Raw genomic sequence first — 72,089 nt, 5'->3', positions numbered from 1 at the left:
TATTCATTTGTAGACATTTGAATTTCGTTGTCATAAACTAATTTCAATTTTGTTCATAAAATCAGGTAGACCAAAAAGTTTTCTTTACTTGTTTACCACCAAACTTTAATCAGTTCAAACTTTTGTTTCATACGAACCACATCTCTCTGAAGTTGCTCCTACGCTTCAATTCAAAATTATTAGATAAATATTCTCGCTTTTATTAATGAGTCCCTGCCTCATTGGAAATGATAATCGGAAGAAATACTTGTGTATAGTAATGCTAGAAATGAAACAGATCGTATCAAACTGTTATTTTTAGGGAATATTTTTGTCTAAATTCATTAATTTACTTACAGGAATTCCCAACTAAACAAAGAATAAGTACTTTCATGTATATGACGCTCCTTAAAACAACTAATTAATTTGTTTTCAGAATAAATTAAGATTGAAATCTTAAAGTACGATGCAAAAGGCAAATGGTGTAGAGATTCTAGTGGCCCAAGAATTGGATTTAAATGTAAGTATAATTTTCATCTGTATTCAACATTTTTATAATTAATGACATATTTTACGTTAAAACACACAACTAAATTATTTAAATTAAATGAAAAACAAATAAAATTGGTATATATAATAAAATTAAAATTTAATATTAATTTTATATATCTTTTTTAAAGTATTTCGACGATTCGATGGGCACGACGAGTTACGTTCACATGGAAAGGCTGATTACCATCATATAAATGAAGATGAAATGAGCCACGACAAAACTTGACGTAATATTAATACAATGCAAGATCAAATCAAATTTACTTGAAAGACGACATCCCTCACTTCTCTTAGCAACAAAGTATATATCGGCATTTAAGTATAAAGTTAACAATGTTAACAAAAGCAATTTCTATTCACATGTTAATTATCTACAGAATCACAGACAGTATTTCTTTGATTCAAAATAAATGTCGACGAGAGATCTGCAACTGATTTGATTTCAGTGACTCGTTATCGAAACCTTCAGACAGTAGGTTGCTATTATTGTAAATGTTTAAATATTTCACCTTTTTAAATCAAAAGATAATTCACCTAGTTGATTCTTTAAGCAAGAATTTGTGGGCGGCAAATTTCAGTTAGGTACTGAATTTTTTCTATCACGTTTGGTTGGATTATTACCCTCAAATAACACTAAGATACCAATCTTTCCAAATTTGCTAATTTTATGTCAAAATTTAATTAGATTCCTCATCTCTAGATGACAACTTCAAATAATGTCAGCACATTTTATTAACAAAATCATGAAAAAGTGATTTCTACTTTACAATTTGCTGATTTGCAATCTTTGTTCAGATGAAATTTATAATTAATAGCTCTATCATTTGTAATTTTGTTGAAATTTTCATCTACGTTTGTGCATATATATTTTAAGTGTCTCCACGTTTTCTTGAGAGCTGACAAATTGGACAACTTGGCCTTAGTTGCTGATTTATAATCGCGATTCTAGGTACCTGGGATCCTATTAATTAGTATTTTTCTAAAAAATCTTTATAAACATTCAAGAGGTGAAACACAATTTACTTTACCTACATGCTCCATACTTGCTTTAATATAAAGTTCAAATCGTGGTGGTGAATCAAAACTTGAAGATTGTTATGCACAATATAAATTGAACTTTGCGAATGTTATTTGATGGGATAAGAACCGTTTAGAATATAAATAAAAGTTTTTTGTGCTCTTCGCAATAACTAAATGAACAAGTTTAGAAGGTAAATTTACCAAAAAATAGTTTTGTACATAATCTGGGTTCAATAGCAACGAAGGCAGTTCTTCTTCCTTTCTATTTACCTGGAAGAATATCATCATCTGACACATGTCTGATCGGTATTCCAAATAAATGCTTTTCTAAGAAAATTGTGTCTCAATTCTTGACTCTGTTATAGCATAAGCTTTATTTTCAATAATAAGATGTTTTTTCGCATTGTAAATTAAATTGTATCCGAAGAATGTTTCACTGTTAACTGTCACAGAAGGATAGCTCCTCCATTATTATTATAGAATCCTGTGTTCAGAATATCTCGACAATTTAGAATCATCTTTCTATATTTGGTATCGCCAATATAAAATCGACCAACAAGCAAAATGAAATAACTGAAATATCAGTTGTCAGTTAGTTTTCAAAACAAACGTACAGGACCAGAGTTCTCAAAAATTTATTCTCCTGTTTTAAGAAATTGTTAGTAAATAATTTCATTATTTATTCCATATGGTATTACTCAAGCCTTAACAATTATGTTAAACCCTACACATTTTCCATTTAAATTCAATCCATTGATGTTAATCATCAAATTTGACTCTTTTAAGAAATTATGTGTTATGAATTACATCTGAAATAAATTGATGGCGTGTTTGTAGTTGTTGAGTTTTTGAATGATGAGATTCCTAGTGTTCTCAAGTTTCACAGCATCTCTTGAATGTTGAAATTGTTAATATTTCAAATTAAGTTGTAGGAACAATTGTAAATAACAGTTGCTAATTTACAATAAGTGTTGTATTGTTTTTTAAATTTGATTTCCCTTAGCTACATAATTTGTTGCATTTATTCATTTAATCATATTGGAACAGTTACACTAATAACAAAATATATCTATTTTAGAGCTCTGATTTCAAATAGTGTTAATTCGTCATGAAATTCTCGAAAATCAAGTCACATGAAAAATTCCCGTGGGCTTTAATTTTGCTGAATCAAAATATTACCAATCATATTAAAATTCATTTAAGTAAAGTTAGGCATATGATATATTATCAAAACACCAAGATGTCTTAAAAACTGTAAAAAAGAATTCCGATTTGTATATATATCAAAAGTTAATCAAAGTTATACAATATTACATAGTACAGAGTGTATTTAGTGTACAATATCGTGTTATATATACCGCCCCTTTGGTTAACTGAATCAGTGCACTACATCGACGTATAATCAAATTGTGTCATCCCTAATTAAAAATCGCTCCGTTATTTTCCTTCTTTCAAAAAAACCTTTGGTCACTGTGTTTTTCAATCTCTTCTACAATATGATATATTCAATCAATTTTTGAAGATAATTTTTGCAATACCCTCAAAAATTATTTCTTTTTACAGATGGCAAATTTAAATAAAGCATCCTAAGAACTCCATGTACATCCCAACGCATATGGAGAGTTACTACCACGATTTTAAGATATTTTTAAAGCAAGTATGGAGCATATAGGTAAAGCAAGTAAATTGTGTCTCACTTCTTGAATGTCTATAAGAGCATAAACTTTCATTTCAATTATGATATTATTATTATTAATTGTATAGATAATTTAGAAGAATACTGCTTAATAGGATACAAGGGTCCGCGATGTTTGGTAGTATAAAATACCTTCATTCTATGATCAGTATCGCGAATAAGCAGAACGAAAATACTCCATCTTTAGTTCTCGATGTTGTCAGTGTGTTGCCAAAACACGCATACTGTCAAGAAAATATGGAGACACCAAAAATATATATGCACCAAAGTAGATGAAAATTTTAGCAGAACTGCAAATGATAAAGCCATTAATTATAAGTTTCAACCGAACAAAGATTGCAAATCAATATTACGCAGAAAATTGTAAAATAAAAATTACTATTTTATGATTTGGTTTATAAGTTGTGTTGATATTATTTGAATTTGTCATCCAGACATGAGGAATCTAAATAATTTGCGATATAAAATTATCAAATATGGAAAGATTAGTATATCATTTGAGGGTGATAACCAATGTTGAAAAAGAAAATTTCAGTGTTGGAATCTGTCGCTCAGTTATTCAAGCTGAGAGAATCACCTACGTGAATTTACTGTTGATTTAAAAAGGTGAAATATTTAAACAGTTACAAAAATAGCAACTTACTGTCTGAAGGTTTAGATTACGTGCCCTGAAAGTCACTGAAATCAAATCAGTTGCAGATCTCTCGTCGACATTTATTTCAAGTTTCAATTGTTTGTCAAAAAATAAAATAACATTTATGTTGCTAAGATTACGTTTCCTTATGACATATGTCAGAAGTATGTAATTTAGCAAAAAAGTTGTCTTCTCCCAAGCAAAACTTGATTTGATTCTTATATTGTATTTCACAAAATTGTGGTTCAGTTATATCTTTTCTTATAATTCTATTCGTTTTAATCCACAGTGTCAGCAAATTGACAGAGCAAAGGAATATCGTGATGATTTTTCGATTTGTTATAATATTGTTGATGGTAGAACTGTTTCGAATCAATCTCATCCTTATATTTCAACCTACACTGGAAGACTATAAATGAGATTCACAAATAATTAAATATAACTTAACTTTACAAATAAAATTACTTAGTTTAACTTAAGTCGAAAATTTAGTTTGGTGTTATAAAATGGTTTCGACACATTGTCGATTTTTTCAACCACCAATTTTTCAGTAGAAAGATTTACAGCTATATATAACATAATTATTTATAATATATACAACATAATTATTTAGGAAACGCATTTACCGTCATAGAGTACAGATTACAATAGGAAAAATTTCTTCGCCACAATTATAAAATTATAATTATTATAAACATGCTTAATTCTCAAAATGAAAGTACCTGCTTTATACACAGACAGATATGTGGAACTCCAACGGGAACATTCCAGTCCTCAGCCTTTTTGGTAGAACTTTTGGTAATGCTGTTTTCTTCTTCATTGGGATTTTTGCTTGTACTTTTTTTGATTTCTTCGATTTTTTTTTTAATATTTCCCGATATGTGGCTTTGTCATAGCACATTTCATCTTCATTTATATTATAGTAATCAGTCTATCAATGTGTCAATTCCTGATGTCCAACGAATCGTCGAAATAGCTTATTTGTTTTTTATTTAAATTAAATAATTTAATTGTGTGTGTTTTAGCATAAAATATATCATTAATTATAAAAATCTTGAATACAGATGAAAATTATACGTACATTTAAATCCAATTCTTGGGCCACTAGAATCTTTCCAGCATTTGCCTTTTACATCGTACTTTCAGATTTCAATCTTAATTTATTGAATTTATTCTGAAAACAAATTATGTATAAGAGAGGTAGGTTTCGATATGAACTGATTAAAGTTTTGTGGTAACCTAATAAAGAAATCTTTTTGGGCTACTTGATTTTATGAAATTTTGCTTATGACAACGAAATTCAAATATCTGCAAATGAATAATGAATTGTTAATGTCATAAGCTCTTTATAGAACAACTTAAGAAACATAGTTCTTAATTATTTTTACAGGTAGATCAAGTTGGAACATATTGTATAAAATTTCATAAGATTTGTGCTCTCAATCATTAACATCCATATTGCTTAAAAGTAAATCCCAATCAACTAATGACAAGTGATAGTTTAATGAGTAAACCTCAGAACTCATGAAAACACTAAACTCATCATTAGTCCAATTCACTCGGGGCAGGTTTCAATCTCCAGTTACTAAAAATATATCCACTGATGCACAATGATTGGAATAAAAATCAGAACCAGATGCTGGTAAACTGTTCCAATTATTCACTTTTGGCTTTTGACCATAATGGATATAAAGACTTCCAGTACTTTCATGTCTTTTCGGTGAGCACAGGGGTGCGTCATCATCAGACGATTTCGACATCACTTTTATAGGCGTGACCCACTTCGTGGAAAACTTTTGCGTTTCGGAGGTGTGGGGTGGCTAGTTGGGAGAAAGGATTGGTGTTAGAAGTAGGAGTATTTCCAGGATTTACCGAAGGTGTCTGTAGTTTAGCAGACAGCTTACTGCATTACTTACTTTCATTCGTTGTAGTTCACCCTCTAGTTCCGATATTTTAATCTTAAGGCCTCTTGAAGCGCCGGCAGACTTTTGGGTTTTATTGAGATTTTCACTTGGCTTGTCTTTTCTCCTCAAACTACATATAGTTTATTTATCTGAGTTTGAATCCGAATATAAACGCACACTGGTAAAAAGTAATATTTTTCAAGGAAATAAATAATATACATTAGGGCAAATTTTAATATTGATAAGATTTAGGTTAGGTTTGGGAAAAAACAGCGCTAATGATTAGCCGTCTCAGATCTCAGTTTCGGTTAATATTTTTTGACAGCTCATTGACAATCTTGGCAACTGATCTTTGTGTAATATCGTTTCGTTTGGTGTCCAATAATATAATGCTCTAAAGGCGAATTACTGAGAGAGGTTATTTCAATTTGCCAAAATATGCGGAAAGTAGGAAGGTCCTAATTATGTGATGTGAATTTATAAGTTTAACAAAATTGAAAAAAAGCAGCTAAAAAAGATGTTTAAGTTTTATTATTATCTTATCAAAGAAAATATATAAAATTCAATGCAGACACAAATCTAATATTTTTGTTTATATTCAAAACGTAATTATAATTTTGTCCAGATTGATGTTTTCAATGAACTCAGAAGTCTTTATTTATCTAGTAATAGAGGTCCTTATGATATTCTCTCTACAGTATTGAATGAATTGTGGATTTTCATTAACAAAGCCTCTAACAATGAAACTTAATATGTTTTTAAAATCTACTTTATTTCCTAACGTACGTAAAAAATCATTTGTTATACCTATCTTAAAGGATGGAGATAGTTTACTTGTTGTTTTCCAAGATTGTCCAAAAAAATCATTTCCAAAATAATTATGCCATAGTTCCAAAATATTATAAATGAAAGTCTACATGAATTTTGCAAATATAAATCTTCTGCGACCAACCTTCTTATTTATAAACTCTCGACAGTTGGTGCTCTTGAAAATCATTTACAGGTTAATGCTGTTTATACAGACATTTAAAAGGCATTTGATAGAATCTGCCATGATTTATTGTTTGCTAAACTAAATGGGCTGGATTTGACAAGTAATTTTTCCACTGTAAATAATCATAACGATTGTAATGTAAAGTGATTAGTTTTTATAAAAAAATTAATCAACACCATATTCGCAAGTTATACTTTAGATAAAAGATATAAATGTAATATGTTTGAAATTTAAAAATGAGTAATAGATTGGGCGGTAGTTTTTCTAGAAAAGTTGGTTCGGCTCAAGCTAAACTGAATTTGGGTAAATGTAAAAGAAAAGCTGGAGAATATCTTGATGCGTTTGCCCACACATTAAAGTAGCTTTTTACACAAATACTGCTGTAGGATCCCAGGTTTTGCGATGTTTTGTCGTATAAAATAACCTCTTTCCATAATCGGTATCGCGATTATAAGTACAGCAATTAAGCAGAACGAAATACTCTCACATTAGCTGTCAAAATTGCCAGAGTTGTCAAAACGTGCGGACTCCTCCATTATTGTGGAGATGTCGATTACTAGTCCTGAAAGTCACGGAAATCAAATTAGTTGCAGATCTATCGTCGACATACAAAAACTGTCTGTGATTCTGATAGATAATTAACATGTGAAAAGAAATTGTTTTTGTTAACTTTGTTAACTTTATATTTCCATTAGAATAGATTGCTGCTAAGAGAAGTTCCAACTATTATAATTTAGTTTGAATATGTGATACGGACGACGTGAGGGATGAAATTGAAAACAGGATAACTAGACATAAATAAAATTTTAATTAATTAGTAATTACAAAACTAAACGAACATATGGGAGTGGGTGTTGGACTGAGTGACATTTTACGAACTTTCAAGTTTCAATAGCAACGAAGGAATTTTGTGTATCAAATAAAAGAAAATAATATTTATGTTGCTAAGATTACGATTCCTTGTGACATATGCCAGACGTTAAAATATAAACAAAACATCCAATGTCCAATTGAACCTTATTCGAAATATGTAATTTAGAAAAAAGTTGTCTTCTTTCAAGTAAATTTGATTTGTTTCTTCCATTTCTTCTTTTATTGATGATCCTTGGTCCTGGATTTGCATTTGAGGACTTTTATGACCTTACTTATTACAAGTGTATCACCCTTACTTACTTTGTTTCTTGTGGTTGGTATTGTTGGCTGAGAATACTGTTGAGTCACTTTCAGGTTGTTTAACATCTTGTGATAGTTTTGATTTCACAGAAATTGAAGTTATCTTCATGCCGGAGCTTTCAATAGCAATAATCATTGGTTGATAAGAGGACTCTGGTAGACCGGAGAGTAGCAATGTAACTAGCCATTCATCGTCAACTGCGAAACCAATGTTTCTCAGCTTGTGAGCAGTACACATAATTTTGCTCACATATTTCTCTACGTTTTGACATAGAGTAAGTGAAGTATTATAGAGATCACGCAGCAGCCCATCACAGCGTGTCAACCAAGAGTCATCAAATACTTATGAAAACGTATCCCAGACTTCTTTTGCAGTACTACTCTCTTGTATGTGCACGTAATTTATTTAGTCAACTAGTAAATTTATCTTAGTTTTTGCCTTTGTGTCTCGTTTTGTGTCCACAATGACACATGTGGTGGGGTCTATGCAGTTTCACAACTCCTCTTGCTGTAGGTATGATTTTAGAGCAAATCGCCACGTTACGTAATTATCTCGGCCGGTTAACTTTTCAATTAATGCCAATTGATTGTTTGCTGGCAATTTAAGAACCCTTATTCCAGATGTTACGAGAAAACACTTTTCAATTGTCGTATTGACGTTTTAGGTTAACTTCATTACTTTTCTCAGTAAGTAAACCATTCTCGGCTTCCCTGGGCTTTTCTGGCCCATAACCTGTTAATTTTTCTTAAAAGAATTTTTTATTTCAGGAGAAAACCTTATATTTAAGAATTTAGTGTTAAAATTACGACTTAACTGTCTACAGACGCACAATTCAAATTACAATTTTATCAGTTTATGTGTAGTTTCTACAGGTCATCGCATCAGTTACAATTGGATTCCCAAGAGGAGATGAAACATTTTTTGTTTTAAGTTGTGTTATAATTTTCCTTTCTATGTAATAGCGTAAGCTACATTGCGCTGTAAATTAGATTTTTTTGAGAAGAATGCTTCAGGTAAACTACTTTGGGTTAACAAGACAGCATTAAATTAAGTGAGGAATGCATATTATCGGAATTTGGCTGTTAATTTGGCTTGTAACCTCGGTTACTAAACCAATAAACCATGTATAGGGTCCGGAAAAAAGAAAAGCTAAGTGAAAAACTCAATAAAACCCAAAAGTCTGCTGACGTTTCCAGAGGTACCCGATTTCCTTAGGAATAAAATTTTGGAACTAGAATGTGAGATACAGAGAGTGAAAGAGTGCTTACACAGCTTTGTCGTCTAAACTAGGGATACTATCGGTAAACTCTGATAGTACCCCTACTCCTAACGCTAACCCAAAACCTTTATCCCAACTAGCCACCCTTGCATCCCCTGCAAAGTCTCCCAGCTCCAAAACTCAGAAGACTTCTTGGAACTCGGTCACTCCCAAGGAGGTGATGTCGAAATTGTGAACCATTTATGGTTCATTGTTGAAATTTATGTATATTGAATTGTATTAAAGTATTTTAGACCGAGTACCCTAAGAATTAGAAGAGCCTTCTCATAGAAAATAAACTCTTAAATTAGTATGGCAGAACTGTGTAGATAGAAATGGAATACAGGTTACAGTACTTTAAATCACAAACATTTATATAACCTTGTTATTAAAGTAATTATTTAACGTTTCTAATTGAATGAAATTATTTGGTAGCGCTTATGGCTAGCCGTCTCAGTCTCAGTTTCGGCTCGTATTTTTTGACAACTCACTGACAATCTTGACAACTGATCTTTGTGTAATTTTGTTTTGTTTGGTGTCCGATCCTATAATGCTCTTTGGCGAATTACAGAAAGAGGATATTTCAGTGCAAAAAATGGGATCATATAAATACTAATCAAGGAGATGACCCAGCTTACAAATTCCGATAATATGCATTCCTCAGTTAATTTAATGCTGTCTTGTTAAGATTGATTAACATCTTGTGATAGTTTTGATTTCACAGTAATTGAAGTTATCTTCATGCCGGAGCTTTCAATAGCAATAATCATTGGTTGATAGGTCTCTGGTAGACCGGAGAGTAGCAATGTAACTAGGCATTCATCGTCAACTGCGAAACCAATGTTTCTGAGCTTGTGAGCAGTACACATAATTTTGCTCACATATTTCTCTACGTTTTGACATACAGTAAGTGAAGTATTATAGAGATCACGCAGCAGCCCATCACAGCGTGTCAACAAAGAGTCATCAAATACTTATGAAAACGTATCCCATACTTCTTTTGCAGTACTACTCTCTTGCATGTGCACGTAATTTATTTAGTCAACTAGTAAATTTATCTTAGTTTTTGCCTTTGTGTCTCGTTTTGTGTCCACAATGACACATGTGGTGGGGTCTATGCAGTTCCACAACTCCTCTTGCTGTAGGTATGTTTTCAGAGCAAATCGCCATGTTACGTAATTATCTCGGCCGGTTAACTTTTCAATTAATGCCAATTGATTGTTTGCTGACAATTTAAGAACCCTTATTCCAGATGTTACGAGAAAACACTTTTCAATTGTCGTATTGACGTTTTAGGTTAACTTCATTACTTTTCTCAGTAAGTAAGCCATTCTGGGCTTCCCTGGGCTTTTCTGGCTCCATAACCTGTTAATTTTTCTTAAAAGAATTTATTATTTCAGAAGAAAAACTTATATTTAAGAATTTATTGTTAAAATTACAACTTAACTGTCTACAGGCGCACAATTTAAATTACAATTTTAACAGTTTATGTGTAGTTTCAGTACACTCCTACAGGTCATCACAACATTTACAATTGGATTCCCAAGAGGAAATGAAACATTATTTGTTTTAAGATGTGTTATAATTTTTCATTCTTTATAATAGCCTAAGCTACATTGCGCTGTAAATTGAGAAGAATGCTTCAGGTAAACTACTTTTGGTTAACAAGACAGCATTAAATTAACTGAGGAATGAATATTATCGGATTTTGTAAGCTGGGTCAGCTCGTTGATTAATATTTATGTGATCCCATTTTCCGCACATTTTGGCAGACTGAAATATCCTCTTTCTGTAATTCGCCAAAGAGCATTATAGGATCGGACACCATTCAAAACAAAATTACACAAAGATCAGTTGTCAAGATTGTCAGTGAGTTGTCAAAAAATACGAGCCGAAACTGAGACTGAGACGTCTAGCCATTAGCGCTACCAAATAATTCCATTCAATTAGAAACGTTAAATAATTACTTTAATAACAAGGAGTTTATTTTCTATGAGAAGGCTCTTCTAATTCTTAGGGCACTTGGTCTAAAATACTTTAATACAATTCAATATACATAAATTTCAACACTGAACCATAAATGGTGGGGTGCGTCGTAGTTACACAATTTCGACATCACCTCCTTGGGGGTGACCGAGTTCCAAGAAGTTTTCTGAGTTTTGGAGCTGGGAAACTTTGCAGGAGTAGGGGTGGCTAGTTGGGACAAAGATTTGGGATTAGCGTTAGGAGTAGGGGTACTCACTCTCTGTATCTCACCTTCTAGTTCCAAAATTTTATTCCTAAGGAAATCGGGTACCTCTGGAAACGTCAGCAGACTTTTGGGGTTTATTGAGTTTTTCACTTAGCCTTTCTTTTTTCCGGACCCTACACATAGTTTATTGGTTTAGTAACCGAGGTTACAAGCCAAATTAACAACTCTTCTCTTTCGATTATGGTAACTATTATAACTAAATTCAGACAAAAGAAGGACGAACAACTCAAAAAAAAATTGTAATTTTCAACAATATTCCCTGGTTGCTACCCACACTTTGTACAATTGACAAAAGTCGCTAACAATAAGAAACTTTTCTGTTGTTATCAATGGCAGAGGTAACGATCGTCATTTAACCAAGTTTCGGTAGCAACTACGGAAAAGTGTTGGTAGTGATATTTTCGTTTTTATTTAGTGACCCTATTAAAGTTCCTATTAAAAGACAAGAGCCGAGAAATAAGAAAATGAAAAGGAGGCCCAAATCCAGGTTCTATTGGCAGAAAGGAAAGCGGTACCACATCCAACGACACAGCTAGTTATTGTAAAGCCTCAGTTTTGATCGGTTACCTTAGAGTACATTAGAGTACCAATTAATTCTCTGTATCGTGTGGGGTCTTTGAATGGTTTTAAATCTCTGTTAAATTTTGAGTGGCAGTCATACAGTGTTTTAATTGGATTGCAATCTACCATTCTGAATTTCTCTGAAATATATTTTTTTTGTTTAAGTGTTACTCCTTTCTTACTTTGGTTAATTTCTATTCTAAAGAAAAACCTAGCAATCTTTGATCTTCAATTTCTCAGCTAATTCTCTCTTAATTTCATTACCAGTTTGATTTTCGACAGTTCTTTTGTACTCCTTAAATTTTTCAAAAACTTCTCTCTTTGACTTAAGGAAAAAACCTGGCACCACCTATTATATTCGTCTATTAATGTAAGAAGATATCTTGATCCACCGCTGAATCTGACTCGCATTGGTCCGCAGATATCTGAATGAACAATATTCAGTAACTGCTTACTTCTTCCTTCTCTATCAGTAAAGGGTTTCCTTGCTTGCTTACCTCGTTGACATTGTCACACCACATGGGTAATTTATCATTATCCAATTTATTACCGTGTACCAGTCGCTTTCTGTACAAATCCTGTACGCCTTTATAATGTAGGTACTCTAGTTGTCTATGCCACAGGACCATTTTGTTTGAATTTCTATGCATTATTCACTTGTAGACATTTGAATTTCGTTGTATATAAACATATTACAATATTTTTATAAATTCAAGTAGCCCAAAAAGTTTTCTTTATTTGTTTACAACAAAACTCTAATCAGTTCAGACTTTTATTTCATAAGAAACACATCTTTCTGAAGTTGCTCCTACGCTTCAATTCAAAATTAATAGTTAAATATTCTCTCTTTATTAATGAGGTTCTTCCTCATTGAGAATTGTAATTAGCAGAAACACTTATGTACAGTAGTGCTAGAAATGAAACCGATCTTACCAAACTGTTATTTTTAGGGAATAGTTTTGGCTAAATTCATTATTTATATTTACAGGAATTCCCAACTAAACACAGAATAAGGCTCCATAAAATGACACATTGATTTGTTTTCAGAATAAATTATGATTATTTTTTTATTGGAGCAAAGAGGGGGAAATCTACAAGACGTAGTGCCGGACTTTACCGACTAAAAACCCCTCTCCGGGCACCGATCCGAAGATCATGGCCTAAGAGTAGTTAACCATAAAGGTTTAGGAAAATAGAAGGGAAAATTAAAGAGGTACGTAACAATCGCTACATAGTAAAGAAAAGATGTCCCAAAGAGACGCAGAGGTCTAGACAGCCAAGAGACAAGGTCTCTTGTATCTGTCGGATTCACAGGGTTGGATATCATGCAAGCATGCAATCTCCGGATTAGAGTGTTGAAAGATAGATCTCCGGAGGTTGAGGCTATTTTCTCTGAGGCTATGAAATATGAAAAAATATGCAAGAAATCCGAAAAAAGGTCAAGAAAAAGTCACAATAAAGGAGAAAACAGCAATACCAAGAAACCGTCTTCAAAAGTTCTATCAAAAAGGCTGAGGACAGGAATGTTCCCATTGGAGTTCCACATATCTGTCTGTGTATAAAGAAGGTACTTTCAATTTATGGAAAGTTTTCCATAGTATGGGCAAACGTTTCAACTCAAATAACATCTGAGAATTAAGCAAGTTTATAGTAATTATAATATTAGAATTGTGCCGTAGTAGTGTGTGATGTGATTCATAAATAATTATATTGTGTATATCTGTATATTTTTCCACTGAATAATTGGATGTTGAAAAAATCGGCAATGTGTCGAAACCATTTTATAACACCAAACAAATATTAAAATATCGACATAAGTTAAACAAAGTAGTTTTATTTGTAAAGTTATGTTATATTTAAATATTTGGGAATCTCATTTATGGTCATCCACTGTAGGTTGAAATACAAGGATGAGATTGATTCGAAACAGTTTTACCATCAAAAATATTATAACAAATTGAAAAATCATCACGATATTCCTTTGCTCTGTCAATTTGCTGAGACAGTGGATTAAAACGAATTATAAGAAAAGATATAACTGAACCACAATTGGGTGTTATATTAATACAATGTAAGAATCAAATCAAATATGTTTGAGAGAAGACAACTTTTTTATAAATTACTACATAGTTCTGACATATGCCTTAAAGAAACGTAATTTGACATGTTATTTTATTTTTTGACAAACAATTCGTTGCTATTGATACTTGTTTGCAAAATGTCACTCAATCACACACTCACTCGTTTTATTTTTTAATTACAAATTAATTAAAATTTTATTTGTTTTCAATTCTATTCCTCACCTTATAGAAGTTGAAACTTCTCTTAGCAGCAATATATTCTAATGGAAATATAAAATTAACAAAGTTAACAAAAACAATTTTGTTTCACATATTAATTACCTGTCGAAAACAAATGTCGACGAGAGATCTGCAACTGATTTGATTTCAGTGACTTGCAGGGCTCGTAATCTAAACCTTCAGACGGTAAGTTGCTATTTTTGTAACTGTTTAAATATTTCACCTTTTTAAATCAACAGTAAATTCACATAGTTGATTCTTTCAGCTTGAATAAGTGAGCGACAGATTTCAACTATGCACTGAATTTTTCTCCTTCACCTTTAATTATCACCCTCAAACAACACTAATATACCAATCTTTCCATATTTGATAATTTTATGTCGTAAATTATTTAGATTCTTCATGTCTGGATGACAAGTTCAAATAATGTTAACACAATTTATAAACCAAATCATGAAATAGTGATTTCTATTTCACACTTTTCTGGGGAAATAAAGATTTGAAATCTTTGTTGGGTTGAAATTTATAATTAATAGATTTATCTGTTGCAGTTTTGTTAAAACTTTCATCTACTTTAGTGCATATATATTTTTAGTGTTTCCATATTTTCTTGGGAGTAGGCATGTTTTGACAAAACACTGACAACATCATCGAGAACTAAAGTTGTAGTATTTTCGTTCTGCTTATTCGGTTATCATATAATCGCGACACCGATCATGGAAAGAAGTAATTATATACAATCAAACATCGCGGAGCCTTGTATCCTATTAAGCAGTATTCTTCTAAAATATCTGTAATAAGGTATATCATAATTGAAATGAAAGTTTATGCTCTTATAGACATTCAAGAAGTGAGACACAATTTACTTGCTTTACCTGTATGCTCCATACTTGCTTCAAAAATATGTTAAAATCGTGGTAGTAACTCTCCATATGCGTTGGGATGTAGATGGAGTTCTTAGATACTTTATTTAAATTTGCATTCTGTAAAAAGAAATAATTTTTGAGGGTATTGCAAAAATTATCTTCAAAAATTGATTGAATAAATCAAATTGTAGAAGAGAATGAAAAACACAGTGACCAAAGATTTTTTTGAAAGTAGGAAAATAACGGAGCGATTTTTAATTAGGGATGTCTCAATTTGATTATACGGCGTTGTAGTGCGTTGATTCAGTCAACCAAAGGGGCGGTATATATAACACGATATTTTACACTAAATACTCTCTGTACTCTGTAATATTGTATAACTTTGGTTAACTTTTGATATATATACAAATCGGGATTTTTTTTTACAGTTTCTAAGACATTTTGGTGTTTAGTTAATATATCTTATCTCCTAACTTTATTTAAGTGAACTTTAAATATAATTGGTAATATTTTGATACAGCAAAATAAAAGCCCACGGGAAATTTTCATGTGGCTTGATTTCCGAGAATTTCATGATTAATTAACACCATTTGAAATCAGAGCTCTGAAATAGATATATTTCGTTATTAATGTAATTGTTACAATATTCCGCCTTGATTAACTGCAATAAATTCTGTATCTAAGGGAATCCAAATTTAAAAAAACAATAGAACACTTGTTGTAACCTAGCATCTGTAATTTACAACTGTTCCCAAAACTTAATTTAAAATATTAACAATTTCAACATTCAAGAGATGCTGTGAAACTTTAGAACAGTAGGTGTCTCACCATTCAAAAAATCAACAACAACATACGCGCCATTAATTTATTTCAGATGTAATTCATAAGGAATAATTTCTAAGGAAAGTCAAATTTGATGATTAACATCAGTGGATCAAATTTAAATGGAAAATGTGTGTGGTTTAAATTAACGGTTAAGACTTGAATAATACTATTTGGAGTAAATAATTAAATTATTTATTAACAATTTCTTAAAACGAGAGAATAATTTTTTGAGAACTCTGGTTCTGTACGTGTGTTTTGACAACTAACTGTCAACTGATGTTGGAGATTTTGCTTGTTGGACGATTTTATAATGGCCTTACCAAGTACACAAAGTTGTTCTTCTAAATTGTCGAGATATTCTGAACACAGGATCCAATAATAATAATCGAGGAACTATTTTCCTGTCACAGTTAACTGCGTAGCATTCTGCTGATATAATTTAATTTACAATCCGAAAAAATATCTTATTCTTGAAAATAAAGCTTACACTATAACAGAGTCAAGAATTGAGACGCAATTTACTTGGAAAATCATTTATTTAGAATACCGATCAGACATGTAGTAGATGTTAAGATTCTGCATATAGCATATAGATAAACCAAGTAAATTGTGTGTCACCTCTTGAATGTTTATCTTTCTTTTCAGTTATGTTATACCTTATTGCACGGTAAAGTAGTTTTTTTAGAAAAATACTACTTAAAATGATCCCAGGTTCCTATAATCGCGATTATAAGATTAGCAACTAATTAGAATGAAAATACCCCAACATGCCCAAGTAGTCTAATTTGTCAGCAAGTTGTCAAAACCTGCGTAGCGGTTACGAGCTCTCAAGAAAACGTGGAGACACTTAAAATATATATGCACTTAAGTAGATGAAAATTTCATCAAAATTACAAATGAGCTATTAATTATAAATTTCAACTCAACAAAGATTGCAAATCTTTACACAGAAAATTGTGATTTGATTTTGTTTATAAATTGTGTTGTCATTATTTGAATTTGTCATCTAGACATGAGGAATCTAAATAAATTTTGACATAAAATTAGCAAAATTAGAAAGATTGGTATCTTAGTGTTGTTTGAGGGTAATAATCCAACCAAACGTGAAAGAGAGAAATTCAGTACCTAGTTGAAATTTGCCGCTCACTAATTCTTGCTTAAAGAATCAACTACGTGAATTATTTTTTGATTTAAAAAGGTGACATATTTAAACAGTTACAATAATAGGAACCTACTGTCCGAAGGTTCCGATTACGAGTCACTGAAATCAAATCAGTTGTAGATGTCTCGACGACATTTATTTTCCATCAAAGGAATACTGTCTGTGAATCTGACAGATAATTAACATGTGAATAGAAATTGTTTTCATTAACTTTATACTTAAATGCAGAAATATATTTTGCTACTAAGAGACGTGGGGGATGAAATTGAAAACAAGTAACTTGCCTGATGTATATACACATAAATAAAATTTTAATTAATTAGTACTTACAAAATTAAACGAACATTTTGGAGTGAGTGTTGTATTGAGTGATATTTTGCAATCTTTCATGTTTCAGTAGCAACGAAGGAAGATTGTTAGTCAAATAAGAGAAAATAACATTTATGTTGCTAAGATTACGTCACCTTATGATGTATGTCAGCCTGTCCAATTATAGGCAAGAGTTATGGTTAATTCAATTAAACCTAATTCGAAATATGTGGTTTGGAATCACGTTGTCTTCTTTCAAGTAAATTTGATTTGATCTTATATTGTATTAATATTACATCAAATTGTGGTTCAGTTATATTTTTTGTTATAATTCTATTCGTTTGAATCCACAGTGTCAACAAATTGACAGAGCAAAGAAATGTCGAGATGAGTTATAATAACTTTAATGGTAGAACTGTTCCGAATCAATTTCATCCTTATATTTCAACTTACACTAAATGACTATAAATGTGGTTCTCAAATATTTAAATATAATATAACTTTCCAAATGAAACTATTTTGTTTAAATTTTGTGGTTAATTTAATTAATTTTAACCTCCAATTAGTTAGTGGAAAGAAGTACTTAAAAGATATATGCGACATAATTTTTTAGGAAACACATTTACTGATTACAGTACAGATTAAATTTTAAGGAAGAATTACTTCGGCACTATTCTAAAATTATAATTAGAATAAACAAGCTTAATTCTCAGATGTAGGATGAGTTATAAGGTAGGTCCATACTATCGAAACATGGGACTCGAGATGGCGATCTGTGGTACAAGAAATGAACTTCTATCCAAAGAAAATTTCGACACGAGGCGGATTCAGGTAGAGGCGTTACTTACCAAAATCGATACCTGGAATTTCGTTAATGAAGTATCAAAGTCAGTTAGATGTCAGGGTGACAAAAAAAGTGAATCAGCGCTTAAAACGTGGATGTAAATAAGACAAAAAGGTAAATGCGGACATAATCCTATGCATAAGCCCATCGGACCTCAAGAGTATCAAAGGATGCGAGATTTCCAAAGATGTATGGCACTTTTGAAACAATTATTTTATATATTTTATATATTTTATATATTTTATATTATTTGATTAAGTATAAATAAAATTGGATAACTATAAATTACCCACGTGGTGTGGCATATATCAATGAGGTAAATATGCAAGGACACCCTTTACTGCCAGAGAATTAGGAAATAAGCAGTTACTGAATATTGTTCATTCAGACATCTGCGGACCAAAGCGAGTTAGAACCAGAGGTGGATCGAGATATCTTCGAACATTTATAGACGATAGTAGTGGATGGTGCAAGGTGTATTTTCTCATGTCAAAAGGAGAATTTCTTGAAAAATTTAAGGAGTACAAAAGAACTGCTGAAAAACGAACTGGTAATGAAAGTAAGAGAGAATTAGCTGAGAAATTGAAGATCAAAGAATGCTAGGTTTTTTTTGGAATAGAAATTAACCAAAGTAAGAAAAGAGTAACACTTAAACAAAAAAAATATATTTTAGAAAGTTAACAGAGATTTAAAAATGTTCAAAGACTTCACACGATACAGAGAATTAATTGGTACTCTAATGTACTCTAATCCAGCCGATCAAAACTGGGGCTTTACAATAATTAGCTGTGTCTTTCTGACAATCGAACCTGGATTTGAGCCGCCTTTTCATTTTCTTATTTCACGGTTTTTGTCTCTTAATAGGAACTTCTTCTGAAATGAAACTGGCGATGTGCCGTGTGGCCCCAATATGACTCTGAAGCACTCAAACTTCTTGCAGGCGCGCTTGCTGTTTACTCATTTCATGACCGCTAATTCAGTTATTAAACTGTTTATAGTACGAAAACCTAAACTTAATTCAGTTGTTTCTTGGATTGGTAACCAAGGTTACCAACCAGGCAAACAAATTTTTTTATTTGTCTGAATTTAGTAACTAACTAAATTCAGACCAATTCAGTTACCATATTCGAAAGAGGAGAGTTGCTGGTAACTTCGGTTACTAAATCAATAAACTATGTGTGTGAACTATGTGTAGTGTCCGGAAAAGAGACAAGCTAAGTGAAAATCTCAATAAAAACCAAATGTCTGCCGACGTTTCCAGAGGTACCCGATTTCCTTAGTGTTCAAATTTATGTATATTGAATTGTATTAAAGCATTGCATATTCTTCAGACAACAGAAGTATGTTTTACTTTTGATTAATAAACATATCGCCTTCATTGCTGTTGGAACCTGAATATGTACAAAATGTAATTTGATTTCAAAACTGAACTTGAACAATTATTTGGTAACTTACAATTTCGTCGTTGAAAAGACGAAAACTACAAAAGAAATAGGTATTTAGTCTTTACACGTGAGCTGTTTGTTTCGTTTTTTAGCTTTCAATGCAAACACAAATTTAAGCAATATCGTTTTGTCATGAAAATATTTTGGTTTATATTCAAAAAATAATAATAATTTTTTCCAGATTGATGTTTTTAATGAACTCAGAAGTCAGATTTATCTAGTAATAGAGGTCCTTATGATATTCCTTCTACAGCATTGAATGAATTGTGGATTATCATTAACAAAGCCTCTAAAAATGGAATTTAACTTATTTTTAAAATGTGCTTTATTTCCTAATGTACAGAAAGAATCATTTATTACACCTACCTTAAAGAATGGAGATAGTTTACTTGTAACAAATTTAGGCCTGTATGAAAAATGTTTCGTATTCCATAATTGTCCAAAAAAATTCATTTTCAAAATAGTTCCAAAATATTATAAATGAGAGTCAACATGGATTTTGCAAATGTAAATCTTCTGCGACCAACCTTCTTATTTATAACAATTCGACAGTTGTTGCTCTTGAAAATCATTTACAGGTTGATGTTGTTTATACAGACTTTTAAAAGGCATCTGATAGAATCTGCCATGATTTATTGTTTGCTGAACTAACTGGGCTGGAGTTGTCAAGTAAGTTTTCCACTGTAGATAATCATAACGATTGTAATGTAAAGTGATTAGTTTTTTAAAAAAAATAAATCAACATTATTTTCGAAAGTTACACTTTACATAAAAGATTTTAATGTAATATGTTTGAAATTTAGAAATGTGTAACAGATTAGGCGGTAGTTTATCTAGAAAAGTTGGTTTGGCTCAAACTAAAATAAATTTGCGTAAATGTAAAAGAAAAACTGGTGAATATTCTGGTGCACTGATTGCAGAACAATTTTTACATGGGATGGACAGTAATTTAGCATATAAATTCCAGCTTAAAGTATGCGTTATTGTTGAAGTTATTGAACATCAACTATTATTGACTAGTAATTAATAAGTCAACTTAGTTGTCACGCCCTTCCATATTCTGTCACTGTCAAAACTTTTCGGGTTATTCATCAAACTCTCTAATACCCCCAAAAATTATTTCTTATTACAAATTGCAAATTTAAATAAAGCATCCTAAGAACTCCATTTACAACTCAACGCATATCGAGAGTTACTACCACGATTTTAATATATTTTTAAAGCAAGTATGGAACATATAAGTAAAGCAAGTAATCGTGTGTCACTTCTTGAATGTCTATAATTTCGTAAGCGTTCCTTTTAATTATGTTGCCCTTGTTGCACTATAAAGTAGATTTTTAGAAAAATAATGGTTAATAGGATTCCAGGTTCTGCGATGCTTTGTCGTATAAAATAACCTCTTTTTATAATCGGTATCGCGATTATAAGATCAGCAATTAACCAGAACGGAAATACTTCAACATTAGTTGACTAAGTTGTCAGAAAGTTGTCAAAACGTGCGTACTCGATAGCAACTCTCAAGAAAACGTGGAGACACTAAAAATATATATGTAATAAATCAACAAAAGAATGCTATTACTTATAAATTTCTACTGTATGTAAATTGAACAAGTCACCATATGGGTTAAAACAATTCCCTTGCTGCTGGCATGCCAAATTCGACTCTACACCGAAAAGAGTTTTAGTATTTATATGGAACAAATTTTAAACAGAATTGAAATGACTTATGCTGATCCTAATACTGTTCCAGTCGACCCTAACATAATGCTACAGTAGGAAGATACTACCTCACTTCTGCTCTTCATAATAACACAGCTCGTTCCGTCAAATTTTATTTGGCTACCATCGCAAATAATCTGACTTAGAGACAATAGTTTTGTTGCCAATTTAGGAACACATAATACTTTTGTAAAAAGCACGCACCATTTTGTTTTGACCTTCATCGTCATAATGGTCCAACCTCACTTGTTCTGAGCATTGCACAGATTATACTTTGTTGTTTGCGACTCTGATTTTATGTATGACAGGAGCCGTCATATTTTCAAGCATGTTCTTACGTCTTGTCATGTGTGACGATGCATCGGAAGCCACTTACCATGGGTCATTTTGGCTGGATGTTGCCTCAAACGCAGCAGCATATGATGAACTACTTGCTTTTTGTTGAACATTCTTGGTTCTGGATTTGCATTTGAGGACTTTTATGACCTTACTTGTTACAAGTGTAGCTTACTTTGTTTCTGTGGTTGTTTTTAATTTTCTTGATGACTGTTGAGTCACTTTCAGGTTGTTTAACATCTTGTGATAGTTTTGATTTCACAGAAACAGAAGGTATCTTCATGCCGGAGCTTTCAATAGCAATAATCATTGGTTGATAGGATTCTGGTAGACCGGAGAGTAGCACTGTAAATAGCCATTCATCGTCAACTTCGAAACCAATGTTTCTGAGCTTGTGAGCGGTACACATTATTTTACTCATATATTTCTCTACGTTTTAACATGCAGTATGTGAAGTATTACAGAGATCATGCAGCAGCCCATCACAGCGTGTCAACCAAGATTTATCCCATACTTATTTTGCAGTACTACTCTCTTGTATGTGCACGTAATTTATTGAGTCAACTAGTAAATTTATCTTAGTTTTTGCCTTTGTGTCTCGTTTTGTGTCCACAATGACACATGTGGGGGGTTTTATGCAGTCCACAACTTCTCTTGCTGTAGATGTGTTTCTATAGCAAATAACCAGGTTACGTAATTATCTCGGCCGGTTAACTTTTCAATTAATGCCAATTGATTGTTTGCTGACAATTTAAGAACCCTTATTCCAAATGTTACGAGAAATCACCTTTCAATTGTCGTATTGACGTTTTAGGTTAACTTTATTACTTTTCTCAGTAAATAAGTCTTTCTGGGCTTAAAAGAATTTATTATTTCTCAAGAAAAATTTATATTTAAGAATTTAGTGTTAAAATTACAACTTAACTGTCCACAGGCGCACAATTCAAATTACAATTTTAACAGTTTATGTGTAGTTTCAGTGCACTCCTACCTGGTCATCGCATCAGTTACAATTGGCATCCCAAGAGGAGATGAAACATTATTTGTTTTAAGTTGTGTCAAAATTGTTTATTCTTTATAGTAGTGTAAGCTACATTGCGCTGTAAATTAGATTTTTTTTAGAAGAATCCTTCAAGTAAACTAATTAGGGTTAACAAGACAGCATTAAGTTAACTAAGGAAAGCATATTATCAAATTTAGTACGCTGGGTCAGCCCCTGGAGTAATATTTAAACGATACACATTCTCCACATTTTGGCAGATTGAAATAACCTCTTTCCGTAATTCGCCAAAAAGCATTATAGGATCGGATACCGAACAAAATAAAATTACACAAAGATCAGTTGTCAAGATTGTCAAGGAGTTGTCAAAGAATACGAACCGTATTCCATATCAGTCTTCACAATATTGCCAAGCTAATTTAAGTGTTTCTTTTCTATGAAAACTTTTTTCTAAATGTTAGTGTATTGACCTTTTTGCTTTAATTCAATTCAAAATACATAAATTTGAACACTGAACAATTTCTAACATTATCTCAGTCATCTAAATCTTATCAATATTAAAATTTGCCCTAATATATATTATTCTTTTCCTTGAAAAATATTACATTTTACCAGTGTGCGTTTATATTCGGATTCAAACTCAGATAAATAAACTATATGTAGTTTGAGGAGAAAAGACAAGCCAAGTGAAAATCTCAATAAAACCCAAAAGTCTGCCGGCGCTTCAAGAGGCCTTAAGATTAAAATATCGGAACTAGAGGGTGAACTACAACGAATGAAAGTAAGTAATGCAGTAAGCTGTCTGCTAAACTACAGACACCTTCGGTAAATCCTGGAAATACTCCTACTTCTAACACCAATCCTTTCTCCCAACTAGCCACCCCACACCTCCGAAACGCAAAAGTTTTCCACGAAGTGGGTCACGCCTATAAAATTGATGTCGAAATCGTCTGATTCTGTGCTCACCGAAAAGACATGAAAGTACTGGAAGTCTTTATATCCATTATGGTCAAAAGCCAAAAGTGAATAATTGGAACAGTTTACCAGCATCTGGTTCTGATTTTTATTCCAATCATTGTGCATCAGTGGATATATTTTTAGTAACTGGAGATTGAAACCTGCCCCGAGTGAATTGGACTAATGATGAGTTTAGTGTTTTCATGAGTTCTGAGGTTTACTCATTAAACTATCACTTGTCATTAGTTGATTGGGATTTACTTTTAAGCAATATGGATGTTAATGATTGAGAGCACAAATCTTATGAAATTTTATACAATATGTTCCAACTTGATCTACCTGTAAAAATAATTAAGAACTATGTTTCTTAAGTTGTTCTATAAAGAGTTTATGACATTAAGAATTCATTATTCATTTGCAGATATTTGAATTTCGTTGTCATAAGCAAAATTTCATAAAATCAAGTAGCCCAAAAGGATTTCTTTATTAGGTTACCACAAAACTTTAATCAGTTCATATCGAAACCTACCTCTCTTATACATAATTTGTTTTCAGAATAAATTCAATAAATTAAGATTGAAATCTGAAAGTACGATGTAAAAGGCAAATGCTGGAAAGATTCTAGTGGCCCAAGAATTGGATTTAAATGTACGTATAATTTTCATCTGTATTCAAGATTTTTATAATTAATGATATATTTTATGCTAAAACACACACAATTAAATTATTTAATTTAAATAAAAAACAAATAAGCTATTTCGACGATTCGTTGGACATCAGGAATTGACACATTGATAGACTGATTACTATCACATAAATGAAGATGAAATGTGCTATGACAAAGCCACATATCGGGAAATATGAAAAAAAAATCCAAGAAATCAAAAAAAGTACAAGCAAAAATCCCAATAAAGAAGAAAACAGCATTACCAAAAGTTCTACCAAAAAGGCTGAGGACTGGAATGTTCCCGTTGGAGTTCCACATATCTGTCTGTGTATAAAGCAGGTACTTTCATTTTGAGAATTAAGCATGTTTATAATAATTATAATTTTATAATTGTGGCGAAGAAATTTTTCCTATTGTAATCTGTACTCTATGACGGTAAATGCGTTTCCTAAATAATTATGTTGTATATATTATAAATAATTATGTTATATATAGCTGTAAATCTTTCTACTGAAAAATTGGTGGTTGAAAAAATCGACAATGTGTCGAAACCATTTTATAACACCAAACTAAATTTTCGACTTAAGTTAAACTAAGTAATTTTATTTGTAAAGTTAAGTTATATTTAATTATTTGTGAATCTCATTTATAGTCTTCCAGTGTAGGTTGAAATATAAGGATGAGATTGATTCGAAACAGTTCTACCATCAACAATATTATAACAAATCGAAAAATCATCACGATATTCCTTTGCTCTGTCAATTTGCTGACACTGTGGATTAAAACGAATAGAATTATAAGAAAAGATATAACTGAACCACAATTTTGTGAAATACAATATAAGAATCAAATCAAGTTTTGCTTGGGAGAAGACAACTTTTTTGCTAAATTACATACTTCTGACATATGTCATAAGGAAACGTAATCTTAGCAACAAAAATGTTATTTTATTTTTTGACAAACAATTGAAACTTGAAATAAATGTCGACGAGAGATCTGCAACTGATTTGATTTCAGTGACTTTCAGGGCACGTAATCTAAACCTTCAGACAGTAAGTTGCTATTTTTGTAACTGTTTAAATATTTCACCTTTTTAAATCAACAGTAAATTCACGTAGGTGATTCTCTCAGCTTGAATAACTGAGCGACAGATTCCAACACTGAAATTTTCTTTTTCAACATTGGTTATCACCCTCAAATGATATACTAATCTTTCCATATTTGATAATTTTATATCGCAAATTATTTAGATTCCTCATGTCTGGATGACAAATTCAAATAATATCAACACAACTTATAAACCAAATCATAAAATAGTAATTTCTATTTTACAATTTTCTGCGTAATATTGATTTGCAATCTTTGTTCGGTTGAAACTTATAATTAATGGCTTTATCATTTGCAGTTCTGCTAAAATTTTCATCTACTTTGGTGCATATATATTTTTGGTGTCTCCATATTTTCTTGACAGTATGCGTGTTTTGGCAACACACTGACAACATCGAGAACTAAAGATGGAGTATTTTCGTTCTGCTTATTCGCGATACTGATCATAGAATGAAGGTATTTTATACTACCAAACATCGCGGACCCTTGTATCCTATTAAGCAGTATTCTTCTAAATTATCTATAATATTAATAATAATAATATCATAATTGAAATGAAAGTTTATGCTCTTATAGACATTCAAGAATTTACTTGCTTTACCTATATGCTCCATACTTGCTTTAAAAATATCTTAAAATCGTGGTAGTAACTCTCCATATGCGTTGGGATGTACATGGAGTTCTTAGGATGCTTTATTTAAATTTGCCATCTGTAAAAAGAAATAATTTTTGAGGGTATTGCAAAAATTATCTTCAAAAATTGATTGAATATATCATATTGTAGAAGAGATTGAAAAACACAGTGACCAAAGGTTTTTTTGAAAGAAGGAAAATAACGGAGCGATTTTTAATTAGGGATGACACAATTTGATTATACGTCGATGTAGTGCACTGATTCAGTTAACCAAAGGGGCGGTATATATAACACGATATTGTACACTAAATACACTCTGTACTATGTAATATTGTATAACTTTGATTAACTTTTGATATATATACAAATCGGAATTCTTTTTTACAGTTTTTAAGACATCTTGGTGTTTTGATAATATATCATATGCCTAACTTTACTTAAATGAATTTTAATATGATTGGTAATATTTTGATTCAGCAAAATTAAAGCCCACGGGAATTTTTCATGTGACTTGATTTTCGAGAATTTCATGACGAATTAACACTATTTGAAATCAGAGCTCTAAAATAGATATATTTTGTTATTAGTGTAACTGTTCCAATATGATTAAATGAATAAATGCAACAAATTATGTAGCTAAGGGAAATCAAATTTAAAAAACAATACAACACTTATTGTAAATTAGCAACTGTTATTTACAATTGTTCCTACAACTTAATTTGAAATATTAACAATTTCAACATTCAAGAGATGCTGTGAAACTTGAGAACACTAGGTATCTCATCATTCAAAAACTCAACAACTACAAACACGCCATCAATTTATTTCAGATGTAATTCATAACACATAATTTCTTAAAAGAGTCAATTTTGATGATTAACATCAATGGATTGAATTTAAATGGAAAATGTGTAGGGTTTAACATAATTGTTAAAGCTTGAGTAATATACCATATGGAATAAATAATGAAATTATTTACTAACAATTTCTTAAAACAGGAGAATAAGTTTTTGAGAACTCTGGTCCTGTACGTTTGTTTTGAAAACTAACTGACAACTGATATTTCAGTTATTTCATTTTGCTTGTTGGTCGATTTTATATTGGCGATACCAGATATAGAAAGATGATTCTAAATTGTCGAGATATTCTGAATACAGGATTCTATAATAATAAGGGAGGAGCTATCCTTCTGTGACAGTTAACAGTGAAACATTCTTCTGATACAATTTAATTTACAATGCGAAAAAACATCTTATTATTGAAAATAAAGCTTACGCTATAACAGAGTCAAGAATTGAGACACAATTTTCTTAGAAAAGCATTTATTTGGAATATCGATCAGACATGTGTCAGATGATGATATTCTTCCAGGTAAATAGAAAGGAAGAAGAACTGCCTTCGTTGCTATTGAACCCAGATTATGTACAAAACTATTTTTTGGTAAATTTACCTTCTAAACTTGTTCATTTAGTTATTGCGAAGAGCACAAAAAACTTTTATTTATATTCTAAACGGTTCTTATCCCATCAAATAACATTCGCAAAGTTCAATTTATATTGTGCATAACAATCTTCAAGTTTTGATTCACCACCACGATTTGAACTTTATATTAAAGCAAGTATGGAGCATGTAGGTAAAGTAAATTGTGTTTCACCTCTTGAATGTTTATAAAGATTTTTTAGAAAAATACTAATTAATAGGATCCCAGGTTCCTAGAATCGCGATTATAAATCAGCAACTAAGGCCAAGTTGTCCAATTTGTCAGCTCTCAAGAAAACGTGGAGACACTTAAAATATATATGCACAAACGTAGATGAAAATTTCAACAAAATTACAAATGATAGAGCTATTAATTATAAATTTCATCTGAACAAAGATTGCAAATCAGCAAATTGTAAAGTAGAAATCACTTTTTCATGATTTTGTTAATAAAATGTGCTGACATTATTTGAAGTTGTCATCTAGAGATGAGGAATCTAATTAAATTTTGACATAAAATTAGCAAATTTGGAAAGATTGGTATCTTAGTGTTATTTGAGGGTAATAATCCAACCAAACGTGATAGAAAAAATTCAGTACCTAACTGAAATTTGCCGCCCACAAATTCTTGCTTAAAGAATCAACTAGGTGAATTATCTTTTGATTTAAAAAGGTGAAATATTTAAACATTTACAATAATAGCAACCTACTGTCTGAAGGTTTCGATTACGAGTCACTGAAATCAAATCAGTTGCAGATCTCTCGTCGACATTTATTTTGAATCAAAGAAATACTGTCTGTGATTCTGCAGATAATTAACATGTGAATAGAAATTGTTTTTGTTAGCATTGTTAACTTTATACTTAAATGCCGATATATATTTTGTTGCTAAGAGAGGTGAGGAATGTCGTCTTTCAAGTAAATTTGATTTGATCTTACATTGTATTAATATTACATCAAGTTGTGGATCAGTTGTATATTTTGGTATAATTCTATTCGTTTGAATCCACAGTGTTAACAAATTGACAGAGCTAAGAAATATCGAGATGAGATGAGTTATACAAAATGGTAGAACTGTTCTGAATCAAATTCATCCTTATATTTCAACCCACACTAAATGACTATAAATGTGATTCCCAAATATTTATATATAATATAACTTTCCAAATAAAACTACTTTGTGTACCTTTAAGTTATGTGGTTAATTTAATATAAGTTTGGTTGTTAATAAATGGTTTCGACCCATTGTCGATTTTTTTAACCTTCAGCTATTCAGTGGAGGTACTGAGTTATATGGAACATATTTTTTTAGGAAACACATTTAGTGATTACAGTACAGATTAAAATTTAAGGAAAAATTACGTCGGCACTAATCTAAAATTATAATTGCTATAAACAAGCTTCATTCTCAGATGATAGATGAGTTGAAACCTAGATCCACACTATGGAAACATTTCCATAAAATGAAAGTACTTGCTATATACAGAGATAGATATGTGGAACTCCAACGGATACATTCCAGTCCTCAGTCTTTTTGGTAGAACTTTTGAATACGGTTTCTTGGTAATGATGTTTTCTTCTTTATTGTGATTTTTTTTTGTACTTTTTTCGGATTTTTTGGATTTTTATTCATATTTCATAGCCTCAGAGAAAATATTTGCCGACGGCGTCAAGTTTTGTCGTGGCTCATTTCATCTTCATTTATATGATGGTAATCAGCCTTTCCATGTGAACGTAACTCGTCGTGCCCATCGAATCGTCGAAATACTTTAAAAAAGATATATAAAATTAATTTTAAAGATTAATTTTATTATATATACCAATTTTATTTGTTTTTCATTTAAATTATATAATTTAATTGTGTGTTTTAACATAAAATATGTCATTAATTATAAAAATCTTGAATACAGATGAAAATTATACTTACATTTAAATCCAATTCTTGGGCCACTAGAATCTTTACACCATTTGCTTTTTCATCGATCGATTTCAATCTTAATTTATTCTGAAAACAAATTAATTAGGTATTAATGTGTTGTTTTAAGGAGCGTCATATACATGAAAGTTCTTATTCTTTGTTTGGTTGGGATTCCTGTAAGTAAATTAATGAATTTAGACAAAAATATTACCTAAAAATAACAGTTTGATACGATCTGTTTCATTTCTAGCATTACTATACACAAGTATTTCTTCCGATTATCATTTCCAATGAGGCAGGGACTCATTAATAAAAGCGAGAATTTTTAACTAATAATTTTGAATTGAAGCGTAGGAGCAACTTCAGAGAAATGTGGTTCGTATGAAATGTTTGAACTGATTAAAGTTTGGAGGTAAACAAGTAAAGAAAACTTTTTGGTCTACCTGATTTTATGAACAAAATTGAAATTTGTTTATGGGAACGGAATTCAAATGTCTACAAATGAATAACGAATAGTTAATTTTATAAGCTCTTTAGAGAACAACTTAGGAAACTTAGTCTTAATTTTTTTACATGTAGATAAAATAGGAACATATTGTATAAAATTTCATAAGACACAATCAACCAATGATAATTGATAGTTTAAAGTGTAAACCTCAGTACTCATGCAAACACTATACTTACTCATCATTGGTCCAACTCACTCGAGGCAAGTTATGTTAGAATATCTAGACATCGTGTATAACGGTTGTGATGACAACGGAGAATAAAAACAATAGAAGAGCGTAGTTATAGAAACAGAGTTAAGTTGTTAGAGCAGAGTTAGTTGTATACAGCCCACCAATGTTGTAAGATAGTCAATAAGCGTTTTACTGAGTACCTTGCATTATCATTCCACGTCGCCTTGTAAGCAGGCATGTTCTAACTATTAACTTTTGTGTTTTGACCTTAATGGAAACAAATACTTCCAGTGCTTCCATGTCCTTTCGGTGAGCACAGGGGTGCGTCGTCAGGATTTCGAGAACACCTCCATAGGCAGACAGCTTACTGCATTACTTACTTTCATTCGTTGTAATTCACCCTCTAGTTCCGAGATTTTAATCTTAACGTCTAGTTTTCGGGTACCTCTTGGCTTATCTTTTTCGTGGACTCTACACATGGTTTATTGGTTTAGTAACCGAGGTTACCAGCCAAATTAACAACTCTTCTCTTTTGTGTGAATATGGCAACTCTTATAACTAAATTCAAACAGAAGTACGAACGTTATGTCTAACTCCATTTGGGGGTCTGATGTCGGTGTGGCGCTTTGCCGAATTTTGCTGTTGTTACTTACTTTAGATAGTTAACTCTTTCGGAACTTGGAACGGAGTCGTGCTCAGGGTTTACCGGGCGGTTGACCTTTCTTTCTGCCAATAGAACCTGGATTTGAACCGCCTTTTCCTTTCCATCTTTCAAGGTTTTTATCTCTTAGTAGGAACTTCTTGTAGAACGGAACTGGCGATGTGCCGTCCGGTTTCAATAGGATTCGGAACCACTCGACCTTTGCAGGCACACTTGCAGTTTTCCCATTTCATTATCGCTAATTCGGTTATTAAACTGTTTATAGTACGAAAACAAAAATTTAATTCAGTTGTTTCTTGAATTGGTAACCAAGGTTACCAGACAAGTAAACAAATTTTTCATTTGTCTGAATTTGGTAACTAACTAAATTCAGACAAAAAGGGACACTAAATAAAAACAAAAATATCACTACAAACACTTTTGAAAACTGAGGTGTGAGTGTGATGAGATTAAAGGCGATGTTACAAGAACACTAAACGTTTATTATATTATTACAAAGTGTGCACTCGGCTAGAAACGTCAAAGACTAAAAACTAAGAACTAAAAACCCTGCGTAGCATGACGCTTGCGTTAGGGCATCAATACAGAGGGCTTCCAAGTATCAATGTGCAATTTCATTCCGTAGTTGCCACTCAAATTTGGATAAATGACGATTGTAACCGCTGCCATTGGTAACGACGGAAAGGTCTCTTATTGTTAGCGACTTTTGTCAATTGTTCAAAGTGCAACCAGGGAATATTGTTAATAGTATCAATTTTTCTTTGAGTTGTTCGTCCTTCTTCTGTCTGAATTTAGTTATAATAGTTACCATAATCGAAAGAGAAGAGTTGATAACGCTAATCCCAAATCTTTATCCCAACCAGCCACCCCCACTCCTGCAAAGTCTTCCAGCTCCAAAACTCAGGAACTCGGACACCCCCAAGGAGGTGATGTCGAAATTGTCTAACTACGATGCACCCCACCAGTTATGATTCAGTGTTCAAATTTATGTATATCGAATTGCATTAAAGTATTTTAATCCAAGTAGACTAAGAATTAGAAGAGACTTCTCATAGAGAAGTAACTTTTAAATTGGTTTGGGAAAAAACAGCGCTCATGATTAGCCGTCTCAGATCTCAGTTTCGGTTAATATTTTTTGACAGCTCATTGACAATCTTGGCAACTGATCTTTGTGTAATTTCGTTTTGTTTGGTGTTCAATCCTATAATGCTCTTTGGCGAATTACTGAGAGAGGTTATTTCAATTTGCCAAAATATGCGGAAAGTGGGAAGGTCCTAATTATGTGATGTGAATTTATAAGTTTAACAGAATTGAAAAAAAGCAGCTAAAAAAGATGTTTAAGTGTTATTATTATCTTATCAAAGAAAATATATAAAATTTTGATATTTGTTAGGAATAGCAATGTCTAATTAACAATTCACACACTTTTGTCGATGCATATTCTTCAGACAACTAAAGTATGTTTTACTTTTGATTAATAAACATATCGCCTTCATATTCTTCAGACAACTAAAGTATGTTTTACTTTTGATTAATAAACATATCGCCTTCATTGCTGTTGAAACCTGAATATGTACAAAATATCATTTGATTTCAAAACTGATCTTGAACAATTATTTGATAACTTCTTACAATTTCGTCAATGGAAAGACAAAAACAACAAAAGAAATAAGTATTTACACTTCGTTAGCTGTTTGTTTCACTTTTTAGCCTTCAATGCAGACACAAATCTAATATTTTTGTTTATATTCAAAAAGATAATTATAATTTTGTCCAGATTGATGTTTTCAATGAACTCAGAAGTCTTGATTTATCTAGTAATAGAGGTCCTTAAGATATTCCTTCTACAGTATTGAATGAATTGTGGATTCTCATTAACAAAGCCTCTAACAATGAAATTTAAAATGTTTTTAAAATCTACTTTATTTCCTAACGTACGTAAAAAATCGTTTGTTATACCTACCTTAAAGGATGGAGGTAGTTTACTTGTTGTTTTCCAAAATTGTCCAAAAAAATCATTTCCAAAATAATTATGCCATAGTTCCAAAATATTATAAATGAGAGTCAACATGAATTTTGCAAATGTAAATCTTCTGTGACCAACCTTCTTATTTATAACCTCTCGACAGTTGGTGCTCTTGAAAATCATTTACAGGTTGATGCTGTTTATACAGACATTTAAAAGGCATTTGATAGAATCTGCTATGATTTATTGTTTGCTAAACTAAATGGGCTGGATTTGACAAGTAATTTTTCCACTGTAAATAATCATAACGATTGTAATGTAAAGTGATTAGTTTTTATAAAAAAATTAATCAACACCATATTCGCAAGTTATACTTTAGATAAAAGATATTAATGTAATGTGTTTGAAATTTAAAAATGAGTAATAGATTGGGCGGTAGTTTTTCTAGAAAAGTTGGTTCGGCTCAAGCTACAATGAATTTGGGTAAATGTAAAAGAAAAGCTGGAGCATATCTTGGTGCTTTTGCCCACACATTAAAGTAGCTTTTTACACAAATACTGCTGTAGGATCCCAGGTTCTGCGATGTTTTGTCGTATAAAATAACCTCTTTCCATAATCGGTATCGCGATTATAAGTACAGCAATTAAGAAGAACGAAATACTCTCACATTTGCTGTCAAAATTCCCAGAGTTGTCAAAACGTGCGGACTCCATAGGAACTCGTTAGGAATATTTAAACAATTACAATAATGGCAACTTGATGCCATTATTGTGGAGATGTCGATTACTTGTCCTGAAAGTCACGGAAATCAAATTAGTTGCAGGTCTATCGTCGACATACAAAAACTGCCTGTGATTCTGATAGATAATTAACATGTGAAAAGAAATTGTTTTTGTTAACTTTGTTAACTTTATATTTCCATTAGAATAGATTGCTGCTAAGAGAAGTTCCAACTATTATAATTTAGTTTGAATATGTGATACCGACGACGTGAGGGATGAAATTGAAAACAGGATAACTAGATGTATATACACATATATAAAATTTTAATTAATTAGTAATTACAAAACTAAACGAACATTTGGGAGTGGGTGTGGGATTGAGTGACATTTTGCGAACTTTCAAGTTTCTATAGCAATGAAGGAATTTTGTTTATCAAATAAAAGAAAATAACATTTATGTTGTTGAGATTACGTTTCTTTGTGACATATGCCTGACGTTAAAATATAAACGAAACATCCAATGTCCAATTAAACCTTATTCGAAATATGTAATTTAGAAAAAAGTTGTCTTCTTTCAAGTAAATTTGATTTGTTTCTTTCATAGTATTAATATTACATCAAATTGTGGTTCAGTTATATTTTTAATATATTTCTATTTGTTTTAATCGAAAGTGTCAACAAATTGACAGAGAAAAGAAATATCGAGATGATTTTTCGATTTGTTATAATAACTTTAATGACAGTGATTCATTTATTTAATGACCACGTTACAAATCACATCTGTGTGTGAAATGATATGGTCAAATGTCACGTGTTGATTACCAGGAAACATTTGCACAAACAGTCAGGTGAGATTCAATACGATTGTTACTATCTGTGGCTGTACAAAATAATCACAAAATCAAGTAACTAGACGTAAAGACAGCATTTTTATATGGAGAACTTGAACACACCTATTTATGACTTAACAAGAAGGGTTGGATCATGACGAAAACATGGTATGTAAATTGAACAAGTCACTATATGGGTTAAAACAATTCCCTCGCTGCTGGAATGCAAAATTCGACTCTACACCGAAAAGAGTTTTAGTAGTAGTTAGTATTTAGACGGGACAAATTTTAAACAGATTTGAAATGACTAATGCTAATCCTAATACTGTTCCAGTCGACCCTCACATAAAGCCACAGTGGGAAGATACTACCTCACTTCTGCTGTTCATAATAACACAGCTTGTTCCGTCAAATTTTATTTGGCTACCATCGCAAATAATCTGACTTAGAGACAATAGATTTGTTGCCAGTTTAGGAACACATAAAACTTTTGTAAAAAGCACCTTTTTGTTTTGACCTTCATCGTCTTAATGGTCCAACCTCACTTGTACTGAACATTGCACAGATTATACTTTGTTGTCTGCGACTCTGATTTTATGTATGACAGGAGCCGTCATATTTTCAAGCATGTTCTTACGTCTTGTCATGTGTGACGATGCACCGGAAGCCACTTGCCATGGGTCATTTTGGCTGGATGTTGCCTCAAACACAACAGCATATGATGAACTACTTGCTTTTTGTTGAACATTCTTGGTCCTGGATTTGCATTTGAGGACTTTTATGACCTTACTTATTACAAGTGTAGCACCCTTACTTACTTTGTTTATTGTGGTTGTTATTGTTGACTGAGAATACTGTTGAGTCACTTTCAGGTTGTTTAACATTTTGTGATATGTTGATTTCACAGAAATTGAAGTTATCTTCATGCCGGAGCTTTCAATAGCAATAATCATTGGTTGATAGGAGGACTCTGGTAGACCGGAGAGTAGCAATGTAACTAGCCATTCATCGTCAACTGCGAAACCAATGTTTCTGAGCTTGCGAGCAGTACACATAAATTTGCTCACATATTTCTCTACGTTTTGACATACAGTAAGTGAAGTATTATAGAGATCACGCAGCAGCCCATCACAGCGTGTCAACAAAGAGTCATCAAATACTTATGAAAACGTATCCCATACTTCTTTTGCAGTACTACTCTCTTGCATGTGCACGTAATTTATTTAGTCAACTAGTAAATTTATCTTAGTTTTTGCCTTTGTGTCTCGTTTTGTGTCCACAATGACACATGTGGTGGGGTCTATGCAGTTCCACAACTCCTCTTGCTGTAGGTATGTTTTTAGAGCAAATCGCCATGTTACGTAATTATATCGGCCGGTTAACTTTTCAATTAATGCCAATTGATTGTTTGCTGACAATTTAAGAACCCTTATTCCAGATGTTACGAAAAATCACTTTTCAATTATTGTATTGACGTTTTAGGTTAACTTCATTACTTTTCTCAGTAAGTAAGCCATTCTGGGCTTCCCTGGGCTTTTCTGGCTCCATAACCTATTAAATTTTCTTAAAAGAATTCATTATTTCAGGAGAAAAACTTATATTTAAGAATTTAGTGTTAAAATTACAACTTAACTGTCTACAGGCGCACAATACAAATTACAATTTTATTAGCTTATGTGTAGTTTCAGTACACTCCTACAGGTCATCGCATCAGCACAATTGGATTCCCAAGAGGAGATGAAACATTATTTGTTTTAAGTTGTGTTATAATTTTTAATTCTTAATAATAGCGTAAGCTTCATTGCGCTGTAAATTAAATTTTTTTGAGAAGAATGCTTCAGGTAAACTACTTCGGGTTAACAAGACAGCATTAAATTAACTGAGGAATGCATATTATCGGATTTTGTAAGCTGGGTCAGCTCCTTGATTAATATTTATATGATCCCATTTTCCGCACATTTTGGCAGACTGAAATAACTTCTTTCTGTAATTCGCCATAGAGCATTATAGGATCGGACACCAAACAAAACAAAATTATGAGAAGGCTCTTCTTGGTCTGTACTTGGTCTAAAATACTTTAATACAATTCAATATACAAAAATTTCAACACTGAACCATAAATGGTTCACAATTTCGACATCACCTCCTTGGGAGTGACCGAGTTCCAAGATGTCTTCTGAGTTTTGGAGCTGGGAGACTTTGCAGGAGTAGGGGTGGCTAGTTGGGATAAAAATTTTGGATTAGCGTTAGGAGTAGGGGTACTATCAGAGTTTACCGATAGTATCCCTAGTTTAGACTACAAAGCTTGTAAGCACTCTTTCACTCTCTGTATTCTCACCTTCTAGTTCCAAAATTTTATTCCTAAGGAAATCGGGTACCTCTGGAAACGTCAGCAGACGTTTGGGTTTTATTGAGTTTTTCACTTAGCTTTTCTTTTTTCCGGACCCTACACATTGTTTAACAAATTAACAACTCTTCTCTTTCGATTATGGTAACTATTATAACTAAATTCAGACAAATGAAGGACGAACAACTCAAAAAAAAAATTGTAATTTTCAACAGTATTCCCTGGTTGCTACCCACACTTTGAACAATTGACATAAGTCGCTAACAATAAGAGACTTTTCTGTGGTTATCAATGGCAGAGTGTTGGTAGTGATATTTTCGTTTTTATTTAGTGACCCTATTAAAATTCCTATTAAAAGACAAGAACCGTGAAATAAGAAAAGGAAAAGGAGGCTCAAATCCAGGTTCTATTCGCAGAAAGGAAGGCGGTACCACATCCAACGACACAGCTAATTATTGTAAAGCCCCAGTTTTGATCGGTTACATTAGAGTACATTAGAGTACCAATTAATTCTCTGTATCGTGTGGGGTCTTTGAATGGTTTTAAATCTCTGTTAAATTTTGAGTGGCAGTCATACGGTGCTTTAATTGGATTGCAATCTACCATTCTGAATTTCTCTAAAATATATTTTTTTTGTTTAAGTCTTACTCCTTTCTTACTTTGGTTAATTTCTATTCTAAAGAAAAACCTAGCAATCTTTGATCTTCAATTTCTCAGCTAATTCTCTCTTAATTTCATTACCAGTTTGTTTTTCGACAGTTCTTTTGTACTCCTTAAATTTTTCAAAAGCTTCTCTCTTTGACTTATGGAAAAAAACCTGGCACCACCTATTATAATCGTCTATTAATGTAAGAAGATATCTTGATCCACCGCTGAGTCTGACTCGCATTGGTCCACAGATATCTGAATGAACAACATTCAGTAACTGCTTACTTCTTCCTTCTCTGTCAGTAAAGGGTTTCCTTGCTTGCTCACCTCGTTGACATTGTCACACCACATGGGTAATTTATCATTATCCAATTTATTACCGTGTACCAGTCGGTACTCCAGTTGTCTATGCCACAGGACCATTTTGTTTGAATTTCTATGCATTATTCATTTGCAGATATTTGAATTCCGTTGCCATAAACAAATTTCAATGTTTTATTTATTAATTCGTTATTCATTTGTAGACATTTGAATTTCGTTGTATATAAACATATTTCAATATTTTTCATAAAATCAAGTAGACCAAAAAGTTTTCTTTATTTATTTACCACAAAACTCTAATCACTTCAAACTTTTATTTCATAAGAAACACATCTCTCTGAAGTTGCTCCTACGCTTCAATTCAAAATTAATAGTTAAATATTCTCTCTTTATTAATGAGGCTCTTTCTCATTGAAAATGGTAATTAGAAGAAATACTTATTTACAGTAGTGCTAGAAATGAAACCGATCGTACCCAACTGTTATTTTTAGGGAATAGTTTTGGCTAAATTCATTATTTATATTTACAGGAATTCCCAACTAAACACAGAATAACGCTCCATAAAATAACACATTAATTTGTTTTCAGAATAAATTATGATTTTTTTTATTGGAGCAAAGAAGGGGAAATCTACAAGACGTAGTGCCGGACTTTACCGACTAAAAACCCCTCTCCGGGCACCGATCCGAAGATCATGGCCTAAGAGTAGTTAACCATAAAGATTTAGGAAAATAGAAGGGAAAATTAAAGAGGTACGTAACAATCGCTACATAGTAAAGAAAAGATGTCCCAAAGAGACGCAGAAGTCTAGACAGCCAAGAGACAGGGTCTCTTGTATCTGTCGGATTCACAGGGTTGGATATCATGCAAGCATGCAATCTCCGGATTAGAGTGTTGAAAGATAGATCTCCGGAGATTGAGGGCATGCTATTTTCTCTGAGGCTATGAAATATGAAACAATATGCAAGAAATCCGAAAAAAGTACAAGAAAATATAACAGTAACAGAGAAAACAGCATTACCAAGAAACCGTCTTCAAAAGTTCTATCAAAAAGGCTGAGGACTGGAATGTTCCCGTTGGAGTTTCACATATCTGTCTGTATATAAAGCAGTTACTTTCATTTTATGGAAAGTTTTCCACAGTATGGGCATACGTTTCAACTCATCTAACATCTGAGAATTAAGCACGTTTGTAGTAATTATAATATTAAAATCGTGCCGTAGTGGTTTTTGCTTATATTTTAATCTATAATTTATGACGGAAAATGTGTTTCCCAAATAATTATATTGTGTATATCTGTATATTTTTCCACTGAATAATTGGAGGTTGAAAAAATCGGCAATGTGTCGAAACCATTTTATAACACCAAACTAATATTAAAATATCGACATAAGTTAAACAAAGTAGTTTTATTTGTAAAGTTATGTTATATTTAAATATTTGGGAATCTCATTTATGGTCATCCACTGTAGGTTGAAATACAAGGATGAGATTGATTCGAAACAGTTCTACCATCAAAAATATTATAACAAATTGAAAAATCATCACGATATTCCTTTGCTCTGTCAATTTGCTGAGACCGTGGATTAAAACGAATTATAGGAAACGATTTAACTGAATCACAATTTGGTGTTATATCAATACAATGTAAGAATCAAATCAAATTTGCTTGAGAGAAGACAACTTTTTTCTAAATTACATACTTTTGACATATGCCATAAAGAAACGTAATTTGACATGTTATTTTATTTTTTGACAAACAATTCGTTGCTATTGATACTTGAAAGTTTGCAAAATATCACTCAATCACACACCCACTCGTTTTATTTTGTAATTACAAATTAATTAAAATTTTATTTATGTGTATATACATCAGGCTAGTTATCTTGTTTTCAATTCTATTCCTCACCTTATAATAGTTGAAACTTCTCTTAGCAGCAATCTATTCTAATGTAAATATAAAGTTAACAAAGTTAACAAAAACAATTTCTTTTCACATATTAATTACTTGTAGAAAATAAATGTCAAAGAGGTATCTGCAACTAATTTGATTTCAGTGACTTTCAGGGCTAGTAATCTAAACCTTCAGACGGTAAGTTGCTATTTTTGTAACTGTTTAAATATTTCACCTTTTTAAGAATTTAAGAATTTTTCTCCTTCACCTTTAGTTATCACCCTCAAACAACACTAATATACCAATCTTTCCATATTTGATAATTTTATGTCGCAAATTATTTAGATTCTTCATGTCTGGATGACAAGTTCAAATAATGTTAACACAATTTATAAACCAAATCATGAAGTAGTGATTCACACTATTTCACAATTTTCTGGGGAAATAAAGATTTGCAATCTTTGTTGGGTTGAAATTTATAATTAATAGATTTATCTGTTGCAGCTTTGTTAAAACTTTCATCTCTACTTTAGTGCATATATATTTTTAGTGTTTCCATATTTTCTTGGGAGTAGGCATATTTTGACAAAACACTGACAACATCATCGAGAACTAAAGTTGTAGTATTTTCGTTCTGCTTATTCGGTTATCATATAATCGCGATACCGATCATGGAAAGAAGTTATTATATACAATCAAACATCGCGGAGCCTTGTATCCTATTAAGCAGTATTCTTCTAAAATATCTGTGATAAGGTATATCATAATGGAAATGAAAGTTTATGCTCTTATAGACATTCAAGAAGTGAGACACAATTTACTTGCTTTACCTGTATGCTCCATACTTGCTTCAAAAATATGTTAAAATCGTGGTAGTAACTCTCCATATGCGTTGGGATGTAGATGGAGTTCTTAAGATACTTTATTTAAATTTGCAATCTGTAAAAAGTAATAATTTTTGAGGGTATTGCAAAAATGATCTTCAAAAATTGATTGAATAAATCATATTGTAGAAGAGAATGAAAAACACAGTGACCAAAGATTTTTTTGTAAGAAGGAAAATAACGGAGCGATTTTTAATTAGGGATGTCTCAATATGATTATACGGCGTTGTAGTGCGTTGATTCAGTCAACCAAAGGGGCGGTATATATAACACGATATTTTACACTAAAAACTCTCTGTACTCTGTAATATTGTATAACTTTGGTTAACTTTTGATATATATACAATATATATATATATATATATATATATATATATATATATATATATATATATATATATATTCTTTTTTACAGTTTCAAAGACATTTTAGTGTTTTGTTAATATATCATATGTCCTTACTTTATTTGAGTGAACTTTAAATATGATATGATATGGTAATATTTTGATCCAGCAAAATTAAAGCCCACGGGAAATTTTCATGTGGCTTGATTTCCGAGAATTTCATAATTAATTAACACTATTTGAAATCAGAGCTCTAAAATAGATATATTTCGTTATTAATGTAATTGTTACAATATTCCGCCTTGATTAACTGCAATAAATTATGTATCTAAGGGAATCCAAATTTAAAAAACAATAGAACAGTTGTTGTAACCTAGCATCTGTTATTTACAACTGTTCCCAAAACTTAATTTAAAATATTAACAATTTCAACATTCAAGAGATGCTGCGAAACTTTAGAGCAGTAGGTCTCTCACCATTCAAAAAATCAACAACTACATACACGCCATTAATTTATTTCAGATGTAATTCATGAGGAATAACACATAATTTCTAATGGAAGTCAAATTTGATGATTAACATCAGTGAATCAAATTTAAATGGAAAATGTGTGTGGTTTAAATTAATGGTTAAGACTTGAATAATACTATATGGAATAAATAATGAAATTATTTATTAACAATTTCTTAAAACGAGAGAATAAGTTTTTGAGAACTCTGGTTCTGTACGTGTGTTTTGACAACTAACTGTCAACTGATGTTGGAGTTATTTCATTTTGCTTGTTGGCCGATTTTATAATGGCCTTACCAAGTATACAAAGTTGTTATTCTAAATTGTCGAGATATTCTGAACACAGGATCCTATAATAATAATCGAGGAGCTATTTTCCTGTCACAGTTAACTGTGTGGCATTCTGCTGATATAATTTAATTTACAATGCGAAAAAATATCTTATTCTTGAAAATAAAGCTTACGCTATAACAGAGTCAAAAATTGAGACGCAATTTACTTAGAAAATCATTTATTTAGAATACCGATCAGACATGTAGTGGATGTTAAGATTCTGCATACAGCATATAGGTAAACCAAGTAAATTGTGTGTCACCTCTTGAATGTTTATCTTTCTTTTCAGTTATGTTTTACCTTATTGCACGGTAAAGATTTTTTAGAAAAATACTACTTAATATGATCCCAGGTTCCTATAATCGCGATTATAAGATTAGCAACTAAGCAGAATGAAAATACCCCAACATGCCCAAGTTGTCTAATTTGTCAGCAAATTGTCAAAACGTGTGTAGTGGTTACGAGCTCTCAAGAAGACGTGGAGACACTTAAAATATATATGCACTAAAGTAGATGAAAATTTCATCAAAATTACAAATGATAGAGTTATTAATTATAAATTTCATTTCAACAAAGATTGCAAATTTTTACACAGAAAATTGTGATTTGATTTTGTTTATAAATTGTGTTGTCATTATTTGAACTTGTCATCTAGACATGAGGAATCTAAATAAATTTTGATATAAAATTAGCAAAATTAGAAAGATTGGTATCTTAGTGTTGTTTGAGGGTGATAATCCAACCAAACGTGAAAGAGAGAAATTCAGTACCTAGTTGAAATTTGCCGCTCACTAATTCTTCCTTAAAGAATCAACTACGTGAATTATTTTTTGATTTAAAAAGGTGACATATTTAAACAGTTACAATAATAGCAACCTACTGTCCGAAGGTTCCGATTACGAGTCACTGAAATCAAATCAGTTGTAGATTTCTCGACGACATTTATTTTCCATCAAAGGAATACTGTCTGTGAATCTGTCAGATCATTAACATGTGAATAGAAATTGTTTTCATTAACTTTATACTTAAATGCAGAAATATATTTTGCTGCTAAGAGAGATGGGGGATGAAATTGAAAACAAGTAACTTGCCTGATGTATATACACATACATAAAATTTTAATTAATTAGTTATTACAAAATTAACGAACATTTTGGAGTGAGTGTTGTATTGAGTGACATTTTGCAATCTCTCATATTTCAGTAGCAACGAAGGAAGATTACGTCACCTTATGATGTATGTCAGCCTGTCCAATTATAGGCAAGAGTTATGGTTAATTCAATTAAACCTAATTCGAAATATGTGGTTTGGAAACACGTTGTCCTCTTTCAAATAAATTTGATTTGATCTTATATTGTATTAATATTACTTAAAATGTTGGTTCAGTTATATTTTTTGTTATAATTCTATTTGTTTGAATCCACAGTGTCAACAAATTGACAGAGCAAAGAAATGTCGAGATGAGTTATAATAACTTTAATGGTAGAAATGTTCCGAATCAATTTCATCCTTATTTTTCAACTTACACTAAATGACTATAAATGTGGTTCCCAAATATTTAAATATAATATAACTTTCCAAATAAAACTACTTTGTTTAAGTTTTGTGGTTAATTTAATTAATTTTAACCTCCAATTAGTTAGTGGAAAGAAGTACTTAAATGATATATGCGACATAATTTTAGGAAACACATTTACTGATTACAGTACAGATTAAATTTTAAGGAAGAATAACTTCGTTACTATTCTAAAATTATAATTAGAATAAACAAGCTTAATTCTCATATGTACTATGAGTTATAACGTAGGTCCGTACCATCGAAACATGGAACTCGAGATGGCGATGTGTGGGACAAGAATTGAACTTCTATCCAAAGAAAATTTCGACACGAGGCTGATTCAGGTAGAGGCGTTACTTACCAAAATCGATACCTGGGATTTCGTTAATGGTGAAGTATCAAAGCCAGTTATATGTCAGGGTGACACAAAAAGTGAATCAGCGCTTAAAACGTGGATGTAAATAAGATAAAAAGGTAAATGCGGACATAATCCTATGCATAAGCCCATCGGACCTCAAGAGTATCAAAGGATGCGAGATTCCCAAAGATTGAAATTGGAGTCAATCCATGCTTCAAATGGACCGGCACTATTGGAACAATTATTTTATATATTTTATATATAATATTTATTTAAGTATAAATAAAATTGGATAACGATAAATTACCCACGTGGTGTGACATATGTCAACGAGGTAAACAAGCAAAGATACCCTTTACTGACAGAGAAGTAAGAAGTAAGCAGTTACTGAATATTGTTCATTCAGACATCTGCGGACCAATGCGAGTCAGAACCAGTGGTGGATCAAGATATCTTCTAATATTTAGGTGTATTTTCTCATGTCAAAAGGAGAATTTCTTGAAATATTTAAGGAGTACTAAAGAACTGTCGAAAAACAAACTGGTAATGAAATTAAGAGAAAATTAGCTGAGAAATCAAGATCAAAGAATGCTAAGTGTTTTTTGGAATAGAAATTAACCAAAGCAAGAAAGGAGTAACACTTAAACAAAAAAAATATATTTTAGAGAAATTCAGAATGATAGATTACAATCCAGTTAAAACATCCTATGACTGCCACTAAAAAGTTAACAGAGATTTAAATATGTTTAAAGTCCCCACACGATACTGAGAATTAATTGGTAGTCTAATGTTGTCTAATGCAGCCGATCAAAACTGGGGCTTTACAATAATTAGCTGTGTCTTTCTGACAATCGAACCTGGATTTGAGGCGCTTTTTCAGTTTCTTATTTCACCGTTTTTGTCTCTTAATAGGAACTTATTCTGAAATGGAACTGGCGAAGTACCGTGTGGTCCCAATAGGACTCTGAAGCACTCGAACTTCTTGCAGGCACGCTTGCTGTTTTCGCATTTCATGACCGCTAATTCAGTTATTAAATTGTTTATAGTACGAAAACCAAAACTTAATTCAGTTGTTTCTTGAATTGGTAACCAAGGTTACCAACCATGTAAACAATTTTTTTTATTTGTCTGAATTTAGTAACTAACTAAATTCAGACAAAAGATGGACAGATTTCAGTAGTTGCTACCCAAACTTGGATAAATGACGATCGTTACCGCTGCCATTGGTAACGACAGAAATGTCTTTTATTGTTAGCAACTTTTGTCAATTGTTCAAAGTGTGGTTAGCAACCAGGGAATATTGTTGATAGTAACAATTTTGGTGTGAGTTGTTTGTCATTCTTCTGTTTGAATTTAGTTATAATAGTTACCAAATTCGAAAGAGAAGGGTTGTTAATTTGGCTGGTAACATCGGTTACTAAATCAATAAACTATGTGTAGTGTCCGGAAAAGAGACAAGCTAAGTGAAAAACTCAATAAAACCCAAAAGTCTGCCGACGTTTCCAGAGGTACCCAATTTCCTTAGTGTTCAAATTTATGTATATTGAATTGTATTAAAGCATTGCATATTCTTCAGACAACAAAAGTATGTTTTACTTTTGATTAATAAACATATCGCCTTCATTGCTGTTGGAACCTGAATATGTACAAAATGTAATTTGATTTCAAAACTGAACTTGAACAATTATTTGGTAACTTACAATTTCGTCGTTGAAAAGACGAAAACTACAAAAGAAATATGTATTTACTCTTTACACGTGAGCTGTTCGTTTCATTTTTTAGCTTTCAATGCAAACACAAATTTAAACAATATTGTTTTGTCATGAAAATATTTTTGTTTATATTCAAAAAATAATAATAATTTTTTCCAGATTGATGTTTTTAATGAACTCAGAAGGCAGATTTATCTAGTAATAGAGGTCCTTATGATATTCCTTCTACAGTATTGAATGAATTGTGGATTATAATTAACAAAGCCTCTAACCATGAAATTTAACTTGTTTTTAAAATGTGCTTTATTTCCTAATGCACAGAAAAATTCATTTATTATACCTACCTTAAAGAATGGAGATAGTTTACTTGTAACAAATTTAGGCCTGTATGAAAAATGTTTTGTATTCCATAATTGACCAAAAAAATTCATTTCCAAAATAATTATGCCATAGTTCCAAAATATTATAAATGAGAGTCAACACGGATTTTGCAAATGTAAATCTTCTGCGACCAACCTTCTTATTTATAACAATTCGACAGTTGTTGCTCTTGATAATCATTTACAGGTTGATGTTGCTTATACAGACTTTTAAAAGGCATTTGATAGAATCTGCCATGATTTATTGCTTGCTTAACTAACCGGGCTGGAGTTGTCAAGTAAGTTTTCCACTGTAGATAATCATAACGATTGTAATATAAAGTGATTAGTTTTTTTAAAAAAATAAATCAACACCATTTTCGAAAGTTACACTTTAGTTAAAAGGTTTTAATGTAATATGTTTGAAATTTAGAAATGTGTAATAGATTAGGCGGTAGTTTATCTAGAAAAGTTGGTTTGGCTCAAACTAAAATGAATTTGCGTAAATGTAAAAGAAAAGCTGGTGAATATTCTGGTGCTGAAAGAGTTCAAACACAGAGGTTCAAGAATACAGATATTATTAAAAAGCACTGATTGCAGAACAATTTTTAAATGGGATGGACAGTAATTTAGCATATAAATTCCAGCTTAAAGTATGCGTTATTGTTGAAGAAGAAATTATGAGTAGAAATATTTAATCTTTCCATTTCTCTGTTAACATCATCTATTACTGACTAGTAATTAATAAGTCAACTTAGTTGTCACGCCCTTCCAAATTCTGTCAATGTCAAAACTTTTCGGGTTATTCATCAAACTCTCTAATACCCTCAGAAATTATTTCTTTTTACAAATTGCAAATTTAAATAAAGCATCCTAAGAACTCCATTTACAATTCAACGCATATGGAGAGTTACTACCAAGATTTTAACACATTTTTAAAGCAAGTATGGAACATATAAGTAAAACAAGTAATCGTGTCTCACTTCTTGAATGTCTATAATAGTGTAAGCGTTCCTTTTATTTATGTTGCCCTTGTTGGACTATAAAGTAGATATTTAGAAAAATACTGGTTAATAGGATCCCAGGCTCTGCGATGCTTTGTCGTATAAAATAACCTCTTTTTATAATCAGTATCGCGATTATAAGATCAGCAATTAACCAGAACGAAAATATTCCAACATTAGTTGACTAAGTTGTCAGAGAGTTGTCAAAACGTGCGTACTCGTTAGGAACACTCAAGAAAACGTGGAGACACTAAAAATATATATGTAACAAACCAACAAAAAATGCTATTACTTATAAATTTCCACTGTAAAAAGATTGCAAGTCTATACGCAGAAAATTGTAGAATAGAAATCAATATTTCATGATTTGGTTTAAAAGTTGTGTTGACATTATTTGAACTTGTCATCCAAACATGAGGAATCTAAATAATTTTCTTCATAAAATTAGCAAATATGGAAACATTGGTATCTTAGTGTTGTGGGAGACTGATAACCCAACCAAAAGTGAAAGAGAAAAATTGTCGCTCACTAATTCAAGTTGAAAGAATCAACCACGATAATTTACTGTTGATTTAAAAAAGTGAAATATTTAAACAATTACAATAATGGCAACTTTTTGTTTGAAGGTTTCGATTACGAGTCCTGAAAAATCACGGAAATCACGAACGTTCAAATTTCAGTAGCAACGAAAGAATTTTGTTTATCAAATAAAAGAAAATAACATTTATGTTGCTAAGATTACGTTTCCTTGTGACATATGCCAGACGTTACAATATAAACAAAACATCCAATGTCCAATTAAACCATATTCGAAATATGTAATTTAAAAAAAGTTGCCTTCTTTCAAGTAAATTTGATTTCAGTAAGAAGAAATGCTAGTTGTGCCTATGTTGATGATGGCCTGTTATTCTCAATTGATGAATCAGAACTAAATTAATTTAAAAAAAAAACTGAAAAACATATTGGAATTAAAATAATGGAAACCCCAAGTAATTTTTTGGGAATGCAAATAGAAAGTTTTAGTATTTATGTGGAACAAATTTTAAACAGATTTGAAAAGACTAATGCTAGTCCTAATACTATTCCAGTCGACCCTCACATAACACAGCCTGTTCCGTCAAGTTTTACTTGGCGACCACCGCAAATAATCTGACTTAGAGACAATAAATCTGTTGCCAGTTTAGGAACACATAATACTTTTGGAAAAAGCACCTTTTTGTTTTGACCTTCATCGTCATAATGGTCCAACCTATACTTTGTTGTCTGCGACTCTGATTTTATGTATGACAGGAGCCGTCGTATTTTCAAGCATGTTCTTACGTCTTGTCATGTGTGACGATGCACCGGAAGCCACTTGCCATGGGTCATTTTGGCTGGATGTTGCCTCAAACACAACAGCATATGATGAACTACTTGCTTTTTGTTGAACATTCTTGGTCCTGGATTTGCATTTGAGGACTTTTATGACCTTACTTATTACAAGTGTAGCTCCCTTACTTACTTTGTTTCTTGTGGTTGTTCTTGTTGACTGAGAATACTGTTGAGTCACTTTCAGATTGTTTAACATCTTGTGATAGTTTTTATTTCACAGAAATTGAAGTTATCTTCATGCCGGAGCTTTCAATAGCAATAATCATAGGTTGATAGGACTCTGGTAGACCGGAGAGTAGCAATGTAACTAGCCATTCATCGTCAACTGCGAAACCAATGTTTCTGAGCTTGTGAGCAGTACACATAATTTTGCTCACATATTTCTCTACGTTTTGACATACAGTAAGTGAAGTATTATAGAGATCACGCAGCAGCCCATCACAGCGTGTCAACCAAGAGTCATCAAATACTTATGAAAACGTATCCCATACTTCTTTTGCAGTACTACTCTCTTGTATGTGCACGTAATTTATTGAGTCAACTAGTAAATTTATCTTAGTTTTTGCCTTTGAGTCTCGTTTTGTGTCCACAATGACACATGTGGGGGGTTTTATGCAGTCCACAACTTCTCTTACTGTAGATGTGTATTTACAGCAAATCGCTAGGTTACGTAATTATCTCGGCCGGTTTACTTTTCAATTAATGCCAATTGATTGTTTGCTGACAATTTAAGAACCCTTATTCCAGATGTTACGAGAAATAACCTTTCAAATGTCGTATTGACGTTTTAGGTTAACTTCATTACTTTTCTCAGTAAATAAGCCTTTCTGGGCTTAAAAGAATTTATTATTTCTCAAGAAAAATTTATATTTAAGAATTTAGTGTTAAAATTACAACTTAACTGTCCACAGACGCACAATTCAAATTACAATTTTAACAGTTTATGTGTAGTTTTAGTGCACTCCTACCAGCTCATCGCATCAGTTACAATTGGCTTCCCAAGAGGAGATGAAACATTATTTGTTTTAAGTAGTGTCAAAATTTTTCATTCTTTATAATAGTGTAAGCTACATTGAGCTGTAAACTAATTAGGGTTAACAAGACAGCATTAAGTTATCTAAGGAAAGCATATTATTATATTTAGTTCGCTGGGTCAGCATCAGTAATATTTATACGATCCACATTCCGCACATTTTGGCAGATTGAAATAACCTCTTTCCGTAATTCGCCAAAGAGCATTATGGGATCGGATACCGAACAAAACAAAATTACACAAAGATCAGTTGTCAAGATTGTCAATGAGTTGTCAAAGAATACGAACCGTATTCCATATCAGTCTTCAGAATTTTGCCAAACTAATTTAAGTGTTTCTTTTCTATGAAACCTTTTTTCTAAATGTTAGTGTATTGATCTTTTTGCTTTAATTCAATTCAATATACATAAATTTGAACACTGAACAATTTCTAACATTATCTCAATCATCTAAATCTTATCAATATTAAAATTTGCCCTAATGTATATTATTTATTTCCTTGAAAAATATTACTTTTTACCAGTGTGCGTTTATATTCGGATTCAAACTCAGATAAATTTTTATTTATTTATAGATTTTATTATGATTAACCATGAGTGACAATAAAGTATGTATCTAAGGACATTTATATAAAATTTAAAAAACAAAAGAAAACTTACTGCATTGTACCGGATGTGAATCGGGACGGTCTCAGTCGGGGATCGTCGTATCGGTACGGATATTCGAACCGGCACGACTTGGGCGCCGTGTCTGAAGGACAAAACTGGTCTACCGGCGCTTCAAGAGGCCTTAAGATTAAAATATCGGAACTAGAGGGTGAACTACAACGAATGAAAGTATGTAATGCAGTAAGCTGTCTGCTAAACTGCAGACACCTTCGGTAAATCCTGGAAATACTCCTACTTCTAACACCAATCCTTTCTCCCAACTAGCCACCCCACACCTCCAAAACGCAAGTTTTCCACGAAGTGGGTCACGCCTATAAAGGTGATGTCGAAATCGTCTGATGATGACGCACCCCTGTGCTCACCGAAAGGACATGAAAGTACTGGAAGTCTTTATATCCATTAAGGTCAAAAGCCAAAAGTGAATAATTGGAACAGTTTACCAGCATCTGGTTCTGATTTTTATTCCAATCATTGTGCATCAGTGGATATATTTTTAGTAACTGGAGATTGAAACCTGCCCCGAGTGAATTGGACTAATGAAGAGTATAGTGTTTTCATGAGTTCTGAGGTTTACTCATTAAACTATCACTTATCATTAGTTGATTGGGATTTACTTTTTAGCAATATGGATGTTAATGATTGTGAGCACAAATCTTATGAAATTTTATAAAATATGTTCCAACTTGATCTACCTGTAAAAATATTTAAGAACTATGTTTCTTAAGTTGTTCTATAAAGGGCTTATGACATTAACAATTCGTTATTCCTTTGCAGATATTTGAATTTCGTTGTCATAAACAAATTTAAATATTTTTCATAAAATCATGTAGCACAAAAAGATATCTTTATTTGGTTACCACCAAACTTTAATCAATTCATATCGAAACATACCTCTCTTATACATAATTTGTTTTCAGAATAAATTCAATAAATTAAGATTGAAATCTGAAAGTACTATGTAAAAGGCAAATGGTGGAAAGATTCTAGTTGTCCAAGAATTGGATTTAATTGTACGTATAATTTTCATCTGTATTCAAGATTTTTATAATTAATGATATATTTTATGCTAAAACACACACAAGTAAATTATTTAATTTAAATAGAAAACAAATAAACTATTTCGACGATTCGTTGGACATCAGGAATTAGTTACACATTGACAGACTACATATCTGTCTGTGTATAAAGCAGGTACTTTCATTTTGAGAATTAAGCATGTTTATAATAATTATAATTTTATAATTGTGGCGAAGAAATTTTTCCTATTGTAATCTGTACTTTATGACGGTAAATACGTTTCCTAAATAATTGTGTTTATATCATAAATAATTATGTTGTATATAGCTGTAAATCTTTCTACTGAATAATTGGAGGTTGAAAAAATCGACAACGTGTCGAAACCATTTTATAACACCAAACTAAATTGTCGACTTAAGTTAAACTAAGTAATTTTATTAGTAAAGTTAAGTTATATTTAATTATTTGTGAATCTCATTTATAGTCTTCCAGTGTAGGTTGAAATATAAGGATGAGATTGATTCGAAACAGTTCTACCATCAACAATATTATAACAAATCGAAAAATCATCACGATATTCCTTTGCTCTGTCAATTTGCTGACACTGTGGATTAAAACGAATAGAATTATAAGAAAAGATATAACTGAACCACAATTTGGTGAAATACAATATAAGAATCAAATCAAGTTTTGCTTGGGAGAAGACAACTTTTTTTCTAAATTAAATACTTCTGACATATGTCATAAGGAAACGTAATCTTAGCAACAGAAATGTTTTTTTTTTGACAAACAATTGGTTGCTATTGAAACTTGAAATAAATGTAGACGAGAGATCTGCAACTGATTTGATTTCAGTGACTTTCAGGACACGTAATCTAAACCTTCAGACAGTAAGTTGCTATTTTTGCAACTGTTTAAATATTTCACCTTTTTAAATCAACAGTAAATTCACGTAGGTGATTCTCTCAGCTTGAATAACTGAGCGACATAATTTAACACTGAAATTTTCTTTTTCAACATTGGTTATCACCCTCAAATGATATACTAATCTTTCCATATTTGATAATTTTATATCGCAAATTATTTAGATTCCTCATGTCTGGATGACAAATTCAAATAATATCAACACAACTTATAAACCAAATCATAAAATAGTAATTTCTATTTTACAATTTTCTGCGTAAATATTGATTTGCAATCTTTGTTCGGTTGAAACTTATAATTAATGGCTTTATCATTTGCAGTTCTGCTAAAATTTTCATCTACTTTGGTGCATATATATTTTTGGTGTCTCCATATTTTCTTGACAGTATGCGTGTTTTGACAACACACTGACAACATCGAGAACTAAAGATGGAGTATTTTCGTTCTGCTTATTCGCGATACTGATCATAGAATGAAGGTATTTTATACTACCAAACATCGCGGACCCTTGTATCCTATTAAGCAGTATTCTTCTAAATTATCTGTAATAATAATAATAATAATATCATAATTGAAAAGAAATTTTATGCTCCTATAGACATTCAAGAAGTGAGACACAATTTACTTGCTTTACCTATATGCTCCATACTTGCTTTAAAAATATGTTAAAATCGTGGTAGTAACTCTCCATATGCGTTGGGATGTGGATGGAGTTCTTAGGATGCTTTATTTAAATTTGCCATCTGTAAAAAGAAATAAATTTTGAGGGTATTGCAAAAATTATCTTCAAAAATTGATTGAATAAATCATATTGTGGAAGAGACTGAAAAACACAGTGACCAAAGGTTTTTTTGAAAGAAGGAAAATAACGGAGCGATTTTAAATTAAGGATGACTCAATTTGATTATACGGCGTTGTAGTGCATTGATTCAGTCAACCAAAGGGGCGGTATATATAACACGATATTGTACACTAAATACTCTCTGCACTATGTAATATTGTATAACTTTGATTAACCTTTGATATATATACAAATCGGAATTCTTTTTTACAGTTTCTAAGACATCTTGGTGTTTTGTTAATAAATCATATGCCTAACTTTACTTAAATGAATTTTAATATGATTGGTAATATTTAGATTCAGCAAAATTAAAGCCCGCGGGAATTTTTCATGTGACTTGATTTTCGAGAATTTCATGACTAATTAACACTATTTGAAATCAGAGCTCTAGAATAGATATATTTTGTTATTAGTGTAACTGTTCCAATATGATTGATTAACTGCAATAAATTATGTACCTAAGGGAATTCAAATTTAAAAAACAATACAACACTTATTGTAAATTAGTAACTGTTATTTACAATTATTCCTACAACTTAATTTGAAATATTAACAATATCAACATTCAAGAGGTGCAGTGAAACTTGAGAACACTAGGTATCTCATCATTCAAAAACTCAACAACTACATACACGCCATCAATTTATTTCAGATGTAATTCATAACACATAATTTCTTAAAAGAGTCAAATTTGATGATTAACATCAATGGATTGATTTTAAATGGAAAATGTGTAGGGTTTAACATAATGGTTAAGGCTTGACTAATACCATATGGAATAAATAATGAAATTATTTACTAACAATTTCTTAAAACAGGAGAATAAGTTTTTGAGAGACTCTGAAGCCGATGTCGTTGTCTGCAGGAGACATTCCTAAAACCGGACATGGGATTCTTCATCCCAGGATACTCTATCCTCCGGGCTGGTGGAGGGGTTGGCATTCTGATCCGGAACTCCATCAGGCACCAGAGGATCGATACGTCCCTCTTTCTGGGCGAGTCGATTGGAGTCGAACTCGCCCTAGAAAGTGGTCCGCTTAGGATTGTCTCGGCTTATGTTCGACCGACTGAGAGAGTTTCCTGACTCAATCTCCCGTCCATCCTGCATCCCAACTGTCGTACAGTCATTGCTGGGGACTTCAACAGTAAGCACACAGCGTGGGGTTGTGTAAAATCTAACACCAACGGAGGTTTCAAGCTGCGGGCGTCACTGGACTACCGGTTCTCGGTGGAAACTACCGAGACGCCAAACCACTTCCCTGATAGTCCCTCATGCCGAGGTGATATCCTTTCCATTTTCCTCTGCAAAAACATCACAGAGGTGCCGGTGGTCATTAACCACCAGGTGTTGTCTTCGGACCACAACCCGATCTCCCTGGCACTTAACGAGAATTGTTGCCAGTGGGAGCCTCGTAAGAGGAAAACCAACTGGTTGCAATTCCGTTATTTAATGGAAACCACCGATTTGCGGTGCAGGATTTTGAACTCTGAAAGGGATATAGACGGTGAAGTGGATAGGCTGTCAAATGACATCCTGACAGTCTTAGAACGGTCGACGCATGCTTGCCCTAACATCTGCAAGCAGCATAGTCTTCCTGGCGAGGTTGTCACCCTCATCAGGAAGAAAAACCGTAGCAGGAAACTTTGGCAGCGTACTCGGGACCCCTTCATCAAGGCCCGGTACAACGCCCTGAGCCGTGAGGTCCGGGCCTGCCTGCTTGAACTCCGGAGCTCCTCGTTCCAGGAGTTCATAGCAGAGGCCGAACTCCATCCTCGTCGGACCTGGAAAGTCATAAGGTCTATCCGAGGGAGGCGTATGCGCTATCCGCACCTTGTTCATGATGGCATCAAAGTCGTCCTGGACAAGGATAAAGCGGAGGTGTTTGCAGACTCCCTTGAGCGGCAATGCTCTCCAAACGCCAGTCTTCCTGGGTTTGTTGTAGAGCACAACTCCATCAGCCGTCAGGTGGACTCTATGACTTTCCCAAAACCTGATAGTGACATTCTTCCTACTTCTCCCAGCGAAGTCAGAGGTATCCTTAAAGCCCTCAATAACCGGAAAAGTCCCGGCCCAGACACCATCCCCAACGTGGCCCTTAAGAAGCTTGCTACCATTCAGGTGGTAATGTTTACTAACATTATAAATGCGATGCTCCGTCTCCACTACTTCCCGTCGGCATGGAAGGTGGCGACGGTAGTGTCCATTTTAAAACCCAACAAACCTGCCCACCTTGCTAGCAGTTATCGTCCCATTAGCCTCCTTTCTTCGCTAAGCAAGGTGGCGGAGCAGGTTATTCGGACTCGGCTTGAGGAATTTATGGCTGACCAGCACATCCTGCCGAACGCTCAGTTTGGATTTCGTCGAGGCCATGGTACCGGTCATCAGATTTTGCGAGTGACCGAGGACATGGCTGGAAGGCGTAACAAGGGGCAGCATGGTACCATGTTGCTCCTTGATGTCAAGCAGGCATTTGACAGGGTTTGGCATGCTGGTCTAATACACAAACTGGCTTCGTTAAATTTTCCTTCTTATCTGATCGGCACTATCCGCTCTTTCCTTTCCAACCGCTCCTTTCGTTCCAGGGTTGGAAGCGAGTTCTCTTCTTCGAGAACTATTACCGCTGGTGTCCCGCAAGGCTGCAAACTATCTCCTACTCTCTTCAATCTCTATTGTAGCGACATACCATCTTGTCCTAGAGTTACTATAGCAATGTATGCCGATGACGTTGCCTTAATTAGCTCCCACAGATGTATAGTTTATGCGGAGATCCATATTAGGAACTTCCTGCCTAAACTGCTCTGTTGGTACTCTCGATGGAGATTGGAGATCAATCGTTCTAAATCCGAAGCTATCTTCTTCTCAAATCGACGAAGGTTGCCACCTAAATTCCTTATCAATGATCACCAAGTTGAGTGGAGTCCTAGCGCTAAGTACCTGGGTGTCATACTTGACAAGAAACTCAGTTTCTCTCGCCAGGTCGCTTTGGTAAAGTGGAAAGCTCTAGCAGCCTTTGTTGCTTTGAAATCTTTCTTCCTTTCTAAACGTCTTTCCTCTTTAGTTAAGCTGCGTATTTTTTTAACGCGACAGTCCACTCTCTTTTCACTTATGCTTTTCCTATATGGGGCACCGCCGCCCCTTGGCTCATTAGGTCCCTGCAAGGGACCTACATGTGGCTAGTGAGGTCGGCCCTTGGTGTCCCATACTATATTCGTAACAGACAAGTCTGTTTCGAATACAACATTTCCTCTCTTTTGGAGCTGCGGCGCAAACATGCCCTCAATCTCCGGAGATCTATCTTTCAACACTCTAATCCGGAGATTGCATGCTTGCATGACATCCAACCCTGTAAATCTGACAGATGCAAGAGACCTTGTCTCTTGGCTGTCTAGACCTCTGCGTCTCTTCTCTCTATTTTCCTAAACCTATATGGTTATACTCTTAGGCCATGATCTTCGGATCGATGCCCGGAGAGGGGTTTTTAGTCGGTTAGTCCGACACTGCATCCAACAGAATGCGTCTTGTATATTTTCCCCTCTTTGACCCAATAAAAAAAAAGAGAACTCTGGACCTGTACGTTTGTTTTGACAACTGACTGACAACTGATATTTCAGTTATTTCATTTTGCTTGTTGGTCGATTTTATATTGGCGATACCAAATATAGAAAGATGATATTCTAAATTGTCGAGATATTCTGAACACAGGATTCTATAATAATAATAATGGAGGAGCTATCCTCCTGTGACAGTTAACAGAGAAACATTCTTCTGATACAATTTAATTTACAATGCGAAAAAACATCTTATAATTGAAAATAAAGCTTACGCTATAACAGAGTCAAGAATTGAGACACAATTTTCTTAGAAAAGCATTTATTTGGAATACCGATCAGACATGTGTTAGATGATGATATTCTTCCAGGTAAATAGAAAGGAAGAATGTATGAATATTGAATGTGTTTCTTTTGTTTGATAAACAAACTGCCTTCGTTGCTAATGAACCCAGATTATGTACAAAACTATTCTTTGGTAAATTTACCTTCTAAACTTGTTCATTTAGTTATTGCGAAGAGCACAAAAAACTTGAGCAACTTTTATTTATCTTCTAAAGGGTTCTTATCCCATCAAATAACATTCGCAAAGTTCAATTTATATTGTGCATCACAATCTTCAAGTTTTGATTTACCACCACGATTTGAACTTTATTTTAAAGCAAGTATGGAGCATGTAGGTAAAGTAAATTGTGTTTCACCTCTTGAATGTTTATAAAGATTTTTTAGAAAAATACTACTTAATAGGATCCCAGGTTCCTATAATCGCGATTATAAATCAGCAACTAAGGCCAAGTTGTCCAATTTGTCAGCTCTCAAGAAAACGTGGAGACACTTAAAATATATATGCACAAACGTAGATGAAAATTTCAACAAAATTACAAATGATACAGCTATTAATTATAAATTTCATCTGAACAAAGATTGCAAATCAGAAAATTGTAAAGTGGAAATCACTTTTTCATGATTTTGTAAATAAAATGTGTTGACATTATTTGAAGTTGTCATCTAGAGATGAGGAATCTAATTAAATTTTGACATAAAATTAGCAAATTTGGAAAGATTGGTATCTTAGTGTTATTTGAGGGTAATAATCCAACCAAACGTGATAGAAAAAATTCAGTACCTAGCTGAAATTTGCCGCTCACTAATTCTTGCTTAAAGAATCAACTACGTGAATTAACTTTTGATTTAAAAAGGTGAAATAATTAAACATTTACAATAATAGCAACCTACTCTCTGAAGGTTTCGATTACGAGTCACTGAAATCAAATCAGTTGCAGATCTCTCGTCGACATTTATTTTGAATCAAAGAAATACTGTCTGTGATTCTGCAGATAATTAACATGTGAATAGAAATTGCTTTTTTAACATTGTTAACTTTATACTTAAATGCCGATATATACTTTGTTGCTAAGAGAGGTGAGGGATGTCGTCTTTCAAGTAAATTTGATTTGATCTTGCATTGTATTAATATTACATCAAGTTGTGGTTCAGTTATATGTCAACAAATTGACAGAGCAAAGAAATATCGAGATGAGATGAGTTATACTAAATGGTAGAACTGTTCCGAATCAAATTCATCCTTATATTTCAACCTACACTAAATGACCATAAATGTGATTCTCAAATATTTATATATAATATAACTTTCCAAATAAAACTACTTTGTGTACCTTTAAGTTATGTGATTAATTTAATATAAGTTTGGTGGTTAACAAATGGTTTCGACCCATTGTCGATTTTTTTAACCTTCAACTATTCAGTGGAGGTACTTAAAAGTTATATGCAACATATTTTTTTAGGAAACACATTTAGTGATTACAGTACTGATTAAAATTTAAGGAAAAATTACTTCGGCACTAATCTAAAATTATAATTGCTATAAACAAGCTTCATTCTCAGATGATAGATGAGTTGAAACCTAGATCCACACTATGGAAACATTTCCATAAAATTAAAGTACTTGCTATATACAGAGATAGAAATGTGGAACTCAAACGGGAACATTCCAGTCCTCAGCCTTTTTGGTAGAACTTTTGAATACGGTTTCTTGGTAATGATGTTTTCTTCTTTATTGTGATTTTTTCTTGTACTTTTTTCGGATTTCTTGGATTTTATTTCATATTTCATAGCCTCAGAGAAAATATTTGCCGATGTCGTCAGGTTGTGTTGTGGCTCATTTCATCTTCATTTATATGATGGTAATCAGCCTTTCCATGTGAACGTAACTCCTCGTGCCCAACGAATCGTCGAAATACTTTAAAAAAGATATATAAAATTACTATTAAATATTAATTTTATTATATATCCAATTTTATGTGTTTTTCATTTAATTTAAATAATTTAATTGTGTGTTTTATCATAAAATATGTCATTAATTATAAAAATCTTGAATACAGATGAAAATTATACTTACATTTAAATCCATTTCTTGGGCCACTAGAATCTCTACACCATTTGCCTTTTGCATCGTACTTTAAGATTTCAATCTTAATTTATTCTGAAAACAAATTAATTAGGTATTAATGTGTTGTTTTAAGGAGCGTCATATACATGAAAGTACTTATTCTTTGTTTAGTTGGGAATTCCTGTAAGTAAATTAATGAATTTAGACAAAAATATTCCCTAAAAATAACAATTTGATACGATCTGTTTCATTTCTAGCATTACTATACACAAGTATTTCTTCCGATTATCATTTCCAATGAGGCAGGGACTCATTAATAAAAGCGAGAATATTTATCTAATAATTTTGAATTGAAGCGTAGGAGCAACTTCAGAGAGATGTGGTTCGTATGAAACAAAAGTTTGAACTGATTAAAGTTTGGTGGTAAACAAGTAAAGAAAACTTTTTGGTCTACCTGATTTTATGAACAAAATTGAAATTAGTTTATGACAACGAAGTTCAAATGTCTACAAATGAATAACGAATTGTTAATGTTAAAAGCTCTTTAGAGAACAACTTAGGAAACTTAGTTTTTAATTTTTTTACATGTAGATAAAATAGGAACATATTGTATAGAATTTCATAAGACACAATCAACCAATGATAATTGATAGTTTAAAGTGTAAACCTCAGTACTCATGCAAACACTATACTTACTCATCATTGGTCCAATTCACTCGAGGCAAGTTATGTTAGAATATCTAGACATCGTGTATAACGGTTGTGATGACAACGGAGAATAAAAACAACAGAAGAGCGTAGTTATACAAACAGAGTTAAGTTGTAAGAGCAGAGTTAGTTGTATACAGCCCACCAATGTTGTAAAATAGTCAATAAGCGTTTTACTGAGTACCTTGCATTATCATTCCACGTCGCCTTGTAAGCAGGCATATTCTAACTATTAACTTTTGTATTTTGACCTTAATGGAAACAAATACTTCCAGTACTTCCGTGTCCTTTCGGTGAGCACAGGGGTGCGTCGTCAGGATTTCGAGAACACCTCCATAGGCGTATCCCACTTTGTGGAAGACTTCTGCGTTTTGGAGGTGTGGGGTGGCTGGTCGGGAGGAAGGATTGGTGTTAGGGTTAGAAGTAGGAGTACTTCCAGGATTTACCGATGGTATCTGTAGCTTAGCAGACAGCTTAATGCATTACTTACTTTCATTCGTTGTAATTCACCCTCTAGTTCCGAGATTTTAATCTTAACGTCTAGTTTTCAGGTACCTCTTGGCTTATCTTTTTCGCGGACTCTACACATGGTTTATTGGTTTAGTAACCGAGGTTACCAGCCAAATTAACAACTCTTCTCTTTTGTCTGAATATGGCAACTCTTATAACTAAATTCAAACAGAAGGACGAACGTTATCTCTAACTCCATTTGGGGGTCTGATGTCGGTGTGGCGCTTTGCCGAATTTTGCTGTTGTTACTTACTTTAGATAGTTAACTCTTTCGGAACTTCGAACGGAGTCGTGCTCAGGGTTTACCGCGCGGTTGACCTTTCTTTCTGCCAATAGAACCTGGATTTGAACCGCCTTTTCCTTTTCTTCATTCACGATTTTTGTCTCTTAGTATGAACTTCTTGTGGAACGGAACTGGCGATGTGCCGTCCGGTTCCAATAGGATTCGGAACCACTCGACCTTTTGCAGGCACACTTGCTGTTTTCGCATTTCATTATCGTTAATTCGGTTATTAAACAGTTTATAGTACGAAAACAAAAATTTAATTCAGTTGTTTCTTGGATTGGTAACCAAGGTTACCAGACAAGTAAACAAATTTTTTTATTTGTCTGAATTTGGTAACTAACTAAATTCAGACAAAAGAGGGACACTAAATAAAAACAAAAATATCACTACAAACACTTTTGAAAACTGAGGTGTGTGTGTGATGAGAATAATAGTCGATGTTACAAGAAAACTAATCGTTTATTATATTATTACAAAGTGTGCACTCGGCTAGAAACGTCAAAGACTAAAAACTAAGAACTAAAAACCCTTCGTAGCATGACGCTTGCGTTAGGGCATCTATACAGAGGGGTTCCAAGTATCTATGTGCAATTTCATTCCTTAACAAACACTTTTCCGTAGTTGCTACTCAAATTTGGATAAATGACGATTGTTACCGCTGCCATTGGTAACGACAGATAGGTCTCTTATTGTTAGACTTTCAACCTCAATTGTAAAACTTTATCCTGCACGCACTGGGCCCATAACCTCAGAGAATATGCAAGAAATTGCAGTAATTTATTCAATCAAATAATTGAAATACAAAGGATGAATCAACAAAAAAGACGGCTACTACTGAGCTCTTGAGCTGTTTCTCTCAAACTGACTCACTGTTTCTTGATCACCAAGGTTACCTCGGTCGCCTTCATTTGTCAATTGTTATTGTTTTTTAACATACTTTATTCTATTTTATTGTTTATATTAACGTTATGTCGAACTCCATTTGGGGGTCTGATGTCGGTGAGGCGCTTTGCCGAATTTTGCTGTTGTTACTTACTTTAGATAGTTAACTCTTTCGGAATTTGGAACGGACTCGTGCTCAGGGTTTACCGGGCGGTTGACGTTTCTTTCTGCCAATAGAACCTGGATTTGAACCGCCTTTTCCTTTTCTTCATTCACGGTTTTTGTCTCTTAGTAGGAAATTCTTGTGGAACGGAACTGGCGATGTGCCGTCCGGTTCCAATAGGATTTGGAACCACTCGACCTTTTGCAGGCACACTTGCTGTTTTCCCATTTCATTATCGCTAATTCGGTTATTAAACTCTTTATAGTACGAAAACAAAAATTTAATTCAGTTGTTTCTTGGATTGGTAACCAAGGTTACCAGACAAGTAAACAAATTTTTTCATTTGTCTGAATTTGGTAACTAACTAAATTCAGATAAAAGATAGACACTAAATAAACACAAAAATATCACTACAAACACTTTTGAAAACTGAGGTGTGAATGTGATGAGAATAATAGTCGATGTTACAAGAACACTGATCGTTTATTATATTATTACAAAGTGTGCTAGAAACGTCAAAGACTAAAAACTAAGAACTAAAAACCCTGCGTAGCATGACGCTTGCGTTAGGGCATCTATACAGAGGGTTCCAAGTATCAATGTGCAATTTCATTCCTTAACAAACACTTTTCCGTAGTTGCTACTCAAATTTGGATAAATGACAATTGTTACCGCTGCCATTGGTAACGACAGGAAGGTCTCTTATTGTTAGCGACTTTTGTCAATTGTTCAAAGTGCAACCAGGGAATATTGTTGATAGTAACAATTTTTGTTTGAGTTGTTCGTCCTTCTTCTGTCTGAATTTAGTTATAATAGTTACCATAATCGAAAGAGAAGAGTTGTTAACGCTAATCCCAAATCTTTATCCCAACCAGCCACCCACACTCCTGCAATGTCTTCCAGATCCAAAACTCAGGAACTCGTTTACCCCCAAGGAGGTGATGTCGAAATTGTCTAACTGCGATTCACCCCACCAGTTATGATTCATTGTTCAAATTTATGTACATCGAATTGCATTAAAGTATTTTAAACCAAGTACACTAAGAATTAGAAGAGACTTCTCATAGAGAAGAAACTTTTAAATTGGTTTGGGAAAAACCAGCGCTAATGATTAGCCGTCTCAGATCACAATTTCGGTTAATATTTTTTGACAGCTCATTGACAATCTTGGCAACTGATCTTTGTGTGATTTCGTTTTGTTTGGTGTTCAATCCTATAATGCTCTTTGGCGAATTACTGAGAGAGGTTATTTCAATTTGCCAAAATATGCGGAAAGTGGGAAGGTCCTAATTATGTGATGTGAATTTATAAGTTTAACAGAATTGAAAAAAAGCAGCTAAAAAAGATGTTAAAGTTTTATTATTATCTTATCAAAGAAAATATATAAAATTTTGATATTTGTTAGGAATAGCAATGTCTAATTAACAATTCACACACTTTTGTCGATGCATATTCTTCAGACAACAAAAGTTTGTTTTACTTTTGATTAATAAACATATCGCCTTTATTGCTGTTGAAACCTGAATATGTACAAAATATCATTTGATTTCAAAACTGATCTTGAACAATTATTTGATAACTTCTTACAATTACGTCATTGGAAAAACAAAAACAACAAAAGAAATAAGTATTTACACTTCGTTGGCTGTTTGTTTCACTTTTTAGCCTTCAATGCAGACACAAATCTAATATTTTTGTTTATATTCAAAAAGTTAATTATAATTTTGTCCAGATTGATGTTTTCAATGAACTCAGAAGTCTTGATTTATCTAGTAATAGAGGTCCTCATGATATTCCTTCTACAGTATTGAATGAATTGTGGATTCTCATTAACAAAGCCTCTAACAATGAAATTTAATATGTTTTTAAAATCTACTTTATTTCCTAACGTACGTAAAAAATCGTTTGTTATACCTACCTTAAAGGATGGAGGTAGTTTACTTGTTGTTTTCCAAAATTGTCCAAAAAAATCATTTCCAAAATAATTATGCCATAGTTCCAAAATATTATAAATGAGAGTCAACATGAATTTTGCAAATGTAAATCTTCTGCGACCAACCTTCTTATATATAACCTCTCGACAGTTGGTGCTCTTGAAAATCATTTACAGGTTGATGCTGTTTATACAGACATTTAAAAGGCATTTGATAGAATCTGCTATGATTTATTGTTTGCTAAACTAAATGGGCTGGATTTGACAAGTAATTTTTCCACTGTAAATAATCATAACGATTGTAATGTAAAGTGATTAGTTTTTATAAAAAAATTAATCAACACCATATTCGCAAGTTATACTTTAGATAAAAGATATTAATGTAATGTGTTTGAAATTTAAAAATGAGTAATAGATTGGGCGGTAGTTTTTCTAGAAAAGTTGGTTCGGCTCAAGCTACAATGAATTTGGGTAAATGTAAAAGAAAAGCTGGAGCATATCTTGGTGCTTTTGCCCACACATTAAAGTAGCATTTTACACAAATACTGCTGTAGGATCCCAGGTTCTGCGATGTTTTGTCGTATAAAATAACCTCTTTCCATAATCGGTATCGCGATTATAAATACAGCAATTAAGAAGTACGAAATACTCTCACATTTGCTGTCAAAATTCCCAGAGTTGTCAAAACGTGCGGACTCCATAGGGACTCGTTAGGAATATTTAAACAATTACAATAATGGCAACTTGATGCCATTATTGTGGAGATGCCGATTACTTGTCCTGAAAGTCACGGAAATCAAATTAGTTGCAGATCTATCGTCGACATACAAAAACTGTCTGTGATTCTGACAGATAATTAACATGTGAAAAGAAATTGTTTTTGTTAACTTTGTTAACTTTATATTTCCATTAGAATGGATTGCTGCTGAGAGAAGTTCCAACTATTATAATTTAGTTTGAATATGTGATACCGACGACGTGAGGGATGAAATTGAAAACAGGATAACTAGATGTATATACACATAAATAAAATTTTAATTAATTAGTAATTACAAAACTAAACGAACATTTGGGAGTGGGTGTGGGATTGAGTGACATTTTGCGAACTTTCAAGTTTCAATAGCAATGAAGGAATTTTGTTTATCAAATAAAAGAAAATAACATTTATGTTGTTAAGATTACGTTTCTTTGTGACATATGCCAGACGTTAAAATATAAACGAAACATCCAATGTCCAATTAAACCTTATTCGAAATATGTAATTTAGAAAAAAGTTGTCTTCTTTCAAGTAAATTTGATTTGTTTCTTTCATAGTATTAATATTACATCAAATTGTGGTTCAGTTATATTTTTAATATATTTCTATTTGTTTTAATCGAAAGTGTCAACAAATTGACAGAGAAAAGAAATATCGAGATGATTTTTCGATTTGTTATAATAACTTTAATGACAGTGATTCATTTATTTAATGACCACGTTACAAATCACATCTGTGTGTGAAATGATATGGTCAAATGTCACGTGTTGATTACCAGGAAACTTTTGCACAAACAGTCAGGTGAGATTCAATACTATTGTTACTATCTGTGGCTGTACAAAATAATCACAAAATCAAGTAACTAGACGTAAAGACAGCATTTTTATATGGAGAACTTGAACACACCTATTTATGACTTAACAAGAAGGGTTGGATCATGACGAAAACATGGTATGTAAATTGAACAAGTCACTATATGGGTTAAAACAATTCCCTCGCTGCTGGAATGCAAAATTCGACTCTACACCGAAAAGAGTTTTAGTAGTAGTTTTAGTATTTATACGGAACAAATTTTAAACAGATTTGAAATGACTAATGCTAATCCTAATACTGTTCCAGTCGACCCTCACATAAAGCCACAGTGGGAAGATACTACCTCACTTCTGCTGTTCATAATAACACAGCTTGTTCCGTCAAATTTTATTTGGCTACCATCGCAAATAATCTGACTTAGAGACAATAGATTTGTTGCCAGTTTAGGAACACATAATACTTTTGTAAAAAGCACCTTTTTGTTTTGACCTTCATCGTCATAATGGTCCAACCTCACTTCTACTGAACATTGCACAGATTATACTTTGTTGTCTGCGACTCTGATTTTATGTATGACAGGAGCCGTCATATTTTCAAGCATGTTCTTACGTCTTGTCATGTGTGACGATGCACCGGAAGCCACTTGCCATGGGTCATTTTGGCTGGATGTTGCCTCAAACACAACAGCATATGATGAACTACTTGCTTTTTGTTGAACATTCTTGGTCCTGGATTTGCATTTGAGGACTTTTATGACCTTACTTATTACAAGTGTAGCTCCCTTACTTACTTTGTTTCTTGTGGTTGTTCTTGTTGACTGAGAATACTGTTGAGTCACTTTCAGATTGTTTAACATCTTGTGATAGTTTTGATTTCACAGAAATTGAAGTTATCTTCATGCCGGAGCTTTCAATAGCAATAATCATTGGTTGATAGGACTCTGGTAGACCGGAGAGTAGCAATGTAACTAGCCATTCATCGTCAACTGCGAAACCAATGTTTCTGAGCTTGTGAGCAGTACACATAATTTTGTGTATCCCATACTTCTTTTGCAGTACTACTCTCTTGCATGTGCACGTAATTTATTTAGACAACTAGTAAATTTATCTTAGTTTTTGCCTTTGTGTCTCGTTTTGTGTCCACATTGACACATGTGGTGGGGTCTATGCAGTTCCACAACTCCTCTTGCTGTACGTATGTTCTTAGAGCAAATCGCCATGTTACGTAATTATCTCGGCCGGTTAACTTTTCAATTAATGCCAATTGATTGTTTGCTGACAATTTAAGAACCCTTATTCCAGATGTTACGAGAAAACACTTTTCAATTGTCGTATTGACGGTTTAGGTTAACTTCATTACTTTTCTCAGTAAGTAAGCCATTCTGGGCTTCCCTGGGCTTTTCTGGCTCCATAACCTGTTAATTTTTCTTAAAAGAATTTATTATTTCAGAAGAAAAACTTATATTTAAGAATTTAGTGTTAAAATTACAACTTAACTGTCTACAGGCGCACAATTCAAATTACAATTTTAACAGTGTATGTGTAGTTTCAGTACACTCCTACAGGTCATCACAACAGTTACAATTGGATTCCCAAGAGGAAATGAAACATTATTTGTTTTAAGATGTGTTATAATTTTTCATTCTTTATAATAGCCTAAGCTACATTGCGCTGTAAATTGAGAAGAATGCTTCAGGTAAACTACTTTGGGTTAACAAGACAGCATTAAATTAACTGAGGAATGCATATTATCGGATTTTGTAAGCTGGGTCAGCTCGTTGATTAATATTTATGTGATCCCATTTTCCGCACATTTTGGCAGACTGAAATATCCTCTTTCTGTAATTCGCCAAAGAGCATTATAGGATCGGACACCAATAAAAACAAAATTACACAAAGATCAGTTGTCAAGATTGTCAGTGAGTTGTCAAAAAATACGAGCCGAAACTGAGACTGAGACGTCTAGCCATTAGCGCTACCAAATAATTCCATTCAATTAGAAACGTTAAATAATTACTTTAATAACAAGGAGTTTATTTTCTATGAGAAGGCTCTTCTAATTCTTAGGGCACTTGGTCTAAAATACTTTAATACAATTCAATATACATAAATTTCAACACTGAACCATAAATGGTGGGGTGCGTCGTAGTTACACAATTTCGACTTCACCTCCTTGGGGGTGACCGAGTTCCAAGAAGTTTTCTGAGTTTTGGAGCTGGGAGACTTTGCAGGAGTAGAGGTGGCTAGTTGGGACAAAGATTTGGGATTAGCGTTAGGAGTAGGGGTACCATCAGAGTTTACCGATAGTATCCCTAGTTTAGACGACAAAGCTGTGTAAGCACTCTTTCACTCTCTGTATCTCACCTTCTAGTTCCAAAATTTTATTTATTTTTCACTTAGCTTTTCTTTTTTCCGGACCCTACACATAGTTTATTGATTTAGTAACCGAGGTTACAAGACAAATTAACAACTCTTCTCTTTCGATTATGGTAACTTTTATAACTAAATTCAGACAGAAGAAGGACGAACAACTCAAACAAAAATTGTTACTATCAACAATATTCCCTGGTTGCTACCTTGCCCACACTTTGAATAATTGACAAAAGTCGCTAACAATAAGAAACTTTTCTGTAGTTATCAATGGCAGAGGTAACGATCGTCATTTAACCAAGTTTCGGTAGCAACTGCGGAGAAGTGTTGGTAGTGACATTTTCGTTTTTATTTAGTGACCCTATTAAAGTTCCTATTAAAAGACAAGAATCGTGAAATAAGAAAAGGAAAAGGAGGCTCAAATCCAGGTTCTATTGGCAGAAAGGAAGGCGGTACCACATCCAACGACACAGCTAGTTATTGTAAAGCCTCAGTTTTGATCGGTTACCTTAGAGTACATTAGAGTACCAATTAATTCTCTGTATCGTGTGGGGTCTTTGAATGGTTTTAAATCTCTGTTAAATTTTGAGTGGCAGTCATACAGTGTTTTAATTGGATTGCAATCTACCATTCTGAATTTCTCTGAAATATATTTTTTTTGTTTAAGTGTTACTCCTTTCTTACTTTGGTTAATTTCTATTCTAAAGAAAAACCTAGCAATCTTTGATCTTCAATTTCTCAGCTAATTCTTTCTTAATTTCATTACCAGTTTGATTTTCGACAGTTCTTTTGTACTCCTTAAATTTTTCAAAAACTTCCCTCTTTGACATAAGGAAAAAACCTGGCACCACCTATTATATTCGTCTATTAATGTAAGAAGATATCTTGATCCACCGCTGAATTTGACTCGCATTGGTCCGCAGATATCTGAATGGACAATATTCAGTAACTGCTTACTTCTTCCTTCTCTGTCAGTAAAGGGTTTCCTTGCTTGCTCACCTCGTTGACATTGTCACACCACATGGGTTATTTATCATTATCCAATTTATTACCGTGTACCAGTCGCTTTCTGTACAAATCCTGTACGCCTTTATAATGTAGGTACTCTAGTTGTCTATGCCACAGGACCATTTTGTTTGAATTTCTATGCATTATTCACTTGTAGACATTTGAATTTCGTTGTATATAAACATATTACAATATTTTTCATAAAATCAAGTAGCCCAAAAATTTTCTTTATTTGTTTACCACAAACCTCTAATCAGTTCAGACTTTTATTTCATAAGAAACACATCTTTCTGAAGTTGCTCCTACGCTTCAATTCAAAATTAATAGTTAAATATTCTCTCTTTATTAATGAGGTTCTTCCTCATTGAGAATTGTAATTAGCAGAAATACTTATGTACAGTAGTGCTAGAAATGAAACCGATCTTACCAAACTGTTATTTTTAGGGAATAGTTTTGGCTAAATTCATTATTTATATTTACAGGAATTCCCAACTAAACACAAAATAAGGTTTCATAAAATAACACATTGATTTGCTTTCAGAATAAATTATGATTATTATTTTATTGGAGCAAAGAGGGGGAAATCTACAAGACGTAGTGCCGGACTTTACGGACTAAAAACCCCTCTCCGGGCAATGATCCGAAGATCATGACCTAAGAGTAGTTAACCATAAAGGTTAATCGCTACATAGTAACGAAAAGATGTTCAAAAGAGACGCAGAGGTCTAGACAGCCAAGAGACAAGGTCTCTTGTATCTGTCGGATTCACAGGGTTGGATATCATGCAAGCATGCAATCTCCGGATTAGAGTGTTGAAAGATAGATCTCCGGAGGTTGAGGGTATGCTATTTTCTCTGAGGCTACGAAATATGAAAAAATATGCAAGAAATCCGAAAAAAGGTCAAGAAAAAGTCACAATAAAGGAGAAAACAGCAATACCAAGAAACCGTCTTCAAAAGTTCTATCAAAAAGGCTGAGGACAGGAATGTTCCCATTGGAGTTCCACATATCTGTCTGTGAATAAAGAAGGTACTTTCAATTTATGGAAAGTTTTCCATAGTATGGGCATACGTTTCAACTCAAATAACATCTGAGAATTAAGCATGTTTATAGTAATTATAATATTAGAATTGTGCCGTAGTAGTTTTTACTTATATTTTAATCTGTAATTTATGACGGAAAATGTGATTCATAAATAATTATATTGTGTATATCTGAATATTTTTCCACTGAATAATTGGATGTTGAAAAAATCGGCAATGTGTCGAAACCATTTTATAACACCAAACTAATATTAAAGTATCGACATAAGTTAAACAAAGTAGTTTTATTTGTAAAGTTATGTTATATTTAAATATTTGGGAATCTCATTTATGGTCATCCACTGTAGGTTGAAATACAAGGATGAGATTGATTCGAAACAGTTCTACCATCAAAAATATTATAACAAATTGAAAAATCATCACGATATTCCTTTGCTCTGTCAATTTGCTGAGACAGTGGATTAAAACGAATTATAAGAAAAGATATAACTGAACCACAATTGGGTGTTATATTAATACAATGTAAGAATCAAATCAAATATGCTTGAGAGAAGACAACTTTTTTATAAATTACATAGTTCTGACATATGCCATAAAGAAACGTAATTTGACATGTTATTTTATTTTTTGACAAACAATTCGTTGCTATTGATACTTGTTTGCAAAATGTCACTCAATCACACACTCACTCGTTTTATTTTTTAATTACAAATTAATTAAAATTTTATTTGTTTTCAATTCTATTCCTCACCTTATAGTAGTTGAAACTTCTCTTAGCAGCAATCTATTCTAATGGAAATATAAAATTAACAAAGTTAACAAAAACAATTTCGTTTCACATATTAATTACCTGTCGAAAATAAATGTCGACGAAAGATCTGCAACTGATTTGATTTCAGTGACTTGCAGGGCTCGTAATCTAAACCTTCAGACGGTAAGTTGCTATTTTTGTAACTGTTTAAATATTTCACCTTTTTAAATCAACAGTAAATTCACGTAGTTGATTCTTTCAGCTTGAATAAGTGAGCGACAGATTTCAACTATGCACTGAATTTTTCTCCTTCACCTTTAATTATCACCCTCAAACAACATTAATATACCAATCTTTCCATATTTGATAATTTTATGTCGTAAATTATTTAGATTCTTCATGTCTGGATGACAAGTTCAAATAATGTTAACACAATTTATAAACCAAATCATGAAATAGTGATTTCTATTTCACAATTTTCTGGGGAAATAAAGATTTGAAATCTTTGTTGGGTTGAAATTTATAATTAATAGATTTATCTGTTGCAGTTTTGTTAAAACTTTCATCTACTTTAGTGCATATATATTTTTAGTGTTTCCATATTTTCTTGGGAGTAGGCATGTTTTGACAAAACACTGACAACATCATCGAGAACTAAAGTTGTAGTATTTTCGTTCTGCTTATTCGGTTACCATATAATCGCGATACCGATCATGGAAAGAAGTAATTATATACAATCAAACATCGCGGAGCCTGGTATCCTATTAAGCAGTATTCTTCTAATATATCTGTAATAAGGTATATCATAATTGAAATGAAAGTTTATGCTCTTATAGACATTCAAGAAGTGAGACACAATTTACTTGCTTTACCTGTATGCTCCATACTTGCTTCAAAAATATGTTAAAATCGTGGTAGTAACTCTCCATATGCGTTGGGATGTAGATGGAGTTCTTAGATACTTTATTTAAATTTGCATTCTGTAAAAAGAAATAATTTTTGAGGGTATTGCAAAAATTATCTTCAAAAATTGATTGAATAAATCATATTGTAGAAGAGAATGAAAAACACAGTGACCAAAGATTTTTTTGAAAGAAGGAAAATAACGGAGCGATTTTTAATTAGGGATGTCTCAATTTGATTATACGGCGTTGTAGTGCGTTGATTCAGTCAACCAAAGGGGCGGTATATATAACACGATATTTTACACTAAATACTCTCTGTACTCTGTAATATTGTATAACTTTGGTTAACTTTTGATATATATACAAATCGGGATTCTTTTTTACAGTTTCTAAGACATTTTGGTGTTTTGTTAATATATCTTATCTCCTAACTTTATTTAAGTGAACTTTAAATATAATTGGTAATATTTTGATACAGCAAAATTAAAGCCCACGGGAAATTTTCATGTGGCTTGATTTCCGACAGTTTCATGATTAATTAACACTATTTGAAATCAGGGCTCTAAAATAGATATATTTCGTTATTAATGTAATTGTTACAATATTCCGCCTTGATTAACTGCAATAAATTATGTATCTAAGGGAATCCAAATTTAAAAAACAATAGAACACTTGTTGTAACCTAGCAACTGTTATTTACAACTGTTCCCAAAACTTAATTTAAAATATTAACAATTTCATCATTCAAGAGATGCTGTGAAACTTTAGAACAGTAGGTGTCTCACCATTCAAAAAATCAACAACTACATACACGCCATTAATTTATTTCAGATGTAATTCATAAGGAATAACACATAATGTCTAAGGAAAGTCAAATTTGATGATTAACATCAGTGAATCAAATTTAAACGGAAAATGTGTGTGGTTTAAATTAATGGTTAAGACTTGAATAATACTATATGGAATAAATAATGAAATTATTTATTAACAATTTCTTAAAACGAGAGAATAAGTTTTTGAGAACTCTGGTTCTGTACGTGTGTTTTGACAACTAACTGTCAACTGATGTTGGAGTCATTTCATTTTGCTTGTTGGACGATTTTATAATGGCCTTACCAAGTACACAAAGTTGTTCTTCTAAATTGTCGAGATATTCTGAACACAGGATCCTATAATAATAATCGAGGAGCTATTTTCCTGTCACAGTTAACTGTGTAGCATTCTGCTGATATAATTTAATTTACAATGCGAAAAAATATCTTATTCTTGAAAATAAAGCTTACGCTATAACAGAGTCAAGAATTGAGACGCAATTTACTTGGAAAATCATTTATTTAGAATACCGATCAGACATGTAGTAGATGTTAAGATTCTGCATATAGCATATAGATAAACCAAGTAAATTGTGTGTCACCTCTTGAATGTT

Source organism: Aethina tumida, chromosome 1, assembly GCF_024364675.1.
Source record: "Aethina tumida isolate Nest 87 chromosome 1, icAetTumi1.1, whole genome shotgun sequence".
NCBI classification, from domain to species: domain Eukaryota; kingdom Metazoa; phylum Arthropoda; class Insecta; order Coleoptera; family Nitidulidae; genus Aethina; species Aethina tumida.
Note: the sequence above shows the minus strand (reverse complement) of the source record.